The sequence below is a fragment of the Populus nigra genome, chromosome 17 (genome assembly GCF_951802175.1).
Source record: "Populus nigra chromosome 17, ddPopNigr1.1, whole genome shotgun sequence".
In the NCBI taxonomy this organism is placed as follows: domain Eukaryota; kingdom Viridiplantae; phylum Streptophyta; class Magnoliopsida; order Malpighiales; family Salicaceae; genus Populus; species Populus nigra.
Genome location: NC_084868.1, coordinates 9,043,001 through 9,114,159, shown reverse-complemented (window position 1 = coordinate 9,114,159; position 71,159 = coordinate 9,043,001). Strand labels below are relative to the sequence as shown.

Sequence of the window (71,159 nt, the reverse complement as noted above, 5' to 3'; positions counted from 1 at the left end):
ATATCCAATTATTGTTAATCCAGTTTCCCATATTAGTAACCAAACAAAATTGAGAAGAAGACAAAAAAAAATAACTCGGGGAAGGCTATTTTAAAGGAATATCTCTAATCCAATTATCCAACCAAAAAGATGTTAACCTACCATTGCCTACAAGAAATTTACCATCCTCATTTTAAAGAAATAATTTTTTAGAGTGATATTTTGTCTTCCGCTTCTGCAAAATTTGGTATTTCATCAGTTTCTGCAATTATTTTGGTATTTCATCTTCCCTTCAGCTTCTGCAATTTGGTATTTGCATTCAGTTTCTGCAAATTTGTTTTGTTTTTGGAGTAATCGTATAATTTTGATAAGATATTTGTTTAGTTCTGTAATCTCTATTTAGTTTTTGCAATTTGGTATTTTGTTTTCCGCTGCTTTTGCATTTTGGTTCTTTATGATTGTTGATTATGGCTACTGAAAGAGATGGTTCGCTTCAGTCTGTAAGTGTGAGGTTGGATGGGAAGAACTATTCGTATTGGAGCTATGTAATGAGAAACTTGGTTTTCTTAAGGGTAAAAAGATGTAGGGATATGTCAGTGGAACTTATATGGTACCTAAGAATATTGAAGAAGGAGATACTGCTTCGATAGATGCATGGGAAGCAAACAATACAAAGATCATTACTTGGATCAACAATTCTATTGAGCATTCTATAGGCACATAGTTGGCAAAGTATAAGACAGCAAAGGAGGTTTGGGATCATCTACAACGGTTATTCATGTAATCAAATTTTACAAAATAGTCTCAGTTAGAGAATGACATACGAGCTCTTCACCAGAAGAATATGAGTATTCAGGAGTTCTATTCTGCCATAGCAGATCTTTGAGATCAATTGGCTCTTACAGAATCGGCAGAATTAAAAGCATATGGTGCTTATATTGAATATAGAGAGCAGCAATGATTGGTACAGTTGTTAACAGCACTTCATAGTGATTTCGAAGGACTTAGAGGTTCAATTTTGCATCGTTCTTCATTGGCTTCTGTTGACTCTGTTGTCGGTGAGTTATTGGCTAAAGAAACACGTCTTCAATCTTATTCTGAAAAGGGAATTCTTTCTGCTTCAAATCCTTCTGTACTAGCAGTACATTCTAAGTCATTCTCTAATCATCAGAACAAGCCTTACATAAGGGTTGGCTTTGATGAGTGTAGTTTTTATAAGCAGAAAGGTCATTGAAAGGCTCAATGTCCTAAGTTGAGACAACAGAATCAAGCTTGGAAGTCTAGCAGTCAGTCACAATCTAATGCTCCTAGACCACCTCAAGGTTATAAACCACCACACCACAATACTGCAGCAGTAGCTTCCCCAGGCTCTATTGTCGATCCTAATACTTTGGCTGAGCAATTTCAGAAGTTTCTCTCATTGCAGCCACAAGCAATATCCGCTTCTTTCATAGGTCAGTTGCCTCATAGTTCCTCAAGTATGTCACACTCTGAATGGGTCTTGGATTCTGGTGTTTCCCATCATATGTCTCCAGATTCCTCATCTTTTACCTATGTGTCCCCTTTGTCCTCCATTCTTGTTATAACTGCTGATGGCACTTCTATGCCCTTAGCAGGTGTTGGTTTTGTTGTCACACCTCACTTGTCTCTCCCTAATGTTTATCTTATTCCAAAACTCAAATTGAATCTTGCATCTATTGGTCAAATATGTGATTCCGGTGATTATTTAGTCATGTTTTCTGGTTCTTTTTGTTATGTACAGGATCTGCAGTCTCAAAAGCTAATTGGGACAAGCCGTAAAGAGAATGGACTATATATTTTAGATGAGTTAAAAGTGTCAGTTGTTGTTGTTGTTGTTGCCGCTGCTACTACTGCTGTTAATTTGTCTTCCTTTTGTTTAAGTCTTTCATCTTCTAGTTTTAATTTATGGCATTCCCGTCTAAGTCATGTTTCATCTTTTCGATTGAGATTTTTGGCATCTATAGGAGCTTTAGAAAATTTAAAAACTTGTGACATTTCTGATAGTAGTGGATGTAAACTGGTAAAATTTTTTGCTTTACCTTTTAATCGAAGTTTTTCTATTTCATCTTCACCATTTGATTTGATTCATTCTGATGTATGGGGACCGTCTCATGTTACCACAAAAAGAGGGTCTCGATATTATGTCTGTTTTATTGATGATCATACTCGTTATTATTGGGTTTATTTAATGAAACATCATTATGAATTCTTTGAGATATATGCAGCTTTTCGAGCTCTTATCAAAACTCAATATTCTGCTATGATCAAATGCTTTAAGTGTGATTTGGGTGGAGAATACACCTCTAATAAATTTTGCTAATTGCTTGTCTTAGAAGGAACCATCCACCAAACTTCATGTACAGTCCTGAGCAAAATGGTGTGGCTAAAAGAAAACATAGACATATTATCAAAACTGCTCATTCTCTCTTGTTGTCTGCTTTTGTTCCTAGTGAGTTTTGGGGAGAAGCTGTTCTTACTACTATAAGTTTAATTAATACAATTCCATATTCTCATAGTTCGGGTCTATCTCCTTTTGAAAAGTTATAAGGGTATGTCCCTGATTATTCCTCATTTAGAGTCTTTGGTTGTACTTGTTTCGTTCTTCGTCATCATATAGAACGTAGTAAGCTATCCTCTTGATCCACTATTTGTGTCTTTCTGAGTTATGGTAAAGGTAAAAAGGGGTATCGTTATTTTGATCCAATAACTCTGAAACTTTATGTGTCTCGTCAGGTTGTCTTCCTTGAGCATATACCTTTCTTTTCTATTTCATCCACTACTCATAGCCTGATTAAATCTAATCTTATTCATATAGATCTTTTTTCTAAGGATTCTGGTAATGATACCTCTCCCTATGTTCGATCAATTTGTACTCATAACTCTGCAGGTACTAGTACTTTACTCTCTAGCACACTTGAAGCTCCATTCTCATGTACAGCCCCTCAAGCTTCATCTGAGATTGTGGATCCACCTCCACATCAATCCATCCGCATTCGTAAGTCCATAAAACTACTAGATTTTGCTTATTCTTGTTATTCTTCATCATTTACTTTCTTTTTAGCTTCTATTCATTGTGTCTTTGAGCCCTCTTCCTATAAAAAGGCAATTCTTGATCCGCTTTAGTAGCAAGCTATGGATGAGGAACTTTCTGCTTTACATAAGACAAATACTTGGGATCTGATTCCTCTACCTCCTAGTAAGAGTGTTGTTGGTTGTCGTTGGGTGTATAAGATCAAGACTAATTCTAATGGGTCTATTGAGCGATACAAAGCTAGGCTGGTTGCAAAAGGATACTCTCAACAGTATGGTATGGACTATGAGGAGACATTTGCCCTGGTTGCAAAAATGACTACTATTCGTACTCTTATTGTCATAGCTTCGATTCGTTAGTGGCATATTTCTCAGCTTGATGTTAAAAATGTCTTCTTGAATGGAGATCTTCAAGAAGAAGTTTATATGGCACCCCCTTCTGGTATTTCACATGACTCTGGATATGTTTGTAAGCTTAAGAAAGCATTATATGGTCTCAAACAAGCACCTCATGCTTGGTTTAAGAAATTCTCTATTGAGATCTCGTCTCTTGACTTTGTTTCTAACAGTCATGATTATGCTCTTTTTATTAAGTGCACTGATGCAAGTCATATCATTCTGTCATTATATGTTGATGACATGATTATTACTGGTGATGATATTGATGGTATTTCAGTTTTGAAGACAGAGTTGGCTAGACGGTTTGAAATGAAGGATTTGGGTTATCTTCGATATTTCCTGGGTATTGAGGTAGCATACTCACCTAGAGGTAGCATACTCACCTAGAGGTTACTTTCTTTCTCAATCAAAATATGTTGCAGACATTCTTTAGCAGGCTAGCCTTAGTAATAACAAGATTGTAGATACTTCTATTGAGGTTAACGCAAGGTACTCTTCTTCTGATGGTTTACTTTTGATAAATCCTACTTTATACCGCACTATTGTTGGGAGTTTGATATATCTCACCATTACTCGTTCAGATACTGCATATGTTGTTCATGTTGTTGGTCAGTTTGTTGTTTCTCCTACTACTATTCACTAGGCAGCTGTTCTTTGTATTTTACGATATCTTCGGGGTACAGTTTTTTTGAGTCTTTTTACTTTCATCCACCTCTTTCTTGGAGTTGCGTGCATACTCTGATGCCAATCATGGTAGCGATCCCACAGATCGCAAGTTTGTTATCGGGTTCTATATCTTTTTAGGTGATTCTCTTATTTCTTGGAAGAGCAAGAAACAATCTATTGTTTCTCAATCATCCATCAAAATAGAATATCGTGTCATGGCATCTACTACCAAAGAGATTGTTTGGTTACGTTGGTTACTTGCTGATATGGGACTTTCATTTTCTCATCCTACTCCTATGTATTGTGACAACCAAAGTTCTATTCAGATTGCTCATAACTCGGTTTTTCATGAGCGAAGTAAACACATTGAGATCGAGTGTCATCTTACTCGTCATCATCTTAAACATGGCACCATTGCTTTGCCTTTTGTTCCTTCTTCCTTGCAGATTGCAGATTGCAGATTTCTTTACCAAGACGCATTTCATCTCTCATTTTCGTTTTCTGGTTGGCAAACACTCGATGCTTCTAGTTGTCACATCGTGAGTTTGAGGGGAGATGTTAAATAATATTTATGTAGTCTTATTTATTAAGGGTAGAATAGTATTTTCAGTTTAACCTATATATACTTTGTTTGTATTTAGGTTAAGACTAAGCACTCATAATATATAGATTATTCAGAATTCTAGCTTTTTTTTTGTGTTTGATCTTAATTATTTTAACACAATAAACTGATCATGTATAGGACTAATTAAAGTCAATGGTCTAGCTTTGAAAAACTGAGGTAGTAGCAATCAATAATCTCAGCAAAAGAAAATTTTCCAAAAGAGCCCACTAGCTACTTCTTGTTCTTATAAATGTAGGATGGCCAGCGAGGGATATGCTCTCCAAAAGCTGTTCATTCTCAAGCAGTTCTATCTAAAATAATTTTAGAAGAAAAGAAAACCACTTCGAAAGGTTTTGTTTTAATCCTTGAGTTGAGCTCTCTTAGCTAGTTAATTATCACTCCTATCCTTAGTTCAGGTAAAGTCGCCACCGTCCACAATCTTTAGCCATGGAGATTGATCAGCCAACAATTCAACAGAAAGCCGGGTATTTTACACGTGCATGGAGCTGGTTCAAGGCCATGCCTGGTGAGGCCAAGGCCAAGGCTATAAAAGTTGCAAAGAGTACCAAAAAACTTGGAGAAGATGACCCAAGAAGAGTCATTCACTCCCTAAAAGTGGGATTAGCTCTCACATTCGTGTCCTTCTTCTATTATTCTAGACCTCTATATGATGGTTTTGGGGTGTCAGGGATGTGGGCTGTGTTAACTGTGGCTGTAATCTTTGAGTTTACAGTAGGTACGTGATTAGTTATACTTCAAGGAATTGGCTAGCTGTTTTCCTATTTAATTAACTGCAGTAAAATCTACATGTCAACCAGATTGAAATAGTGACGCAATATTTGATAATGCATGTATTTGTTTGTTATGCAGGTGGAACTTTGAGCAAGGGTTTGCAGAGAGGCTTGGCAACATTACTTGCCGGTGCGCTAGGGTTCGGAGCATCGAACTTGGCCAGTCTTTTTGGAAGAAAAGGACAGCCCATTGTCCTTGGAATCCTTGTCTTCGTATTAGGTATGCTTATATAGAACTTAATGTCAAAAATATTTAGGAGGTAAATAAATATGGGGTTGGTTTAGAGGTGTGAAAATATTATCTTTAAAGTATTTATTTGTTTTATATAGAGATAATATTTTCAGGATACAACTAAATATAAAAAAAGAAGATAAGACCAAGAAAATAATATTTTTTTATTGTGTTTCGTTTTTTGTGTAGTAACATGTTTTTATAAATTTAAAACATAACGATGAAATAATATAACTGTTTAATACAATCACATTGACATATTAAGTTTCAAGTTTCAAGATATTATAAATACCTATATAATAGCATTAGAAAGCCCACTAAAAAAATTCTTCCAGCATGGTTTAATTTACTACATAATAAAAACTCATATTTATAAATATTAAAAGGGAGTGTTTCTTTTCAACGTGATATATATATATATATATATATATACAAACTACACCAACAGTTAAAGCAATATATTAGTGATTTGAATTTGTACGTGAATCTAGGTCTATAGAATATATGATAGAGTTTTAAAAAATCTGATCAATTGAAAAACTAAAAAAAAGAAAGTTGAATAAATCAAACAAAAAAATTCAAGCTAACCAATTTAAAAACAAGAAAAACTATTTGATCCGGTTTCGATTTTAATTTTAAAAAACTAAAACCAAATGAATCAGCTCAATCAAAATTGAACTAACTAAAAAAATTTTCACCCGACACTAAATCACTGAGCAACCGCACAAACCACATTAACATCAAAGGCTGACCACCACATAGCCAATGACACTTCCAACCCTCATCACCAACAAAGCAGCCATCACCAACAACACTAATGCTTGAAGCTATGTCATGGTAGAGATTCCAAAGTTTTGTGTTCCAAGAAGGATGAGATGTAATATTTCTTGTCACATTCATCGGAACCTTGAATGGGACTTTTTTTTCCTTCCTGGTTATCTTATAATCCATGAAGATGATGTAATGATTGGGATAATCTAAATATTCTTTATGTTTTCGATGCAGCTTAGAACTAGATGAGGATGGCTATTTGTTTATAGTTGGGACATATCGTAGTTATGGGTATCATTGTGTTCATGACTTTAGAGGACTTTTTTTTGTTTTTCAAAGAGAATGAGATGTGGTTGGGAATAGAATCTGAACTTTGCTTTCTTGTGTTTTAGAAAAGAGGAATTGTATCCGTGTTTGCAATTAGTGGGAGAAGATTCAACCAAATTATTCAAATAATTTTTTAACCCACACATATTCTAAATTTTCAGTTTTTAAAGCAAAAAAACCGACTCAGATCAAACCAAATCGAACAGATTTGGTTTGAACTGGTTTTCAATTTGATTTGCATTAAATTTTTAAGAAATTAAGAAATCCAGTTTGGTTGGAAATTTTACACCGAACGGTTTTGAACACCGCGTATACAGGCTAACATAAGCAAACCTATGCTAAAATGTTTAATGACACCCTTTATAACATGATAACGCAAGTTTAAGTTGTGTTTATGCAGCGGCAGCGTCTACATTCACACGGTTCTTCCCACGAATCAAGGCAAGATATGACTATGGATTCGTGATATTTATACTAACATTCAGTTTAGTAACTGTTTCGGGGTATCGAGTTGAAAAACTCTTAGTCCTGGCACATCAAAGGTTGTCAACAGTACTCGTAGGTGGAGCGACCTGCATACTTTTATCGTTCATTTTTCCAGTTTGGGCCGGTGAGGATCTTCATAAGTTGGTCGCTTCCAATGTAGAAAAGCTTGCAAAATACCTAGAAGGTATTACTCAACTTATTAACTTTGTTAATTTCCATAAATAAATAAATAAATAAAAACTTTGTTAGTTAGTTTTACCTGGATATTATTTAACATGAAAGGCAACTAAACAGTAGAGTATTACAGGTTTTGAAGGTGAATTTTTCCAGCCTTCAGAGGATGGAAGAAATGTTAAGGCCTCCAACACTGATAAATCATTTCTTCAAGGATATAAAAAAGTCCTAAACTCAAAATCCACTGAAGAATCCATGGTACAGACTCTTTCCACTTACATGCATTTTTGTCTTTGCGTGAGTGCCACTATCTTCGATTCACTTTATCATCTATTGGCTATGCTAATAGATTTAGTGGATGATCTTACACTTAATGCAGGCAAATCTAGCAAGATGGGAACCTAGACATGGCCGTTTTGGTTTCCGGCATCCATGGAAACAATACCTGATCATTGGATCCCTCTCACGTCAATGTGCTTACCAGATTGAAGCTCTTGATGCCTGCATCAACTCTCATAACCAAGTAATATACCACGGCATAGTACTCCGTCTACATGCTAATGTTGCCCATGTGTAGGAAATAAAAGTACAATTCTCACCTGAAACATTCCATACTTTCTGCCAATTCTTTTTGAAGCTTTTAATTTCCTACCACATTTAGATTGAGCCATTTTTTAACTAGAAGAACAATTTTAAATTAGATATCAACATCTCATGATTCCATCACGCTAAGTCCACCAAATATACTTTCCTCTTTTCAATATTAATATTCCAATTGTATTAATAGTTGAATTTATGAGTATGCACACCATCCAAAGTGTTTTGATTAAATCACCCGACAAAGCTGCTTTTAAGACATTTTTTCTATCTGACAAATGGTTAATGTCAAAAGCTGAAACATATTATGCTACTCTTTTCAGGTACCACTGAAATTCCGACGCAAAATCCAAGGACCGTGTACAAGGATGAGTATAGAATGCAGCATGGCGCTGAAATCATTGGCCTCAGCTATCAAAACAATGACTCTTCCATCTTCAGCAAATGTCCATGTGGAGAACTCGAAAAATGCCATCAAGGATCTCAAAATTGCTATTAAAACTGTCTCATTGGACCAGGATAAAGACCTTTTAGCAATTGTACCAGCTGCAACAGTTGCTTCAATAATAATTGAGATTGTTAAATGCGTGGAAAATTTATCTGAATCAGTGCACGAGCTCTCTAATCTAGCACACTTCAAGAGTGTGGAACCGACTGTGTCCCTAGAGAAACCGCAGTTGCATCACCGGGGAAGCATAAAACCTGTTTTAGAAGGTGATGCTGATTGTGTTGTTATTGCAATAGACGGGAAGTCTGCGGATTCACCAGAAAGTGAGAATACTCAAGGTCCAATGCCTGGTCAGCGTCTGGAGGTGTAAATATTTTACACTGACAAACATGCAATCTATTGCGACGGAAGTCAATATTATTTAACAAAATTCTCCTATTATATTAACTCCTCCTTTGTAACACGTCTGAAAATGAAATTGAAATTGTGGAAATTAATAAAACAGTATACTTTTTCGCGAAATTATCCAATTCTATCCTGAGCTTTGAATAAATAGGATTGTTTTTTTTTTTATCAAAAACAAGTGTTAATAATAATTAGATTGAAAAAATGTTTAGAGACTTGTTTTAGTCTGACTCGAAGCTTAGGATAAAATTATATAATTTAACTTATTCTTTTTACTCGGCTATTCTCAGTTCTATTTAGAGTACTTTCTTCTTCTGCTTTTTTTTAACAATAAGAGTTTCTTACAGCCTAAATTTTTCGAATATTGAAACTACCCGTTGACATTGAGTAGTAAATAGACCATCTACATCCAAATCCATCGATTCATAACAAATTATCTTCTACATGCAAATGGTTAAATAAATCATGCTAATGCTGCACATAAGCACAAAGTTGGGACATGTTTTGGTTCATAAAACCCCTTTAGTTTAGTACTGAGGAAGCATATACTTTTTAAAGTATTTTTAATTTTGAAATATATTAAAAAAACTTATTTTTAAAGTTTATTTTTAACGTATCATTTAAAATCTAAAAACTTAAAAAAATAATTTTTTAAAAAAATATTTTTAAAATATAAAAACAAATGGTTTGATAGCAAGAGCTTGAGTCAAACTTAATAGATATTTCTTCCTTCGTTAATCACCCCTTGCTTTGTTGGGCTAAGAGCACTACCAGTTTTCTATAGGCTTTACTATACAAAATCTCATGAATTATCCACATTTTGATTGATAACTCTTACAATTTTTTTATTTTTATTTTTTATTAACATGAGTGTTTCGGTTAGTTTGTGCGCATTTCGATTAATCTCATTAGCCCTGAAATTAACGATCATGTAAGCCTCTAATGATCCTAAGGTTTGTGGGACTCGAACTAGTGACCTCTAAGAAGCAAATCTAGAGCCTAACTAGTTGAGCTACACCCATCAAGATTAGCGACCATGTTTTCTTAAATGTATGAGCTATGGTGTGATTGAATGATAATGTCCTTATGTTAAAATACTAAAGTGCTCAATTCAACCAATTAAACAACTTTTTAATATAAAAACTTATTTTTAAACTCAAATGAGAATTAAAATTAAAATTTTGATTTTGATTTTTAGTTTTTCGATTTAAATTTTTCAAATCTTAGAACATTCTAATCTGGTGATGATTCAGTTTCTAACTTGTCATAATGAACTTACATCAACTTTTTATTTGGTGATAGACTCGTCGCTAACTAATACCAGCCAAAACTAATTAATAGAAAAGAATTACATCAAAACATCTTATAATTTATGTATTAAAATAAAATAAAAAAAGAAAACAATACTAGAAAATTGCAAAATGTCAACTAAATATTTCATTGGTGTTTATATTTGACATTCGTCAACATCATAATTCCCAATAGACTTGTTGAAAAATTTGTTAAAATATGGTTAATGGAAATATTTGAAACCAAATTAAAAGTAGAGTCTACTCACTTTTAAGGTTAAAACTTTGTTGGTACTTAATCTCTAACATAAGTTCTTTAACATGGAATATTAACATATTTTAAATATATTATGGGTGAATAAAAAATTAATCTTAAAAAACCTTTAGTTTACATATTTTAGTGAAACTCAAAACCCTTTAAAAAAACTTTATCTTATGTACAAAAGAAAAAAAAAATTCTTGGTGTTTATAAAATTGGTAGTTGAAAACTTAAAATTATACCCAAAGTGCACCTAAGTTTTTAGATGGGAGAGGTTCTAGGCAAAGTGGGCTTTGGACTTAAACTCACATACATGCTTGAGGATGATAATTTCACCTAAATCGACCTAAATAGATAGAAATTGTTTTTGCTCGTTTAGGTTCGGGTCAGGTTCGGGTGATACCTGAAGTCAAAAGGTCAAGTTTGGGCAGGGTATGAATATTGCATTTCACGACCTGAAACTCTATCCAATCTACATAAAAAACCTTAAAATTTGAAAAACAAATACAATTTGTACCAAACTACATGTTGAAAATTTAGGTTTTGCCAACTACTCCATCTGTCACTACTCACTCTTTTGCTCTCTTCCTCACACTATCTTCCTCTCCATTTCTCCAGTCAACAATAGACATTAACAGAACACTAGCAGGAAGCTGCTCCACCTATCTTGTCTCAGCAAAAAACAACACCCATATCTAAGGTTGGTTTATCATTGTATTTTTATTTTTATTTTTATTTTTTTGTATTTTGATACATAGAATAAAACCTTTTAAAATAGGATTTTCTTTTCTATTTAAATTTTATAAGGAAAAAAGCCTTTCTATCGTTTTTAAAATGTTTTAATAAGAAAATTCTTGAAAAATTGATTCTTGTCAATCTTGTAATATGATGGGCATTTCAATGTTGAATTGAATTGTAGGTAGTTGTATGGTTGATTTTCCTTTATGCCTAGTAGTCAATTTGATATTGTGCTGGCTTTTTTATTTTAGTTTCTAATTCATGACGTTAATAGGATGTCTTATCAATCTACCTGGGTTATCAAATTGTATTTCTCGATGAGAGGTTATTATGAGAATTATGAATTGAATTGATTGGGTTGCAAGATGAAATCAAGTTAATGACTTTATATTATGTTATCAAGCATATGTTGTTAACATGTTTTCATTTTATAATTACAAATGGAAAACCTTCAAAATCAAAATGCTTCATCTACTAACACTACCCTAACAGCAATCGTTGCCCTAACTTCAAACACTACACTAGCATTAACCATTGCAGGATCTGTTACGGATAATAAAGGTAAATAGCCTGAAGTCCTTACATCAAAGAAAATAAATATTGATGATAGAAAAAAATCACAAATTTATGATCACTTTACAAAACTTGATGGTAATCCTAAAACCCTTAGAGCTGAATATAATTATGATAGAAATGATTATGCATGTCATACTATTATTAATTGCACAAGTAATATATTAAGTCATTTAAAAGTATGTAAAAATTTTCCTTTTGTGGTTGATAGGAAGCAAAAAGTTTGGGTATTAGAACCTGAGAAAGAGAAAGGTGAATCAAGAGATCAAAATGTGGGAACTCTCAAAGCAATAGGTCATAATTATGATGAATGCAAACAAACACTAGTATTGATGGTTATAATTTATGAGTGCCTTTTAATTTAATGGAGGGTCAGGGATTTCAATTATTTTCTAGGACCATACAACCTAGATTTGACATTCCTTCTTGTTTCACTGTTATGAGAGATTGTTTAAAACATTTTATTGAAGAGAATGAAATATTAAGGACAGCTCTTAGGGGTCAATGAATGTGCTTAACAACGTATACATGGACATCAATTTAAAGTATAAACTATATGTTCTTAATAGCTCATTGGATTGATAACGAGTAGAATTTGCATATAAACATATTCTTAATTTTGTTAAGTTTCTAATCATATGGGTGAGACAATTTGTTAAGGTATTGAGAATTGTTTGTTAGGGTGGGGGATTGAAAGATTGGCCAACTAATATATTGTCAAATAAGCATTTGTATGTTAGATGTTATGCACATATTGTTAACCTCATTGTGTGTGATGGCTTGAAAGAGATTAATATTGCAATTTTTAAAATTTAAAATGGAATTAGGTTTGTGAAATCTTCACCTTCTAGGCAATTTACATTTAAAAAGTGTGTGGAAAATTTGCATATAAAGTATAAGAAATCGTTATGTTTGGATGTTGTTACTCAATAGAATTCAACTTATCTTATGTTAAAAGCTGCTGAAAAATTTGAAAAAGTTTTTGTAAAGTTAGGTGAAAATGAACCTAGGTATATGACTTACTTTTTAGAGGTTGATTAAAAGGAGAATAAAAAAATATAAGGTCACCTAGTTTGGAGGATTGGAAAAATGATAGAACTTTGGTGAAGTTCTTAAAGATTTTTTACATGATTACATTAAGATTTTTTGGCTCATTACATATCACATCAAATTCTTTCTTCAATGAATTGATTTACATGCACATAAACTTGTTGCAATTGTATAAAAGTAGAAATAATCTCTTAAATGGAATGATGATGAAAATGATGTTAAAGTTTGAGAAGTATTAAGGTTGTGATGGAAATTAGAATTTTTTGTTGTATGTAACTAATGTCTTAAATCCAAATTTCAAGTTGAAATATATAAAAATTTATTTTGGTGACTTGTATGATTATGACAAAGCATAATTGCTAACAAAGAAGGTAAAAGATACTTTTTTGAGCTTATATGAGTTTTATTTGAAAGTTAATGAAGTAGTGGATGATAATAGGCATAAACAAGGTGTTAATGCTTTTGATGATGCGGAGATAGATGTTATCACTTTGGCTCGATTCAAAACGCATTACATATAAAAGATGGTGTGGAAAATAGAAATAAGGTTGAGAAGTATTTGTTTGATAATTGTAAGGATCATAATGATGATATGTTATATATTTTAGGCTAATGGAAGAGTAATGCTTTGAAATATAAAATATTTTCGAAGATTGTACAACATGTGGTAATTATTCCTATATCCACAGTGGCTTTTGGATCAGCCTTTAACACCGACAATCATATACTCGATCAATTTCAAAGTTCTCTTTCTCCAGCAACAGTTTAAGCACTTTTTTGTCAAAATTGGTTGCATTATGGACCAATTTCAACCAACATTAAAACCTTGATGAATAATTTTGAAACATACGAAAACCTTGAGCCAGGTAATTTTTCTTATAAACTTACACATTTTATTTTATGATTTATTAATTAACGTCTTTTCAATCTAACATGTCTAATTTTTTATTTTGTAGAAAGTTGCATCTAGCAATAGATATAATCAGTTTAAAAATTGAGGCATTTATTGAAAACATATGGTAAAAATACTACTTTTTATTTTTATATATTCTAATTTAATCTATTATGTTATAATTCTAGATTTTAAATTCCAGGTTTTGATGTCAATAGTATTAAGGGATCAAAGTATAGTGTTGTTCTTGATGTGCTTCTTCACTAGAATGATGTGCGCCATAAATATTTATTTTTTTAGCATGCAGTATTTCATGACAATATTATTTATTGTTTCTTTCTAAGCCCTTTAAAAGTAATATTTTGTAATTTAAATTTTAACTTGATGTGTATTATTTAAACTCTCCTACAATAAAAAACTTACTCAAATAAAACAAAAGAAAAATATTATGAAGGCTTGAAGCATATTAAATACCAGACTGACTCTAACAATTTAATATCAATGAATGTAAAAAAAAAAATATAATACACTTTGAAATTTTATAAACAAATAAGGCAATATTAACATTAATTAAAAACCTATTTAAAAGATTAAAACAACAATATAAATTATTTATTTTTTAATTTAAAATAATTAAATTAAACTCGAACCAAACTAAAAATAATCACCAACAAATAATCACCCGTAGCTTATTAACTCAAGGACAAAAATGAGAAGGATGGGTATCAAGACAAAAATTAAGGTAGAATACCCTGTACAGATTGCAGAGCATCGCATAGAATATACGCATTATGCACATTAAAATATTGTAAAATCATGCGACTTGGTAGCATATGCTTGGAAGAAAACAACAATGGTGGCTGCAATCCCACTTTTGAGCCACATTTGAAAGCTATCCTTCTGTCTCCCATTAAAAACTATCAGAATGAGCAGTGGCTGCAATCCCAAAGCCTTACCATGCTCGAAAGCTGCACTTCTTTTATAACATGACCAGCTTATAGGAAATAGATTCATGCATGACAAAATAAAATTACCACAAGGAACAGGAAGGTACATGATCATGTACATAATTATCCTGAACCCCTTGGTACGTATTCTATAATATTCAACTACAAGTTACATACACCAGACATGCATGTACAGATTTCTCTCTTTTAGCTTAAGTATATTCACAAAATGCTGACACCAAGAATCTCATCCACTATCCTCAGAATTATGCACTCATTTTTTCAGAAGTTCTAATGAGCGTAACTTGGATTCCCCAACAGGCCTTGAAAAATTCTGTACATCCATGACAGGGGTGCTTACCTTTTTCATCTTCTTTATAGGCTCCTCTACCAGATGAAGAGTCAATAACAAGAGTAAATGGGGATCACACGCTAAAATGAGAATCATCTCGGTCATTGTGAATCCAGCTACAATTTACTAGCAAGAACATTCATGAAATTTTATGAACGCGCATGAAGCACACAAACAGTAAAGTTAGGGGCCAGCAACACAGTTTGTCTTGTTGAATCAAATTCGTATTTCTCTTTTCAAGATTTATTAATCGAAACAATCTTTATGATAATGAGTGTGAGAGGGTTTAGATCAATCAACCTTGAGAGTCCATACATTCGACAAGCGAAGTCAGTTTGCATCAGCAGCAAAGATGTGCGTTTCTGTAAAGAGAAGCAGCAGCAGCAGACACTACCTTACGTAAACCTACAAAATGGCACAGGAAATGCTAGCGGTGTTTCATTCCCCTCAATATTTACATTTTGTATCAAAAAATTCAAGATAACCGATATCACGGACTGCCTTTTTATTATAATTGATTTGCATGGATGTCAAAACTATAAGCAGATGCTTCTAGCTAGCCTCACAACAGTTCAAAGACAAATTGACTTTACATCAATAAATGAAAAACATTGACGAGAGTTAACCCAAATCGCATATGCTAATCTTATCAGGTCAAATAAAGCTTATCTTATCAAAAGATTCTTCATTAAAATCACTTTGATTCATAAGATCCACTCGCTCTATGCATGAGGTTTTTCAGGGGAAAAAAAAATATTTAGCAAAATTAGCTTTAGGCAGTTGACATGGGTACGTTTGCGACTAGATTTGAGCCCACCAGTGTTGAAGATCCACTGCATTTGAAAACTAAGAATTTTGGATCTTTCTGGTTTTTTGAAACGAAAATCACCGGTTGAAAGTTTAATTCGTGACTATGAAGGTAACTTCTGTTTTCTTTTTCAGCAAAAATATTCTGAAAAGTTCAATTAATCATTAGCTCACTCTCCCTTCAGCTTAATGAATAAAGTGAATTTCATCAGCATATTTTCTCAACCATTCAACCATTTTCAGAAAACCACATCATCAATATCAGATCTCATGGAAAGTTTAAGATCGCCCTAGCTACCCATGACGCAACCTTACTTCTGAGATGAGCAGTAAACATCAACAAACCTCGCAACAGCTAAAAAGTTTCTGCCGCAACATTCAAACCAAACAAACAGTGCCTAGATAATGGTTACAAAATAGTTTTGCTTGCTAATCTTTAAAAAAATATCCAATGGGAAAAGTAGCTCATTCCTATAATAGGGACATGAATTAAAAAGAGGATTGTCAAAATAAGCAAACCAAAAGAGAACGTCAGAAATCAAACAGCAGAATAGCCCACGAATGTACTTCCAACTTGAGTGAGATTTGTCATTGATACCTTCTTACATAAAAGCGCAGTTTACTTGCACTGTGAATTACAATAGTTTTTAGCATCTGCTTGTATCTATTGACAACTAAATACAAAATTTGGAGGTGGCTGTGGAACTTATGCTTCGGATATAAATACATCAATAATGAAAGAAAAATTCCTTTCTACTAGCAAGTTTAACGGTTCCTACATACATTGTGTGATTATTATACAGGAGATTTTTGATACCAACAGTATTATCTACTTACCATCCATAGATGGGATTCTCTACTTGCGGAGGCAAGAGATGGAGGTCTTTACAATGCTGCTTGTCATAGTCCCGTGTCCCAGGTATCGCTCCAGTACACAGCCTAAGAAATTCATTCCCCGTGAGGCAGTAGTGGGCAAACGCCAACCCTCCATCAATCATCTCAGACAGATTAGGCATTGAAACTGCTTTTGTGATGCTCTTTCCATTAGTTTTGCTCAATTTTACATCTTTTTCAGAATCCAAGACTCTATCAAGCTCCGAATACTGCATAAATCTCTGGGTGGCAGCCTCCCATGAGAGGTTGTATCTTTGCTCGGGTGTAAGAGGCTGAGGTTCATTTGCTAATGCTTCCTTAACTCTTGCAACAAAGTCCTCAGATGTCTTGTAAGTCAGACAATTGGGAAATGACCTGAAGTACTCATTAGATGGATGGTCGGCACATACGACAAATTTTCCCATTGCAAGTGCCTCAGCAGTGGCTGTGCAGAGCACATCACTGATACTGGGATTTATGAAAACTTTGTACCTTCAAGCAGAGAAGGAAATGTTAAAAGACTACAGATGGTGAAAACACAGCCACAAAGATTTATGAAAACTTAGTCTCTTCAAGAAAAGAGGAATGTTCCACAAAAAACACAAATAGTTTAAGTAGGGACAAAGACATGCTTCATTCTCTGATGGAGTCATTACTGATCGCACAGCAGGAAAGTTTTCAGCAGGCTAGCTCAAAAAAGAAGCTCTACCTGATCATCACACAAGGTTTTTTTTTTTTTGGCAGTTATATTTCTTGAGTTATTCATTAAAATTGAAGAGATCATCTAGATGCTCTCCTTAGTTCCAATTCTCCTTAGTTCCAATTCACGGTTTGCATTATATGATAAAATACAGAAGACAGCTTCTATCAAATCCTTACCCATGAAGAGAATCATCAGCATGGTCTCTTCCTTTAAGAAAGTTGAGATTCAAATCCAATCTTTTCGCTGTAATCTGAACTTCATTTGCATCCTCTCCATTTCCGAATACATCTAATTTGAAGCCATCCAGCTCATTCTTGTGTTTTGCCAGCAAATCTATCAACTCCTTGTATCCCTTGGCCCATACCATCTTGCCTAAGAAATATGCTCCTTTTGAGAAGGCTTGCTGCCCAAGTTCCCTTTCAGCTGCAACTTTTTCCCCAATTTTCAAAAATTTTGGATTCACACCATGAACATTGCAAATGACAGACTTCGGTAAATCCTGGGTGGCAGCAGAGAGGCGAAGAACCTGAAAATGTGAACATGAAACAATTTAATCCAAGTAATAGGATGAACATTCCAAAAATCTGCTCATTGTATGGTTAACACTACAATAGCAACAACAAAAAATTGTGAAGCCACCTTCAATATCCAATGATCAGAAAATCCAAGAAAGTAGTCAATTTACCTTGTGGCAGTATGCTCGTGTGACCAAGTTGTTTATGTGTTTGACAAGGAAAGCTTGGAGAGCCCCATTCTTCTCCCTCTTGATGTATTCTAGATAATTTGTGTGGACAACTCCAACAACATGATTGAACTTATCAGTCCAGCGCTTTCCATGGTGATACCAATTCAGGTGTTCTGGTTCTTCCAGGATGGCAATGTCAGCATCCTTTGACGGAACAAACTTGGAAGTATCCCCGGCAGGTATTATGCTTCTCCTTTCTTTTGAGAACTACAGAACAACGAGAACAAAAATGTCACTTGTTTTCTACTTCGATACTATGAACAAGATGGTGCGTATTTTGATTATCAATCAGCTACCTTTCCTGGATAAAAGGAGATCTTAAAATCTGCTTTAAAGCCAACCCTTTCCTCAAGCCAGTTACGTATATAATTCTCCTGCTCTTCTGGTGAAGTAAAAGTGAGATTATTGGGATAAACTAGTTCTTGATCTGACTTACAAAGCCATGGAACCAGCAGAGTAACATTTTGCTTTTCAGACTTTGCTAAATATGCTGCTCGAAAAAGTGGATTAACAGCTGTTCCAGTCATCCATGGAAGGCTAGCAGTTGTGACAATGGCAACATGTCTCTTCCCGTCAGATGGGTGATGCTTTGATGAGTCAGTCCAAAAGCCTCCATCATAACAATGCCCTGTGCTTTGAAGAACACTCGCTATTCTTAAATCCAGTTCATCATTTGCATTCTCATCAAGGAGGGTCGATTTTCCTGAAGACAGTGAGGGCAACAAAAATTGGTTCTTGCGTTTTCTGCACAAGCCCTCCACTATCTTGTCACAAACATCTGAATCACAATGAGAACACTACAAAACTCAAACTGTATACAGGTCAACTAATATACAATAAGCATGTTTTCCAGAAAGATGAAAGGTATCAGTATCACATAAACAATTATTTGAAAGATATGATACTATATCAGTTTCCCAAAGGAAGAGAATATCAACAATTATAAAAGTAGTTGTTTTCAGAAGTGACCATTTACAAATGGATTTAGAAGCATTTTTTCTTCAAGAGATGCAAATGGATGATGTAATCTTCCATATCTGGTGCTCCCAGTAGTGAATACCAACATCATAGAGAAAATTATGAGAGGGCATGAGGCAGGGGTTCAATTTTCCCATAGTTGTGAAAACTCCAACATAAGTATGAAAATCACAACCTGGCCTGGTGTATTTTTAAGAAAAACCTCAGAGGGAACACAATCCACCTCATATATTCACTACCCTCCTCCCAGAAATTCTACCCTCCTACAAAAAGATAGACCCAAAACGTATTACTCCATTTTTTTCTTGCAAGACAACATTCTTAACTTTTTTAAGCATTAAGAATTATAATTTAGCATCCACAATGCAATCGAATCAGTAACATTGGTATGAAAAATCTTAATCAAATGAGGATTAATTGATCTGATGATGATTATCCAATTAACAGCATCCTTTTAATTTTCATTGCCATTAGAAAATTGGAACTACTCATAAATTTTCCACAGAAAAGAGCATGAACATAAGAGCATGAAATGAATTAAGGTCATTCCTACTACCAGAATATAAAGATCTCTTCAGGTACACAATAGAACGACATTCAAGAATAGTCCAGCTAATGAAGCAGTATTGGCAAAAATATTACATTCACAAGAGAGTAAGCATGCATGCAATAATATGCCTTTGCACCCAAAGTGGAAGTTCAGACTAAAATAAAAATTAAATAAATAAATAAACCCTCAAGTTGCTTACCTTTTCTAACACCAAGCTGATCCAAGAATGGCTCAGATTGCCTGACCAAATATGCCAAAAGCTCAGGTACATCCAGTGGTGGTACTTCCTGCATCAGGCATACACAAGCAAACATTTGGCATATTACTTATTATTCAAATAAACATCTCAAAAGATAGTAATAATAACAGATTATATTCAATTTTTCCCACGTGAACATTCAGAGGCCAAACAGCTTGTGTACACTGTAAATAATGGAGTCTGCTTTGTATGATGGTTCAAGATTGGGGTGTTTCTTGACTCGAAAACGTCTTATCAGTCCTAAGTTAAGAAGTAGCCAAGCTTAGCAAGGTTCTAGCTTTCCAAACAGGCTCAAAGTGGAGCCTGGGGAGTCTGTGGTCTACAAAACAAAATGGATAAGCCTGATCAAGAGACTTAGTATGCTCTTACAATTTCAAATCAAGAGATCACCATGAGCAGCAATCCTTTGGTGCCTTTGTATATATTTGCTTTTATTTATCAGAAAAGAGAAAAGGAAGACTAAGTGCAGTACCCTCCAGCTAATAGCCCAGAAACTTCAAAATCATTTACTAAGGCAAGAGCATATCAACCTGCAATATTTTTTATATTTACAAATATTAAATGACAGATTAAAAAAAATGAATTTCAAAAGGTGTTAGCATATTATAGATAATTTTCCACAAGAATGTCTTAGCAGCATAGATGCTAAGTTCATTCCTCCTGGTTGGAGTGACATTAGAGCTACCACTAAAACTGTCTTTTACTCTGTTTATTTTCTTAAATGGATAATTTGATTCTAAGCTGTCCAAGTCATTTTACGATGGGTTTAAGTGGTCTCAGCATCCAGTGTCATCAATTGCTTCCAAGCCCAAGGACACAAACTTCAGGTAGGAAACTGATTTTAAGATGCGATTGGACTTGCCTAATTCATCACGACTTGAGCTTTAGTCTAATGAATGCAAAACTTGAACGTCTCACTTTCTGGAAAACATGTCAGCAATTAGATTTAATGTGATAGACTATACAGGTAGGCATCTAACCTTTGACTCCTGAGGCTCCTTGCGGATTGCTTTCTGAAAAAACAGAGATGGATAGCTGGTTAAGAGAATGAAAACAGCTTATGATCATCAAATGAATATCAAAGAAAGCAAAATATGCAATGATGATTCCAAACCATGATATTATACAGTAACTGCAAGATTTTACCAAGCTTAAGTATCAAACGTCAAGCCAAGGGAGAATGTTTTGGTGTTTATTTGCACTCAAATGTCAATCTAATTGCATTCAGTGGAAGGAATGTCTCCATGAGGGATTAACACATTTCCTTGAGATTTGAAAGCAAACCCTGCATCCATGTCACCCAGACCTTGACTACCTTATTAATGTCAGACATGTTTACATGAATTCCTCCTAACTGGGAACTGCACACTCCACACTAAGAGCAAATCTCCTGAAGATGAACTCTGAACTTGACCAGGTACAACAAACTAGATAGCAGCACGCATGTTAACATAGCATTTCATAGAACTGACAGCAGCACTGAACATGAACTTAAAAGTTTACATGATGAAATTAGGATCCTATGGTTAATGGTTAACCTTCCTAATAAACAAAGATATTAAGAACGCAACATCATCAGGCCTTTTAACATTAATTAAAGATCAGTCATTCCAAGAAAGTTTCTGCTTTTACACAAGGCCTTTACAGCCCCCCTCGCCTGCTTCAAATGTTATAGCAAAAATTTCTACTTGAGCTAATGTTTCATTAAAAGACCTTTAAATTTGTTGTTTAACCATAGAGTGATCAAAATAAACATCCAATAAACTTTTGAGTGGTATCATATATAGTCGTTTAGATTTATCGATCTAACAAAAACCAATAAAGAGACCAATAAAACCCTTTATCCAAAATAAAAACTCTATCAGACACTCCAAACTAAATCCCTAATTTCCAAAGTCTCACGAAAGTTTTAAAACTCAAAATTCCTGAATTTCTCATCCAAACAGTTGAATAAACCAAACCACAATTTAAAAAAAATAGCAGTAATAACAGAAAACATACCAAGCTAGACTTCAGTTTCTCCACAAACTCACTATTCTTAAACCCGCCAAATATCTCACCAAACTCACTTTTCTTCTCCAATTCCCTAAACTTCCTTTTCAGAACACGTATTGGTTCCCATTCCCCGAATTGCCCTCCCCCTTCCTCCTTCCCCTCCCCCCAGAATTCCCTAAACCCCAATTTCCTCCTCCTATCAAATCCCACAATCCCACCCCTAAAATCATCCTCCCCCTCCGCCACAATTGCATTCTTTATCGCCGACAAATCAATCCCTAACTTCGCTGTAGGTCCCCACTTCTCTAAAACTTTCTTACTTATCTCCGGCGCGGAATAAACTCTCCGAATTTCGGAAATTTTTGGCTGCAACTTCTTCACAAAATCGATTTCTGTGGGCGAAGTAGAGGGTTTGAGCGGTGAAGGTACAGAGAAAGATGCAATTGAAGCTGAATTGAAGAAGTTTTCGATTTCGCGATCGAATGAGTTGGCTAAGTTCTTGAATGAGTTGGCTCGTGCTCTCATGAGTTGGAGATCCGCGTCAGCCGAGTCACGGACCTCTTTCCATCCTCGTGAGATTAAAGAGAAAGCCGTGTTGTTGCTATTGGTTCTTGTTGATGTTGAAGTTGCTTCCATTGTTCAGTTTGTACAATTAGGGTTTCCCAATTTCTTAAATTTTGGATTTTTTTTTTTTTTTTTTTTTTTTGCAGAGAGTTTTTCGTGGAAGGGAAACACTGAAGAGACGTCAATCTGCAGAGAAACGAGGAAGGAGAGGGTTTCTTTCTGTTTTTTAAAGGTTCTCAACGGCTAAGAGTTAGTGATGTTTTTAATTTGGTAAGAATACATTTCAGTCTCACAATTAAATATATTATTTCAATTAAACTCATAAGGCTTGTTTGTTAGGAATTAATATTAATATTACAGGTTATTTAAACCAATTTTTTACTGTAATTGAAATTTTAATTTAATTAATAAATAAGTTGAATTTATATATTTAGAAGAGATGAAATTTATTTTATTTTATTTCATATATTATTCTCCTCACCTCATTTTATTTCTTTAAAAATCTCGATAATTAACATAATATTTAATAAAAAAAACAACAATGTATTATCAAACAAACAAGCCTAATGAAAGATGATAATGATAGGAATATATATATATATATATATATATATATATATATATATATATATTTCCTAATGAAAGGGTAAAAATGGGTAAAAATTGTTCGATTTTGGAAGACGGATACTCAAACGAAAACATTATACACAGCTGGGATACTGATTTGTAATTGTCCTTTTTTATTTTCTATAAGGTTCTGGAAGTGAAACACGTGGTTGGACATGTAGGATCTTAGAGGGAGGGGAGATTTCGGCGGGTGATGACGTGGGGTCGTCACATGGGATAGTGAGGTGGCAGGAAGAGATTGGGCAGGGTAGATTCTTCCGCGAATTATCTGTCGGCTCATACGAATATTCTGGCTTAAAGGATATGCTGCCAAGGAGCGTGCATGGGTGAGGGTGCGTGGAAGGTTGATGGATTTCCACCGTTCAAATTAGCTTCATTTCCATTATATATAGTTTGCATTATATACGGTTGCTTTAATAGTTAAACCTGAGTGGGAGCTCGACTCAGTTGCGCGCTGGGATTAAATGGGTGTTTGAAATTTTTTAAAATATTTTTTATTTAATATATTTTAAAATTTATTTTTGATATTATTACATCAAAATAAATTAAAAATACTAAAAAATTATTAATTTAAAGTAAAAAAAAATTACTTTTTTCAAAAATATTTTTAAAACACAAAAATTAACAGATCCTAAGAATTAGGCAAGTACATTCAAGCTAATTCAAAAAAAATTAAAAAATCAATCGATACTTTTAGTTTTTATAAAAAAAAAACTATATCTAGACTTAGTTTAATAACTTTAGTTATTACAGGGTGACTTTATTATTTGTGTTTAATTTTAGAATTAATCACTAACATATTAAAAAAAAATAACAATGTTCCTGGATGCTTAGCTTAGAGTCTTCCAAGGCAGAAGATGTTCGATTGTCGGCCAGCCAAATGCATTTCCAAAGAGGTTTTTCTAGGGTTCCAATCACATCTTGAAAGTGTAGATAAAGACAAAATTGAAGAGTGGCAAGCCCTTAAACAAGTTATTCGAGTTGACACAGACATGAGTGGCTTGCTATATCCCATTTGTGTTTGTGGGCTAAATTAAAACTCGATCCCATCATTCTTTTGTTCCTTCTGTTCTTCGCCGTCCATGTCAAGAATCAAGATCCTGGATGCTTCAGGATTCTACTGTTAGATCAACATCACTACAGACATTTTGATCTTGTTCAAAGATAGGTCACCTCCTAGCCGAGCAGCGATCGAGCCAATGGAATTCTACCCAAAAAGTTGCTGTTTATTGGCCCTCCATCCATGTCATAAAGATAATGTTAAATTCAAACTCCATGTATTTGTTATATACATACTACATTGAGGAGTTGTGATCTTTTAGGAATAGTTAATCCCAATATCTATTTTCTTATGATGATAATTTAACATTAGTAATAAATCCTGCATTTCTAAAATGGCAGAAAAATAATCAATTTGTACTAATATGGTTAAATATTACTATATTTTTAATAATGTTTTTTCTAGTGTTTATGGCTTAAACACTGTAAAGCAAGGTTAGACTCATTTTGCACACAGGTTTGCTCCTCATACCTGAAGTGTCAGCTTCAGCCACTTAGTAAGGAACTAAGAATTGTTCTAAACATCTTCTCATTGCAAAAAATTTGGTTAATCAATTTGTTGTGGTAAAAAACCTAGTTGAAGAAGAACATCTCATTGCATATATTATTATTAGGGATTGCATTCCTCTTACAATTCTTTCATCACTACACTAAGTTTTTCTACCACAAATTAATCCATCATCTTTCAGGTATTTCAAAAGCTGATTAACTATGTTACCAAATAGAACATTAATATATGATTGTTTTTTGTATGATTTAAAAAAATCTATAAATTAAACCTTTTTAAATTCAAGTTTTTACTATTATTTAAATTCAAGTTTCTAAACATCTTCTCATTGCATCCACCTTCTCACAACAACACACTCAATCTATGACCACTAGATTTCATACCAATTCTTTTAAACCAAAAGCCTTTAATGATTACCAATTTTATTATACCAAATATTATCTCCAAACCTTTATTTCCATATAAATACCCTTTAAACCTCATATCCATAACCAAATAATTAAGAACCAGTATTAGAACAATATTGCCATATAGATGGAATGCGATGTAACCATCTTTAACCAAATGAGTCATGCACGGGTTTATAATATCAAACAACATTCAAATAGGAGCATTGATAGATTTAAATCTCACCTTATATCCTAAGGTTCTGACAAATAAGATGATGTAGACTACACCGAAACATTTAGTTTTATTATTAAACTAGTTATAATTTGTTTGATTTTTATATCAGCAACTCATTTTTATTGGTTTTCGTTAGGGGTAAGTAAAAAAACCGAAAAATCGAGAAAACCGGAAAAAAAAAACCGAACTGTGAAAAAAACTAATTATACCGATTAAAATTTTGAACAAACCGAACCCAAACCGAAAAAAACCAGAAAAAAACCGAGTAAAACCTGAAAAAACCAAGCCAAACCGAATCAAAACCAAGCCAAACCAGTTCGAACCGGTTTTGTCCTAAAAAACCAAACCGAAACCGGTCGGTTTGAACCGGTTTCGGTTCGGTTTCGGTTTTTTAAAAAAAAAAATTCAGTTTGGTTATTTTTTTTTGATAAAAAACGAATCGAACCGAAAAGAATCACCCCTAGTTTTTGTAGTACCTTGATATGTCTAATGCATTTTTTTCATGGCTATATTGAGGAAGAAGTTAAGTTTATGTGGGCAACCTAAAAGGTTTAAGTACTATAAGTACCATATGCTTCATTATAAACTATTACAAGCTCATCTAGAGCTCAACTTTAGTGGTTCAGATATTAATCACTCCTTATTTTATATGTATAAACAATCTTTTTGCATATTTATGTTTATCTATGTAGATAGTATTGCTGTTATAAGAAATAACATGAGTGTCATCATAGGATTAATCCATGAACTTGGTAAGGGTTTTGCAGTTAAATATCTAGGCAGTCTCTTCTATTTCTTGGGTATTTAGGCTTTACACAATGTTCACGACCTTTCTCTCCGTAAGAGAATATATATTAGTGACCTTCTCTCCATTGCACTTATGTGCTCATTATTTATTAAATTTATTAATATTATATACTTTAAAGAAATTGCAATATTTAATCTATCCTTATAAATTTAAGTGCTTTCAACATATAGGGTTATTGTTGAATCTTCTTTAAAGTCATATATTCTGATCCAAACTAAAGAAAATATTCTCAAACGAGATACTCAATCCTAATTTAATTTATTAAAAAATAACCACGAAGAAAAAATAATTTTTGGACAATATAACAATTCCTTCTGCTTTCAATTTATATTTTTAATAGATCGTGTCGATTGAGTGTTTCGAAGGAAAGTATTTTTGTTAATTTGTATAAAAATATATAATGTATCGTTGTCCATCGAGCAGAATACGTTTTTGAGAATGGCTTTGGTTGTCATAATGTATTCGAGAACAACAGTGAAGACTTCGCTATTTATTGCAGAACTGGGATTCTTGTTGTGGATCAAGGAACGATGGGACAGACCAGCCGTCTCCATCGAAGGGGGGGCTCTTGCAGTCAAAGCGTCTTGTGACCACCAATATTTATGGGATGGCAGCAGCAGCAGCCGTTGGGGTTTATTGTGCTAGCAGGAATGCTGCCTACAAGGTGCCAGTAGAAGATTTGACCAGGAGGCTTGCAGGTGGCAACAGCCCTGCTCCTGGTGAATGCACCCCGAATTACAGCAACATCAATCCAGGCGACTCAATTGCTTGCCTCCCAGCAAGCATTTAAATTTTATTTCTTGATCTGGTCAATAAATGGTTTCGGGCTAGGAATCCCTCTACATGATGTACCTTCTTCTAAGCTTGAAAACACTTCATCATTGTCCATTTTTTTCTATTTTATACTGATTAGGAAGCGTCTCTATAAGCATTTAAAATATGTAACAAGCTAAGCTGGTTATGAATAAAAATATTGACCCATCGATTAAAGGATGAGAAATCTTAAAATGAAGGGCAATGGATGTGATTTTCTAGTGACCACCACCCAAGGTCAAGGGGAAGGTTGCTTCCTACAGGACGGGTCCTAGATGCAGAAAACAATAGAAATTATACGCTCGCTCGAAATTCTTGGTAGGTACGAGCTCCCTCTCATACTGTCCGAGTGATGTGATAGCACCGGAAAATGTTCATTGATGAGCAACGAGGGTTTAAACAGTTTGATAGACCTGTGGCCGTGTTTTACGAGCCCCAAATGCTGCATGGAGGTGCATGATATGCTTGCTTCTCACTGCTCCCTTTCTGCAGAGATGACTAATCTGTTTCACGTTCAAAAAACAATGGCCTTGCTTACTAGCAAACCCAACAAGAAAGCAATCAAAACATAATAAACCACCAAGAAGAAGGGTAATACTCAGTAATCTGATGCAAAATTGGAATACCACGGGGGGTATGAATTCCATGTTACAAAGAACGCTTAAATCAACACGAAAGGACAAAATGGGGATCAACTACACAAAATATGAAACAATGCGTTTGGGTGTCAGGAAAACACAGCTTAGAAGTTTCCTTCAAAGACAGTTCCTTCTATTTTATTATTGATCTCCTAAACAAGTAGAACTGCATTTATACATCCGTCATTCTCTGGGTTATTTGTTACTTGAGCATATTTCCCTGCATCAACCCCATAGAAAGCCAAATTAGCAAAGCAATTGAAAGGAGCGATTATAGTTGAAACAATATCCGCATTGAAACCAAGTTTGGCCGGCCAGACTTACCCCAAACAACTTTACCAGCTGGTGTGACAAGACCTAATTCACTGACATTCACCTGAAATTTGAAATGATGAGAAATAAGTGGTCAGGCAACGCCAAACAAGAAATATAACTATATAACAGGCTCACGGAGATAAATTGGTATTTGAGAGAGGGGGGGGAAGAGGTATTTACCTCAATGATAGTTCCCTTAGTAATCACACCGAGAGATGTGTATGTAGGGCCATTAGGGTTTTTCTTTACTCCAATGATCTCAAGGTTGAAGGTGCACTTGAGCTCAGGGTGTGTCACATGAGCCTTGGTGAATCGCAACCCTGTAGGACGAATAAAACGCTCATACTTGGGAGGTTTTCTTGTAAAACCTGGTCCTACAAATGTGGCCTTAGTAACCATTCTCTTCCACTGCTTGGCTGCAAAAGATAGCCAAAAACATTACGGTCATTTCTAGGCTAACATCTCTCGGATGTTTTAACATAATACAAAACCTCAAATGTACATGAAAATATTTATCTTTGTACATGCACATAAACACTAGCCTCATGCATGGGTTAAAAAAAGGATTACAATGTGGGGTACAAAGTCAGGATTTCTATACTTATTCTTTTTAATCTGTGAACTAATAGTTTATCACCCCAGTTTCCTAACTGACCACACCCTGAATTATATGTTACCTTAATTCAGGTATCAAATTATTTTTATCAACAAGCCAATGGTGTTCAACCCACATTCCTAACTGACCATAAGCTGAATTGAATGTGATCCAAATTCAGGTGTATGTGCGATTTGTCTAATAAGAATTTAAGAGGTGCTTCATGATGAACGGAGAAAATTTGCAAAGTGCTTACTCTTCCGTTTGCCAGATCTAATAACTTTAAACATCTCATCCTCTGCAACAGGCCTCACCTAAAGAAAGAAAAGGACTTCCAAGTGAGACACTAATAATCATTCAAAGTGTTGAGCAATCAGCATATTCAAGCAATAATTCATAATGGAGAATAAGTCAGAGAGGCACATGATGGAGATGCTAAGGAAAAATTGAACTCCATCTTACCTTAGGTAGAGGGACCTCCCATTTTCCAGCCTTCTCTTTCCTCTTTTGCTTTATACTGTTGCTAAGAATCTACATATAGCACCATGTCACATATTTTATTTCCGAACATGTAAGAATAAGAGAGATGATTTATAGTCATATCAGCCAAAAAGCATTACCTTTGCTCGTGTAGTGTTTTCACGATCCAACAGATAGGCAGGAACAGCTCCATCGTGAACATCATCATCCACCTTGCGCCTAGATGTTGACTCCTCATGCATAGCCAATCTGTTGACATGATACAGAATTATCCACATGCATAACTGGCAATAACTGCTTGCTTCATGAAGAGAATATGTAAAAGTAACTAGACAATGTTGACATCCCAATGCTGCATAACCACAAGCTAATATATGCAAAACCCAATTTTACAAGAAAATATAATTGTGAGGATGCATCTCCTTTGCATGTATTCCGACCAAAACTTACACAAATGTTTTAACAGCAAGAGAAAGGCAAACGAGAGAGAAGTACTCTGAAACATAAAGCCAACAACTTTAAAACCGATTCCTAGCTTACAAATCAAATTCCCTAGCTAAAGCCAATAGATAACCACCGCACTTCTCACCTTTGGCACCACCAAGTAATCATACACAGAAATAATCTCTGTAATCCTAACCAGCTACGCAAAACTGCTAAACAGCCATACTATGAGAAATGAAACACGACTTAAGACATTAAAATTGATGTCTCCAATTCGCGGTAAAAAATGAATTTCAATACGAAAAGAAGAGCACATCATCACCAATAGAAACATACTAGTTTCGTATAATCAAAACTTAATTACCAACAACTTGATCAGTATGATTAAGAAAAGACTAACGTTTTCTTCATGAGAGCCTTCTCAGCATAATTTTTCTTGGCGATCATCTTTCCCTTAATACCCAAAGCCTGTTCCCATCCAACCACAAAAATAACAAAAACAGTCACATTAAAATCAAACATGAAACAGCAAATTCAAGAAAGAAAAAAGGTGTAAAAGACAAAGAGGACCTTCTGGGCTCTCTCAGAGTGTTTGTGGACTTCACGCGCCTCCTTCTTGCGCTTACGCTCGAAATGATCGAGGCGGTATCCATGCCTCTTCCTGTGCAGCTCTATGTAATCTCCTTGCGGCTACACAAATCAAATCAAGTCAAATCAAATCAAACTAAAGTATTCTTGATCAGTCACAGAAGAGAAGAGCTTATCAGAGGTAAACCATGGTGCCTTCACTTCGAGTTTACAAAGAGTGTTTTCCTTTTTCCCCTTTTTTTTTTTGTGCGTGTGAGTGTGAGGAAGGAGGGGAGAGAAACCCTAATTTGGGGTTTTGAAAGTGTGGATCCGTGCAAGGTTGCTAGCTGACAATGTATTGGGTCGGTGCAATATTTGGGCTAAACCGAATGGAGGCTGGTTGGGCTGACTTGGGCTTTTATATATATATATATATATATATATATATAGGTAGTTTTGGACTTAGTGGGCTACAAATTGGGTCAAAAAATATCGTTCCTACCAGGGGCCTTTTGAGGGTAGCATCCTCATATTATCAGGGGCCTCTCTTCTTTCGACCAGAGCTTTTTAGCAACCCTTGGAATTTTTAGGACATGATTGGAAATATAGTGAAATCATGTTCTCTTAAGTTTTAAATTATTTTTATTCAAAATTAAATTTTTTAGATTTGTAGATTTTTTTAATGTGTTAATATTAAAAATAATTTTTTTAAAATAAAAAATATTATTTTGATGCATTTCTAAACAAAAAAATACTATGAACCACAATTACTATCACAATCTTAAAATAATCTTTAATCTAGACTCAAAATGGGATGTGCCAAATTTAAATCAAGATATACCAAATTTAAACTCTAATATACCCTTTTAGTAATTAATTTTGGTAGAATTGTTTGTCAATTGAGGAACATAAGAGTGATTTCGATGCAAATTGATGAAAATATTTTTTAAGTCAATAAAATACAAATAAAAAGATATGAAAAAAACTATATGTTGGTGTGAGGATTCGAGCTTGGGTAAATTTAATTACATGTGAAAACTATAATGTATAGTGTGCATGAAAATTGAAAACTATATATATTGTAATGATTTAGATAGTGATCATATATAGAATTTGATTGGTCTATTGTATGAACCAATTTTTATTTGATGCCTTGTAAGCATTCTTATTTCTTTATACTTTTCTCTGTGGAAAAAAATAAAAGAAGATTTAAAACAATATAAAAGTATTTATATCGTTTTATTAAGAGTGAAGATCCTCTTAATTTTATAGTTTTTAATTCTAATAAAAATATAATTAAACATATAAGATTCCAAAATGTTATATTATCACTCATTATTATTTATTTAATTAAATTTAAGTAAAGTTATATAAAATAATTAATTAAAATTGATAGAATAATTAATAAGAAATAGTGACAAAACGATGAAATGGATTATCATGTGGCATTAATTAGTTTACAAGTTTTTTCAAATTTATTAAAAAATAATTTTTTTTATTAACATGGGTGTCCTGGTTAACTTGTGCACACCTCGATTAATCTCACGCGTCCTAAAGTTAACAACCATGTAAATCTTTAGTGATCTTGAAGTTTGTGGGACTCGAACTAATAACTTTTAGAGAATAAATCTAAAATCTAACATGTTGAATTACATCTCTCAGAATTAAAAATAATTTTATTTATGTGGTGTAACAATACTAGCTAGGATCAGTGCCCATCCAAATCCTCATAATGATTACATCATCAATAAATATGTTGATTTTAAACCTGCAATGATCGATCTGTGGGCTATTCCATGAATTTGACAAAATAAGAATTAAATTATCATCAATTAATTCTACATTTATAAGATATAGCAAATTGGAACCAAATTATAAATGAATGAAATCATAGAAAAGAGATTCAATATAAGTGAATTATATAACCAAACCAAGCTATCTGAATATATTTTTTATATGATATGTAAAACTCTTAAAACATAATAGGCATATCCTTAATTAAATATGCCAACGCTATATAAACAGCAACTTTTTATCAACTAATATTAAATCCAAAAAAAAAACACCAAATTAACATGTGCCCTAAAATTAACATGTGCAAAATTTTATTGAATTATGCAACCAAATCTATTACATGAACATAATTTTGATAATTTTTGTAATGAACTTATAATGGGCTAACATAATCATTTTAATTCAATTAATTTCATTTAGTAAAAATTTTAAAAAAAAAATCATCAAATAAACCCTAAAGAAAATACTTTTAAAAATTAAATTCAAAGTGACAAATGACTAATGTTACGAGAAAATGTGGGAATTCTAAATGAACTTAGAAATCAAATCAAATTAACTGAGTTTTTGTTGAGAGATTCCATAAAGAACTCAAAGAATAAGATGCTAAATTTTTTTGAAAACTGATTTCTTAGAATAGAGCATTTTAGTCCAATAAAATTGACTAAATAGTAATCAAATTTTCAAACAATATATATATATATATATATATATATATATATATATATATATATATATATCCTTAGTGAGTTATTAATTCAACAACAACAACTATATATTCTAAAGATAATTCAAGTTTGAAACCAAAACACTAAAAGATTAAAGTTACAAAAAGAATTGTAACATTTAAGTAAGTTATATAGCAAAACCTGACTATTTGGACATAGCTCTTGAGAGATTTCATAATAAATCATATTTTTTAGAGTGAAATGGTCAACCTAAATCATTTTACTTTAATTAATTTTACTAAAAAAATCAAATTATTGCTAATTAAGTTTAAAAAAGAAAACTAGATACATGTAAAGATTGAAATAATACTATACTTTTCAAACACGTGGGAAAAATACTATAGTGGTATTGTGTAGATAGAGTGTTTGTATTGTGAATCACACTGTAGATATTTATAGAAGCATGGGGCGTTGTCTTTACTATTTTTATTCTAAAAGTTGTTGGGGCGTGTTGGGTCAAGGCATGACTACTTGATCCAAGTTTTATAGGTCTGACATGGTTGTCAGACCCAAGGCTCTTGGGTTAGGTGTTAATACCAAACCTAAGAGCCACCAATCCCAAGGTTTTTTGGGTCTGGAACAGCCGCCAGATCCAATTCTCTTGGGTTTCTCATAGCCTCCAGACCCAAGATATTCAGTCTGGATGCCATGTCGGACCCAATACAATGGGTTTGGTCGGCATGTCACACCCAACACCTTGATTTGACACGGTTGTCATCATAATTATCAGACACAGCCTGACGAGTCAACTCAAGACCTAGGGTCTTGGCCGAGTCTATTTCATTCAAAATCTGAGCCTATAATTAGCCTGTAGTAAATCGATCGACCCGTTGGGTCAACCCAGAACATAGTAACCCAGCAAAACCCAGCATAAACCTTTTTTTTTTCAAATGTATTTTTTATCCTACTCAAAGACTCTTCTTTTTTCATATTTTTCAATTAGTTACTAACTCATTTCAAAGTTCATTATATAAATACTAGAAAAATATTTTACTTTTCAAAGTGGGATTTGAAGCCCTTTAGTATATATACTTATGTTCACAAGAAAAAAGTTATGTTTTTTTAATGTGAAATAATAAACCTTTTTAGTTTAACTTAGAAGAATAAGATAGTATATTTTCAATGTGGTATAAAAATCTTTTTGAAATAATCTTTCAAAACTTAATTACTTACAACATGTATAGTCTATATCCATGTAATTTTTTTTTATTTTTTCATAAAAAATATTAAAACCTCAAATATATTTTTTTTCATTTTTCCGGGTGACCTAAGGTCTTAACGGGGTCTGTTTCATTCAAAATTTGAGCCTATAATTGGCCTAGAGTAAACCGGTCGACCCGCCAGGTCGACCCGAAACTTGGGTGACCGAGCAAAACCCAGTAGAGACTTGTTATTTTTTTCAAATGTGTTTTTTCTCCTACCTAGAGATCCCTTTTTATAAATATATTTTTCAATTGGTTGTTAACTCGTTTGAAAATTCACTATATAAATACTAGAAGAATGTTTTATTTTTTTCAATGTGAGATTTGAAGTACTTTAGTATATATACTCTATGTTCACAAGAAACACAATTATTTTTTTCAATGTGGGATAATAAACCTCTTTGGTTTAAATACTTCTACTTAAAAGAATAAGATAATAGTTTTCTAATGTGAAATAAAAAAACCTTTTAAAATAATCTTTTAAACTTAATTATATACAATATGTATAGCTTATATTCACATGAATTGTTTCTTAATTTTTTCATATAAAATATTAAAACCTGAAATATTTTTTTTAATTTTTTCGGGTGACCTGAGACCTTGGCCGGGTCTGTTTCATTTAAAATCTGGGTCTATAGTTGGCCCGGAGTAAATCGATTGACCCGCTAGGTCAACCCGAAACTCGGGTGACTCGAAAAAACTCGATAGAGACCTTTTTTTTTCAAATGTGTTTTTTCTCATACCTAAAGACTCTTTTTTTTTCATATTTTTCAGTTAGTTGTTAATTTTTTTGAAAGTTCACTATATAAATACTAGAAAAATGTTTTATTTTTTCAATGTGGGATTCGAAGCCTTTTAGTATATATACTCTATGTTCATAAAAAAAATAATTATGCTTTTTTAATGTGGGATAAAAAAAACTTTTTTGGTTTAAATACTTCAACTTAGAAGAATAAGATAATATCTTACTAATATAGAATAAAAAAACCTTTTGAAATAATCTTTTAAACTTAATTATTTACAACATGTATAGCCTATATCCACATAGATTGTTTCTTAATTTTTTTATATAAAATATTAAAATCTCAAATTTTTTCGAGTTAACCCGAGTTAACTTGTGTAACTTATGACCAGGCAAAACCTGATAAAGACTTTTTTTTAAAATATATTTTTTATTGATTAGAGATTCCTCTTTTTTTATATTTTAATTTAATTACTAACTTCTTTTAAAATTCACTATATAAATTATCTCAAATTGCTGCTAGAAATAGTTGTCCCGCCATCTTCTCTCTTCCCGCCATCTTCTCTCTCTTCCTGTATTATTGGAGTCGTGGACTGAAATGAAGCAAAAAAGAAATATGAGGATTGAGGTATTAAAAATATTTAGAATGTTTCAAACATCGTTACAATAAGATTATCGGTTCATCAAGAAACTAACTTGTAATTTTCTTTTAACTTTATATGGCTAGGATCGAAGGAGCCTCATCGTTAGCTTCGAGAATGATAAAGTCATTGCTTTGGGGTTGGATCCGAAGGCACTCAAGGCGGCGGCGGCGGCGGCGGCATAAAATTTATGGAATAAATCAAGATTACACATAATTTATGAACTTTGTAATTCTAGTCAAATTCTTTTGGTAGTTTTTGAATGTCTTTATTTGTTTATTATTTGTAAAAAAAAGATTCGTTGCAAGCTTCTTTTTAAAATAACATATGTTTAAATTATTTAAAATTATAGAGTATGCACAAGTTTTCCAAAGGAAAATGACTTGGAACTCGGAATATATATGTTATTCGGACAAATTAACCAAAATGTGAGCCAAGCGAATTAATCATAGCAACAGCTTAATTAATGTTAATGCTGTAGGTGCAATATATTATGCTTGAATAGATTGAGTTCGATAGTTGTTAGGAATTTTGCATGTTTTCTGAAAAATAAAGAATTCAAATTATAATATATGGTATATAAGTATTATTAGAACATGGTAATATTTGTGAAAAAGGATATGATTTTGAGAAAAATATGTTTCAAAGAAAAGGGATTTGTCCAATTAAGTGGATTAGTGGCAGGATTTCCACCGTCAAATTCACCAAAATGTGAGCTTATTAAGCAAATTAATCATAGCAACAGCTTAATTAATGTTCATTAATGTTGTAACCACTTAAATCTTTTTTAAATACTTATGCTAATAGTATGTTTTTTCTTGATGAAGTAACCACTTAAACCACAAATTCCACTGAATCTTATATACTTTATGTCCACACAATGAATTTAAAAAAATATGATAATACATAATGACTATTTAAAAAAATCATCATAAAGCAAAATCACACACACACACACACACAATGAATTTATGAATGCAATTAGTATTATTTAATATTATTGAACATGGTGTTGTGTATTGTGATTATATAAATATTATTAAATTACTATGAATTCTCATTGTTCCATATATTTGTTTAATCAAAATAAATTTATGAATGTAATTAGTATTATTTAATATAAGCCATGGACCTATCTATTTTTGTAATAAACTACAATTATATTTGATGTATAATTCATGAATGTTAAGTCAAGTAAAAATATCTATAAAAAAAACATACGGTACGAGGTACCTTGAACGGTAAAACTAAATACAATGCCTTATCATCTTAAATGTATATAAAACTCAATAATGACAGATAAAATATGTAAAATATTATACGAGTATAACATAGAAAATTCAATTATATCTAAAAGAAATTGCATTGCAGTAGTGGTTAACTTATAAATAACAAGTAGTTTTGATTGTATTAATTAATATGATAAAAAAAATCTCTTCTAACTAAAATGCTTGTAGAAATGAAAAATAGAAGAAAGTCATTAATTGTATTTTGTTAGGTAAAAGGAGCTTTGATGTTACTTTGTAGCAGGAGTGTTTAAAAAATCAATTCATCTGTAATATTTGCATTATCTTACTCAACCTAACTCATCAAAATTAGATAATGTGAATATTATAGATGATAATGAGTAAAAAACCCTAATAAATGGATATCACGGGTTGAGATTTTTAAAACTCGCTCAACCCGACCTAACCCGTATAATCCAATGTAAGTAACCCGAGTTTTTGGTATGAATAATATTTTTCCTTCTCTCTCTTCATTTTACTCTCTCTCTATCGCCTTCACACTCATAACCGCCTCTCATTCTTTTGATCTTTTTTCTTTTTTTCTATTCTCCACTTTTATAGAAATTATAATTGTTCCTTTTAAAGTTTGATATGATAAAATGATAGTGTATTTTATAATTTCATTTTTTTTATGCTTGGTAACCAAGAGACTATGAGAAAACAAATGAAAATATTAAAAATCCATAGTGAACTTTTATTTTCTTAGTCAAACCACAAATTCAAAAGCACTTTATAGTCACTTCTTACTAGTCTGTCTTTGTATCATATTGCACCTTAATTGCTTGATAAAATGCTTAACTGTGATTTTTGTTTTTGTTTTTATATGGAAATAGTGATAGTTTTTATGTTGTCCCTAATATATGCATCTTAACAGTCTTATCTTGTTCCAATAGTTGCCACATAATATTTTTTCAACATCGTTAAAGAATAAAAGAATTAATATACCCAACTCATGAATGTTTGTAATATCTATAATTGTCCTCTTTTAAATTCGAGTTTAAAAAATAAAGAAAATAAAGTTCTAGATTAATATTAAAATTTTGAAAATCAAGGAGACTGAGATGAAAGAAATTGAAATGTATAAAGATCATAAATGAACTTTTCACTTTAAATTTAAAGGTGCAATAATGTTTTCCTGTATTTTACATTTTAGTCCTCTATTTTTCAATCCTGTCATTGTTCAACAAATCAGAGCAAATTAGCAATCAACTTGACCACAAAAAGGACTGAATTGAGGAGAAAAAAAGCTTTGATGACCAAAGTGAAAAGTAACTCATGGTGGAAATCCACGGTAAATTATGAAAGGATGTGGTGAATTGTGAGAGGGAGAACAATGATGTGGGGCTACAGTATTTTCCTCACACAATTTAGTGTTTTCTATAATCTTGTTGATTAATATAGATAGAAAATATGTGTTGATTAAGGATGGCTTAGAAATATCATTTACCATTGGTATGTATCCCAAATTTATAACTCCTTAACAAGCTTTCATGGTTATCAAAATAAATGTAGCCTATAATGTCATAATATCATACCTCTTCAATATGAGATTGATGCTATCGTGAACACTAAATATTTGATCATGAAGTTTTCCATTAAAAAAAAGGCAACTACTATCAAGTAAAACCAAATGACAATGAGGAGATATACCTTTATTTTTTAAAAAAGATAAAAGATTTGTATAATATCCTAACAAGGAATGAAAAAAATACATTTTATCTATGTATTATTCAAATTATCCATTTTGCCTAGGTATAAAGGCATTCGCCTTTTAGGTTTTTGAAAACCATTTTCCCCCGGTATAACAGTTATATCCTCTCGGGGAAAGGGGTGCTCAAGTATAAAGACATTCTCCTTTTATGTAGGCATTTTCTTTATGTATAAAAGTTTAATTCACCTCAATTACAGGGGGTCACCTTACTTATATATAAAGGTATTTTCCCTTCAATATCAAAACTCACCTTGTTCAGGTATAAAAGTTTAACTCCTTCCTAGATACAAAGAGTCATCTTACTTGAATATAAAGAGTTAACATTTTTAAGGTACTGGGGGCTACCTTGTCCAGGTATAAAGGCCTACACAAATTAACCTTCATGACTTGAAAGAGTTTTTAGATGATAAGGTCATACAAAAATCCCCAAGTATATCCATTGGGATTTCACTAGATACATTCACCATATCCTGTGGTGCCTTCGTTATATCTAAGAATGGGATGTTGGGGACTCCCATACTACCCAAGGTATAAGGTGTGCTAAATATACAAATTTTAAGTTTTAAGACGTTAAGTTTTTGTTTTTATAGTTACACTTGCTTTTCAAACTACTTTTTGTCTTAAAAAACATTAAGTTAATGCCTTTTAGGTGTTTTTTTATACTTTTGATGTGCTGATGTTAAAAAATAAATAAATAATATCATTTTTATACATTTCTTTTATTGAAAAGCACCTTGCATTGCATTACTTAACACACACTGAATCTAATCCTATATCTAAACCTAAAAATGTTCAACCTAAATATCCTCCACATGTTGAGATGTTGGATCCATATTTGGGTAACATAAATAAGGTGTTTGACCTTAAAAAAAAAACAAATCAAAACTAGCAACAATAACTTATAGAAGAATATAAATTCTTAAAAACTCATACTCGGGAAAATGTTCATTATATAAGGGTAAAACCACACAAAACTAGGGCTATAAAAAAAGTTAAAGAAATAAAAGCATAATAAATTAACCATTTTAAGGGATTTATCTAACTGGATTCTCTTTCACAATCTTTATCTTAGAGTCATTAGCCTTCATCGTCTCTATAACTTTAATAAGCTCATTCTCCTCTAATAATTGGTCTCCTTGCACCTCCATACCAGACTTTACCTCTGCGTTTCTTGGGCTTTTTTTTTATAATCTTTATTGGCTCTTTATCCAGGTTTTTCCATTGAGTAATAACGACATCACATCTAAGGAAAATCACCCTTAAATCAAGCATAAAAATAGGGTGGAAGGCTTTAGAAAAGTTCAACACCCCACCTTTAGATATTTTATAGAAGTGAAGATTACTCATCACTTTAATCTATTTATCTCTTATAACCTCTTTCAAAGTGCAAGTTCAACATATTGAGAAACTCTTGCGAGATATTCCTTACAACATGAAGATATAAGGATTTTGTTTGGGCCTTTTTAGTTTTACTCTAGGCCATTTTCATGGTCAACTCTAACTCCTCAATCCTTTTGTGGTGTGCCTACAGTTCCTAGTCAGCATTCTAGACTAACTTCTTCGTTATTTGAAGCTCTACAACTAACATATTTTTTTTATAAAAGGATTTGGGATTTTATCTTAATTATAAAGACTAATGAGCATGATTCTTCTTCTTTTTTTTTTAGCCAATGACAACTTAGGAGGAGGCATAAATCCCCCTGTATTATTCTCCGCTAGTAGGTGTGTTCTCATTTGATGTGCTAACACTACCCTCAAAGATGATTGTTGAGGGGATGGGGGAGTCGTCAGACTTGAACTATTAGGAGGGGTGGCAGTTGCCAAAGATACTAGTAGTGGTGTTGGATCACATCTTGCATCGGCGGAAACACCACACCCCGACTATTAAGGGGAAAGGGATAGGGATAGGGATAGGGTTTCATCACTAGATATAGACGTTCTTTTCTTTTTCTTGGACCTTATTGACATCTTAGTTATAGCTTCTCCACAATTTATTCGTCTGATCACAATATGAAGGTTTTCTCTTGGTTAAGCTTTTTATTCCCATAAATGTTGAAGAGGTTTCCATTCTATATATATAAAAGGGAGCCTTTAACAAACATTTATATACCCATTTTTAACCAAATAAATACAACATTTTGAATTAGAATTATATTTAAACAAAGAAATCTTTTAAAGTTTGGAACTAAATTGATTGCAATTTTTATTATAATATTGTTAGAAAAGTGGGAATTTAAGTTTGAGTTATTCATTTATCTAGTAGGCCTTTAGTAATTCTAATCAATGTATCACTAATGATAGTTGAACAACAAAAGATTACGGTATTCTCATATTTTTTTGAGAAATGATTAAGCCATTATCAAGCGATGAAAGTATTGTTGAGATTAGATGTTATTTACCAAATGCATAATTATTCTATTTATACATGCATTTGTAAAAAAAAAAATATAGTTTTTGAATTGAAATTATATTTTAAAAAATAGTTTTGCAAGTTTGAAACTAAATATACTGTTATTTTTATTATAGGATTGTTAAAGATGTGAAAATTCAAGTTTGAGTCGCTCGTTTATCTTTTTAATTCTTCATTAATCCTAGGGTGTATTTAGAAGTGTAATAGATGTTATTTTTTAAAGTGTTTTTGGTATGAAAATGTATAAAATTAATATATTTTTTTATTTTTTAAAATTTATTTTTAATATCAGCACATCAAAACGATTTAAAAACATTAGAAAAAAATAATTTAAAAAAATCAAATTTTAATAAAAAAACAGATTACACTGGAACCCTAAATAATCTTAACGGTAATAGTTAAACCCCAAATATTTATAGATTACCTTAATGATTAAGGCATTGTCCAGCAATAAAAGTTTTACTGAAATTTGGTGAATGCAGAACTTAGATATTGTTTTTTGTGCATCATTTCATAAAACTTTTTACTCCTACCTAATATTTTTTTGGATCATGTTAATCCTGCCTAGCTCGTACTATTGACAAAAAGATTTGTCCCTATATGATGCCATGATCATCCATTCTCCTATCATAATTATTGCTACAAGATTCCATATAATGCAGCCATTCTCTAGACCACTCAACTCAACACTAACGGAATCCGCATTATGATCACTATTAAATCACAGATTATAAAATAAAGTGTTTTTTTTGGGTAATATTTACAGTATATTATTTAAAAATATATTAAGATAATATATTTTTAATATTTATTTTTAAAACAGCACATCAAAATAACATAAAAACATAATTAAAAAAAACTATAAAAATTTTCAAAACGTTTTCTTTAACGCAAAAACAACCGCAATCTTCGTATCTCTACCATTTTAATTCAAGAAATTAATAATCTCCATCTTCATTTCACCATCCTTTTGCAAATAACTGTCCGTCCAAATACAAAATTGCCCTTTGTAGTTTTTAATTATTATGAGAAAAGAGGAGGGGCACGTTAGCAGAGAGAATTAGAGAAACATGAACTCGAACAATGATACTTTTCCTAGAATAATGCTAGGTAAATTAAATCACTTCATAGATTCTAAAACAAGGTACTCTTCTCTTTCTCGTTCTTTTTACTTGTGAAATTCAGTTTAAAATTCCCACATTTTTAATTGTGTTTTTGAATAATTCTCTTCATTCTTCATAGATCCACCTTTACTGGTCCTTTGTTGGCCTTGAAGTTTGATTTGTTTCTTTACCTTTCTTAGCATTTTTTCCCTTCAGTTCCATTGTAGACTCCATGTCATGCAGTCCACTTCCAATTCCAAATACTGAAATTCTGTTTTTTGTCACTTTTTTTTTCATGCAAGATTTGATATGGGCTATTCAAGTACCAGTCTTTGATACTGAAATGAAGCTTCTTTTGTATTTCTTGCTGGTTGCAATGGTTATTCATGAATCAAAAGATGACAACTTGACAGATCTACCATGAGAAACCACCACATAAAGCTTGTTTTATCACTCTGTTCTCTTGTTACAGTGGTTTTTAGTGTCACTGACTCCAATGACTTTGCTATTCTCAAAGCATTTAGAGAAGGGTTAGAGAACCCTGGACTTTTGGAGTGGCCTGCTGATGGTGACGACCCTTGTGGTCAATCTTGGAAACATGTTTTCTGTTCTGGTTCAAGGGTCACTCAAATTCAGGTTCAGAATATGAGCTTGAAAGGTACCTTGCCTCAAAACCTCAACAAGCTTACAAAACTCCAAAGGTTAGGCCTTCAAAGGAACCAATTCACCGGAGCTTTACCATCCCTCGGTGGGTTATCGGAGCTACAGTATGTTTATTTGGATTTCAATCAGTTCGATTCGATTCCTTCTAATTGTTTTGATGATTTGGTGAGCTTGCAATTCTTGGCATTGGATAGCAATAATTTCAATGCCAGTACAGGGTGGTCATTCCCTGAGGGTTTGCAAGATTCTGCACAATTGACCAATCTTTCTTGTATGTTTTGTAATTTGGCCGGTCCCTTACCTCTTTTTCTAGGGAGCTTGCCATCTCTACAGAGCTTGAAACTTTCAGGCAATAATTTATCTGGTGAGATTCCTGTAAGCTTCAAAGGAGGCATGTCTTTACAGAATCTATGGTTAAATGATCAGAATGGAGGTGGGTTGAGTGGCACTATTGATGTGGTTACAACAATGGATTCGGTCAAAGTTCTATGGCTTCATGGGAACCAGTTCACAGGTACAATTCCAGAGAGCATTGGTAATTTGACTGTTTTGCAGGATCTCAATCTTAATGGAAATCAACTTGTTGGATTCGTACCGGATAGCCTGGCAAAAATGCCACTGCAGCATTTAGATTTGAACAATAATCAGTTAATGGGTCCGATTCCAAAGTTTAAAGCAACTGAAGTGTCTTGTACTTCAAATGCATTTTGTCAATCCACTCCAGGTGTCCCTTGTGCACCAGAAGTTATGGCACTTCTAGAGTTTCTTGGTTCGCTGAATTACCCTTCAAGACTAGTTTCTTCATGGACCGGTAATAACCCATGTCTATGGCTGGGGTTGGCATGTGATCCCAATAGTAATGTTAATTCCATTGTTCTGCCTAATCATAATCTTAGTGGTACCTTGAGTCCTTCAGTTGCAAAGCTAGGTTCTCTTTTTCAGGTTAAACTCGCGAGTAACAATCTAGGCGGTCACATTCCAGATAACTGGACTAGCTTGACATCTTTGAAAACACTGGATCTTAGTGCCAACAACATTTCTCCTCCATTACCAAAATTCAGTGGCACAGTGAATGTTGTCATTTCAGGCAATCCTTTATTTAATGGTGGTAGTCCGGCCAATCCAGTTCCCTCTCCCGGCAACAATCCTTCATCCGGAAGTTCAGATTCTCCACCCAGCAACCCCTCATCACCAAACAAAGGCATAGGCTCTAGTCCCATGAATTCTTCAGTATCAACAAAACCCAAAATGTCGACTTTAGTTGCAATTATAGCCCCTGTTGCAAGTGTTGCATTTATTGCTATTCTGGTCATTCCTCTATCCATCTATTGTTGCAAGAAGAGGAAAGATACCTTCCAGGCTCCAAGTTCCCTCGTCATTCATCCAAGAGATCCATCAGATTCAGACAACACAGTTAAGGTTGTGGTTTCCCATGACACCAATGGAAGCGCTTCTACAATAACAGGGAATGGTTCTGCAAGCAGAACCAGTAGTGGCATTGGGGAGTCTCATGTTTTTGAAGCAGGAAATCTGGTTATATCAGTTCAAGTTCTTCGAAATGTGACTAAGAATTTTGCCTCAGAGAATGAGCTTGGTCGAGGTGGTTTTGGGGTGGTTTATAAAGGAGAACTTGATGATGGAACAAAAATAGCTGTAAAAAGAATGGAGGCTGGCGTGATTAGCAGCAAAGGCTTGGATGAATTCCAGGCTGAGATTGCTGTTCTTTCAAAGGTACGACACCGGCATTTGGTATCACTTTTGGGTTACTCGATTGAAGGCTGTGAAAGAATCCTTGTTTATGAATACGTGCCTCAAGGAGCTCTAAGCAGGCATCTTTTTCATTGGAAGAGCTTGGAGTTGGAGCCTCTTTCTTGGAAGCGGAGGCTGAATATTGCATTGGATGTTGCTAGAGGAATGGAGTATCTTCATAGCCTAGCTCACCAGAGCTTCATACACAGAGATCTTAAATCTTCAAACATCTTACTCGGAGATGATTTCAGAGCTAAAGTTTCAGATTTTGGATTGGTGAAACTTGCTCCTGATGGAGAGAAATCTGTGGTGACCAGGCTTGCTGGGACCTTTGGATACTTAGCACCTGAATATGCTGGTAAGCATTCTATTTTCTGTTATGGATTTAGTAAAAAGTATCTACTTTATGATACGTGAAGCGATGCGTTATTGATAGAGAAGATTTTATTTTCTGAAATGCTTATTGTCTCGACAACTTATAGCTAGCTCCTTATTGCATTACAGGGTTTTGTTGAATGATGTATGTGGTATTTTGCTGGTTTGTTAGATCACCTAATCTGGAAATGCCTTTTTGATTCAAAGACATAAAACTTTGGTCTTTTTTTTTTCTTTGTTTTTTTTAATAACATGTGAGACTTATGGCTGGCTGGAAATTTTTTGAAGAAAAAGAGAGGAAATTGTAGGGTTAATTTTAATTGCGGGTGAGATTTCACACCCAAGCTGGGACATGCTGTGCTGTTTTACCTTGCATTTTTAATTTCTTGAATTCTCTGTGATGTATGCAACGATACTAATGACTCTGCCTTTCACATGCTGATTGTTTTAGTGACGGGGAAAATCACAACCAAGGCTGATGTCTTTAGTTTTGGGGTTGTGTTAATGGAGCTATTGACTGGGTTGATGGCGCTCGACGATGACAGGCCTGAGGAAAGCCAGTACTTGGCTGCATGGTTCTGGCAGATCAAATCAGATAAGCAGAAACTCAGGGCTGCTATTGACCCTGCCCTTGATGTGAAGGATGAAACGTTTGAGAGTATCTCCATCGTTGCTGAACTGGCTGGACATTGCACGGCAAGGGAGCCCAACCAAAGACCAGATATGGGACATGCTGTGAATGTGCTGGCACCACTTGTTGAGAAATGGAAACCTTTGGATGACGATACTGAAGAATATTGTGGCATTGATTACAGCCTCCCTCTTAACCAGATGGTGAAGGGCTGGCAGGAAGCAGAGGGAAAGGACTTAAGTTATGTGGACTTAAAAGATAGCAAGAGTAGTATCCCAGCAAGACCGACTGGTTTTGCAGAATCTTTCACTTCTGCTGACGGGCGGTAACTGAGGTACTTCGTCTCTCTTTAACAGGAGTTCTTTTGATAGGTGTAGATAGTTCCTCGTGATGTTTATTTCTAGTATTCATTGTTGATATATTGCACTACCTCTGCTCTCATGGTGGATTAGACATGAGGTTCCAGATGCTCAAGGATCTCATGTCGACTTGGAAGTTTTAGTTGAGATGTATATATATGTGTGCTATTTGTGATGTAGATAAAGAACAATGATGCTGAGGACTTGTCTACAGACATGGAGTTGCCTGCAAATTAAGCTTTCTCATTCAAAAAACAAAAAAGCCTGCTTTGAGATTTGGACTTAGAATACGTTAATATATTTTTAAATAAAAAATATTTTTAAAAACAATCACAACTACAATTTCAAACAATGAATACATGTTTTTTATTTTCATTATATGCTAAAAATGTTGAGTTTACCAGAGTTGGACCTTGAAAACTACTCCAGTAAGCAATTTTCGTGGCCAATGGATCCTGTATTATTCTGATAGCAACCTGCGGGACCTAATCTATGCGCTTGCCAGGTCCAAAAGGGTAACATGAAATTTGCCTATTGGATCATAAGGTTGTGCCTGTCGTGGTCATCCTTGTGGATCAGTCTGCTCTAGGTCTTCAAGGAGGTTCTTTTCAGTTGAAAGAGTGTCTGTACATTGTTTGCCTTGTATCGCCATTATTGGCTGCACAAACATGTGTGGCACAAGTAAAGAGCATGTGTGCTTACAGAACTGACGTGAATTCCTCCCTTGCATGATTGTTAAGCCACGTGGGTAGCGAATATTGGCCAGCTTGGCAAGTTGGCTTTAATGTTTTATTGTGTCCAATCAAACACCAATACTTGGCTAGTGACTGGATGTTACGTGATGTGAACATTCAATTATCAGGTTAGCCTGAGGCACCATGCACATTTTTTAACATGTGCAAGTTTTCGGTGACGTTGTTTTTGTTTTTAAAAATTAATGATTATTAAGTGTTTTTTTTTTATGATTTTGATATATTATTATTAAAATTAATTATTTTAATATATTTTTAATTAAAAATATTTTAAAAAAGCACAATGTATCTCATTACTAAACGCTTACAACCATTGAGCTATGTTACTGATTTTATTAATTTTTTTAATATAAAAAACAAAAATTAAAGAATTGCTAACATGTTTTTTTTTAGAATTTATTTTTAATCTTAAGTTCAAAACCTAGTGCCTATTGGATTTTTTTTTAATATTAAAAAAATAAAATGATAACATATTTGATTGATTTGGGTTAATCTAAACTAATTAGCTAAACTCACGACTCGGTTTATAAGATTGTAATAACATCATAAAAAGTTAATCGAAATAAATTATGAAATTCAATTCTTAATCAACCAAGTGGTAAATAATAAAATTGATAAAAAAATATTTAATTAAAAAAATACTCAAATGAACATGGGTTATCATGCACCCAACTAGATGGGATATTTTTATTTATTTCTAAGATTCTTTTTTCAGTTTAATTATATGACAATTAGGCATGTGAAACTCTTTTTGTATCAAATGATAATTTTTTTTATTTTAAAAAAAAATAGGACAAGCTCACGAGATTAAAATAACAAAAGCAAGCCCATTTGTTTTTTTAAAAAAACTTTAAATAAGAAAGGCTGGAATGGTTTTTTTTAGGGACTAAAAATGCATTAAATAATAAATAAATAAAACACATGGACCAAGCTCATGGCTAATCCACTCGTCTGGCCCATAAAAGGCTTGGCCCACGCACCAAACCTTGTTTATTTCTTCCGATAACAAAGAGTAAATAACGTGCCATCCACCCTTTAATAGTTTTTACATATATAGTTGCAAACGACCGTCATCTACAACCCCATAATCCAGCAACCTGAGGGCCGCCGATAAATCAGGCCAAGGATATTTCACACTTAAAAATTCATTTTCAACCATTTTTTAAACCAAAAATACCTTAAAAAACATTGTCAAAACCCAAGTAAACTTGTTTATTCCTTTAAATAATCTAAAAACTGGTCCAAAACAAAATCAATGTCAAACCCAAAAACTTCATGAGATCAAATCTACTTTCTCAAACAATTTGAAAGTGAAAGAATACCCAAATGGACTCTCCTCATCGAATGTTACCCATTACCACCAAGAATGACCATTTGATTATTAGAATTGATATCAACCGATATTCTTTCTCCACCATCAAAATTCAATGGCTTTTTCTCCTCTCTCAAACCAATAACTAAAAAAATGAAGAAAATGAAGTTAAACTATTAGTAGTAGTAGAAACAACATCAGTTAAGATTTTCATTTTTGTATTGCAAAATATGAAAAGAAAGATAATTGCTTTGCAAGGACTTATTTTATCAAGATTTTCATACAAAACAATAACTAGTATGTATTAAAAGAATTATTTGATATCTTGAAGTTGGAATTTCCTTTTTTGTATAAATGATAAATCATGAATATTTTTATTTAATGTTTAGTATTCATGTTAAAACAATAAACCACTTTTGGTATATCTCACAATCCTCATGAATTCAGAAAACTTCATAATTGAATTGGATTTTTAACGAGCTACATCTTGGACCAGAGTGTGTAGACTTAAATGTAGGCTATGTCTGAATAACTATTCACTAGCCTCCATAACAAGTCCCCCAAATCAACACTTGAACTATTTGTTTTATCTAGAGATGACTCAACCTTTCACAAACTTATCTCTTCAATCTCAATGTTAAAGCCCTATTAAGAAAACTATTTTTTTTTATTTGAATACCTTAAACTATTGTTTTGATAAAATATAAATCTATTCATTCATTTTGATCTCAAAAGATAATTTAGAAACATGACATGTCATGAAAACACATCATTTGGAAAAATAATAATGAAGAGACAAGAAATGGATAAAAAAGCCTCTCTTTTTTCAAGAAATAGTTTATAATCTCAAATTAAAAAAAAATTAAGGTTTAGAGTTTAGATTCAATTTAACTCAAAGTACAAGATAATTTTGAAAGTTTTAATGAAATTATTGATCCTTTTTTTTTCTGTATCCATTTTTAGCTTCTTGTTTGTCATAGAATGGACATATAAGGTTAATTCTATTTGCTCTGATTAAATTGGAGATCTGCAAACTATGCATGAAAATGAAATTGTGGAAAATTACAAAGTATTATAGAATCTAAATATTTTTCACATTCCATTTCTGTAATTTTTAGAGTTGATTTCTCATATACAAGGAACAAATAAACAAATTTACATGTAATGATCTTTTTTATGAGGTAATGTTTTTTCCAAATCTAGAATATGGGTTAAAATGTCGAAAATTCTAAGCTTGGATAACTAGAATACCTATAAAAAAAGCTTATTTTGTAGGTTTAGGGGTCATTCAATACTTATGATGGCAATGATGATGAAGGAAAACCATGTTATCTAATCAAACAACTTTTTTTTTCTCATTTTACTTAACCAAAATAATTGTTTTTCAAACAACAGTTTACAAGAATCATAAATAAAATAGGATACACACACACACACACACATCTTAATATCTTTGATTTCAATGGCAAGCCCACAGGTCGAATAAAAAAAATAACAAGAAAAAAGTGCAGTCATTACCAACATATTTTGTAATATATTTTGTAATAGTAAGAAATATTGTTATTGTAAGTCAAAAATCTCATGCATCTATTTAATTAAATAGATGGATGATTAAAGGTGTAACTAAACATTAAAAAAAAGTATTAACAATAATTAAAGATATTCAAGTTGAGAGATTCCTCACCCAATCCCTTACCTAGCTGGAATTTCAAATTAAACTTGATGAGAAATATCCTGATGTGACTAGGTTAAAACTTGGTTCGATATCAGGGGAAAAAAAATTCTAGATAATATTGTTCTAACCTTTTCTTGCAAACTTGGATGATGATATTTCTTATCGTCTCGGGTTAATCTATCAAAACATGCAAGTTAGAGTGATGGGTCCAAATGGATTTAATAACTTATTTTTTTTTGAAATTTATTTTTATCCAACTATACAACAATAAAATCTGACATGAACATGAAAACAATCGAATAAAAATTAAGAAAATAAAATTGTCATGAGGGGCTTAAAATAAAATGTCTGCTAATGTTATAAAAAATAATGCTACAAGCTTCTTGAAAATAAACAAAAAGAAATTGAATGATATTATTCAAATAACACCCTAAAAAAATCAGCTATCAAAAACTTCCTGAGATCAAATCTATTTTCTCAAACAATTTGAAAGTGAAAGAATACCCAAATGGACTCCCCTCATTGAATGTTACCCATTACCACCAAGAATGACCATTTGATTATTAGAATTGATATCAACCGATATTCTTTTTCCACCATCAAAATTCAATGGCTCTTTCTCCTCTCTCAAACCAATAACTAAAAAATAAAAAAAATGAAGTTAAACTATTAGTAGTAGTAGAAACAACATCAGTTAAGATTTTCATTTTTGTATTGCAAAATATGAAAAGAAAGATAATTGCTTTGCAAGGACTTATTTTATCAAGATTTTCATACAAAACAATAACTAGTATGTATTAAAAGAATTATTCGATATCTTGAAGTTGGAATTTCCTTTTTTGTATAAATGATAAATCATGAATATTTTTATTTAATGTTTAGTACTCATGTAAAAATAATAAACCACTTTTGGTATATCTCACAATCCTCATGAATTCAGAAAACTTCATAATTGAATTGGATTTTTCACGAGCTACATCTTGGACCGGAGTATGTAAACTTAAATGTAGGCTATGTCTGAACAACTATTCACTAGCCTCCATAACAAGTCCCCCAAACAAAAAGAAATTGAATGATATTATTCAAATAACACCCTAAAAAAATCAGCTATCAAATAAAATCTAAAAAAAAATCATGAAGGATTTAACACGAAAAGCACTTGTTAATATAATACAAAAAAGTAATGATCTCATAAAAGAAAATTAAAATTCTATGATATCTAATAAAAAAAATTCAAATTATTTTTTAGACAATCTATTTAAGGCTCCGTTTGTTCGCTGGAAAGTAGTTTTTTTTTTGGAAAGTGAATTCTGGAAAAGTGAATTATTTTCTGATGTTTGGTAATGTAATGGAAAATAAGTTGGAAAATATTTTCCAGGTTTTAGTTATATCATAGAAAATAAGCTGGAAAATAACTTTTTAATGTTTTATTTTTTCAAGTTTATTAAAATAATGAAGAACAAATCTTACAAATTAAAAAGTTGAATGAGAATGAAATTGAAAAAAAATATAATTTTATAAATTATCTCAAATCTAAAAAATAAAAAAAAATTAAAAGATGAAGAAATTAAAATAATAATAATTAACATTTCATAAATTATTTCAAATAAAATAAGTAACAATCAAAAGAATGAGGAACAAATTTGATAAATAAAAAATTTCAATTAAAAAATGATAAGGGAAAAGCAAATAACAATTATAAAAATAAGGGCAAAAATTAATATAAAAATTAAATTCTAAAGGATGAAATTGAAAAACAAATATTAAAAACAATATATATATATAGCAATCAAAAGTTTGAGAACCAAATTTAATATAATCAGCAAATAATATGATATTTTTAAATTTTTCACAACTTCTGGAAAGTGTTTTCCGCCCAAAATAAAAAGAAAACACTTTTCTGGAAATCAAGCCAAATTTTTCTTTGATTGGAAAGTGTTTTCCGTTGATCGGAAATATTTTTTGTTGATTAATTTTTTTAATAACAAATAAATATAAAAAAATTTAGAAAATAATTTCTCAAAACTCAGTTTCTAAAAGATAAATACAGCCTAAATAAATTGAAGTGGAAGACATAGAAAAAAAATAAAAAATAAAAACAAAACATGTAAGAAGCGTGTACTTGCAAACCCAACCCATTTAAAAGAGGCATTGGCATGCGTCAGGCCTTCTTGTATGTATTAGAGAGCAGATGTTGTTTTATCCACCTTCTAATTTATAAAATAAGAGGATCATAGTTAACTTTTCATGTCAAATTAAAAAATATCACCTAATTATCATCTGATTTTAAATCTTGTCGACAAAGTAAAAACAATCGGATATAAATTAGAAAAAACTTCAATGATTAAAACAAAATAAAAATACTATTAAAATCCAGAATGATTTGTAATTACGTGCGCATTGTAATTTTACAATGTAAAAGCTGCGATCCCCTTTTAGTTTTGTTCTGTAATTACCTAGGAGCCTCGGACTATTTCAGGGGCGGATTTGTCGGTTCAAAAGAAAGACAAGATGGTGGTCATTTTTTATCCGATGTTATCAATGTCAGTCACTCATAATGTGCATGTCATTCCTTTGAACTTCCAGCTAAGCTGCTTAAACAACAAATAAAGTACACGTCATTCCTTTGAACTTCCAGCTAAGTTGTTGTCGCCATTGTTTCCGACAGCAGCTGACAACTGTCGTCAATCAATCACCACCGCATCCGTAATTGATAGCAGTGCAATAAAAAACGAAGAAATGTTTTCCCTTTTTAATTTGATTTTGATCCATCTTTTATTTCTATTTTCCCATCATTTTTCGTTTTTTCTAACATTTAGATTCTAAGATATGGTTTGCGATACGCAATTGTTCAGCTTCTGAATTATTTCTATATAAATTATCCCAGATTTAATTAATAAAAATGGATTCACATTAATTATTATTACTTTTAAATGATACGTTGTTAATTCAGTTTTTTGAAGGAATACTTCATATTACAAAAGCAAATGTTCAAGAAATATCTGAATAATAAGTGATGATTTTCTTGGCATACATGAACATGCCCTTGATATTTAATTTTCCAAATAAATAATACAAAATATATATAATTAAATTTTGGGTGCACAATTATAAAGTTGCCTTCTTCCCTCCTTTACACTCATTTCGGGAGCGAGACATTATAGAAAACAGAAGGGGATGAAGTTTAAAATTCCATCAGAAGATTTTTTTGCAAACAAGATATGCTAATTAATTACTTTCCATTCCCCTCCATTTATCTTTTGCCAAGCGGAATGGAGGAGGGCTATCCTTTGTTCTATAGCTCAAGAACAAATAAATCTCCAACACAGAAGGATGGAGGGCTACCCTTCATTCTGCCATGCAAAGTTAAGACTTTTTGATATAAGAATGAGTTTCATTCTTGTAAAATAATTTACTGGAAAATATTTTACTTGAACTCTATTTATTTTTTAGTTATGTTGATGAAAACACTTGAAAAAAATTATTTGGTGTTGGTACCAATAAAACATAAATGCTAAGAAAAGATTTAATTAGTAGTGGGATATATGATTTAGACCCCGTTTATTTTTAGGGTGTCACTACCAAGAGTACTATAGTTGACAATTTGTTGTGAGTTGTGCACTCTTCTCGTTCATAAAAATATTTTAAAAGCTCTAAAAATATAGTTATATCTATATTTGATTCTTCATCTAAAGAGATTTAATGTGAACCTTCACTTGAACAATCTTGATTCATTCTTATTGCATCTATTACAATACTTCTACAAGGATTTGGGTTTTCTCTCACAAACCCATGCATATTGTTAGAAGCATAAGTAGAGCCAACAATAATTTCTAACATAATTTCGTAAGAAATATAGGGTTCTTCATGAGCAAATCAATTTAGGTACTTTTCAACAAATTTTTTTACGTATATACATCATCACAACATCTTTATAGTGGAACTTTTTATTCTTGTACTTCGCATCTAATTTCATTGTCATTAAATCCAATAACTATTAATCACTTCATAAGTTGAAACATACTTAACCCTAATTATTATCAATTGCACTCAAATTCAATTTGAGTCAATTTTTCAACCAGCCCATAAAATTAAATAATAATTGATACCCCACTAACTACCCATTATTTATTTAATTCTAGAATAAATAACATCAATTAATACCCTAGTTATTAGTGATTACACATTAATTTATTTTAAAAAAACTTTCAACAAAACCCTAGATTGACTAAAATTAATTGGGGACCCTATATCATTTATTCAATTTCAAACTAAATTAATACTTTTAATTATTACCAATTCCACGCAAATTCAGTTTTTCTTAAATTTTCAACTTAATCATAAAATTGACGAAAAAATAATTGGTACCTAACAAACTACCCATTTTCTATTCAATTTAAGAATAAATAACATCAATTAATACCCTAATTGTTATCAATTACATGTTAATATTTTTTTTCTAAATTTTCAAAAAAAACCATAAATTGACTACAATTAATTAGGACCCAACTAATTACCTATCATTTCATTAATTTATTCTTATTTAACCTCAATTAATACCTTTAATTATTATCAATTATACACAAATTTAATTTTCCTTGAATTTTCAATATAACCCTAAATAGAAAATAAACAATTGTTACCCATTAAATTACCCATCATTTCTTCAATTCTAACACACCTAAGTTATAAAATTACACTCAATTTCATCAAGTGACAAATTAAATCTATTTTACCCAAATACCAAACAAACCCTAAAATATAAATCCTATAATAAAACACTAAAGTTTGAATTATACAACAAGTAAAACACTTAAATATACAAATAAATTATCAATATTATGAACAAATTTCAATAGATTGACTTAAAGCATAAATAGGTGTTTTTGGTTTGTTTACTTGGTGGAGTGAAGCTTGATAAAAAAAAATAATCAAAGGAGGAAAGCTTAGACCTCTATTGGTGGGTTGTGGTGGATAGATTTGTGAAAGTGGATATAGGTTTTACAAGAGAGTGAGGTATGGTTGATTAGAAGGGAAAGAGAGGAAAGATGGAAATATAATTTATTTATTTATATAAACTGAATATGATTTGTTTGATATTTGAGAATATAGTTTCAGTTTATCAACTAATGATTAATTTATTTTTGAATTGGTATGCTTGATTATTAACTTTTAAATTTACATGACATGAAAACAAAATTAAGTATAAGAACTAAAATATAAATTTTAGACAAACACAGACCTAATTAAATATATATAATAATTAAAACATAAATTTAATAAAGTAAATACATTGAATTGAGATAATGATATATTACCTTGAAAATAAATAAAATAATTGGTGTGCATGCACAATCAACAACTTATTGCCTTCTGTACAAACTCTAATATTGATAATAAATTGATTTTATGATTATTTGTACACAGTGATTATGCTTAATTACTTAACACCTCTAAATTACCGTCCTATTACTATATAAAGTCTTGCTCTATACCAAATATATTGATTAAATCTTAATCTATATAAGCTCTTTTAATTTATTTAATCAATATTTATCACATTTAAAAAAAAAACATGTAAAGTGTCATCACAGAAAAATATTATGTGAGTAATGCATTTCGAAATACATTAGAAGTTTAGCATCAATCAACCTCATGGACTTTTTTTTTCATATATATAAAAATAATAAAGAAAATCTTATAAAATACTGTTTTTTAATCTTTAGACAGTCTTAAGTTATTTCTATTGTTCTAAACTTAATTTTCATTTGATATTTGAACCTTAAATATTTTATATTGAACAAGTTTTCTTAAAATAGCCAAATATAAGAAGAAGAAGAAACATTTTACAGAAAAATATTATAATTATAATTGTAATTATAGAAGAAACTAAAAGATTTGAAGTTTTTACTGTTTATTTATTGTAGCAACTTTTTCACTTCACTTTTCACATAATTGTTAATAGCCATTTTTTTCTCATTCGTGGTCCCTGAAATTATAATCTTATATCGTTTTGATCATTGACCCTTATTTATTTTCAATTATATCTTTACAACTTATGTTGCTATTGGTTGTTATCCGCTTCGATTTGCATGGTCTATGGTCTCGCATCAATTTACATGGTTTATGGTCTCGCATGCTACTTAATGTGTCGTTAAATATTTCTACATTGAATTAAAAATTAATTTTACAAAAATGAATTTTAAGTTGCTCTTTAAATGGCATAGGAATGTTCAATTTGGTCCCTTTCGTTTCACCTTTTCATTTATTTGATCCCTGTTCTTTAGGATTTTTATGATTTGGTCCTTGTATTCTTTTCCTTTGCATTTTAAGTCCTTGGATATCTAGAGAAGAGAGGGGAACTCAAGGGAAATGGATTTTATCTTTAATGATGCCTCAAAAGTAGATTAGGACTTGAATTTTTTTAAAATTTGATTTGATTTTGAGTTTTTTATCCAATTAAAATGTATTTTGTGATTAGGATTTTAGGGGTCCATATGATAGTTTTTCCATGTTTTTGGGTAAAAAAAAGTGTTGAAATATAAGTTTTTTGAATCCAAGAACTTGAAACTTAATGTTTCGGTCATCAAATCCTACTCTTTGAAAAATATTGCAAGCGGATGGTGCATTGTCCATGTTATATATATATATATATATATATATATATATATATATATATATATATATAAAAGGCAAACAACATGTTGTATTCTCTTTTAAGATAAAAAAAAAAAATCGAGTACACAAACATATACTTTCATGCAAGCCAATCTTTCTACCCTGGGTGCGCCTGGCTTTTTTTAAAATGGTGTTAATTTTTTTTAACATTTTATAATAGGGTTGCCTTTAAATAAATTTATTCAAATGATGTTTAAATAATTATTTGATTATATCATGATTTTTAAATAATATTATAACTTTTATGGTAACATCAACAAGTACTTTCTTAATGTTTATATAAGAGCCTAATATGCTTAAAAGAATTTTAAAAAATAATTCCCTCATAAGTAATTAATTCAAATAATATATCTATTTTATTTATTTCTCTATTGCAAATATTTTATATAGTTTTCTTAGATTTTATATTTTTTTATATTTATGTAGAAATTTTTATTTATGACTTTTTGTTTTTTATTGAAACTTGCTTTAAAGAACATGACAAGTTTTAATTTAAAAAACAATACTTATGATATATGTTAACATATATTTTCCAATTCATATGATGCTGAGAAACATACCATCACCACCGCTGCCTTTTTATCTTGCATTGGAAATTCTATCCATAGCGCAGTGGTGGAGCGTGGCTAGTTTTAAACTATACAAACTTAGCCTAAAACGAGCAAACCTTTACAATGTCTCAAAACCCTTTTTTTTTTTTTTTCAAAATCGTTTCGTTTCCATAGTAATACAAAATGAACTAAAATGAATATGGAATTCAATCATGCCAAATAGTTTCTAGGGCGTCGTGGATTCTACATGGATTAGCCATATCCCTCTCTAGTTTTAAAATACATGTTTCATGCGTTTCCCATCAACAATCAATGTAGTAAATATTAAAACTCCTGCAAAACTATAGCACTTGAAAAAAAATAAAAAGAAGCTTGGGCACATAAACATGATACTAACATATTTCTTTTACCATTTGAGTGAAGAAAAATCTTACTTGATCATTGACAAATAAAGATCCCACACCAAGTAGAAGAACTCTTTCTACCTCCTCGAATCAGCTACAGTATCTTTTGAGTAGAAATGTCAGTGGCAGAAACTACAGCTCCTCTGTAAAGCAACCAATATGAAATGCCCCCAGATTCTCCAAACCCTGGTCCTTGGCCGAGGAATTGGTCTGAGTTGATGCAATTTGCAAGGTAGAAAAGTGTAGATAAGGACGATAAACTGGGGGTAGGAGCAACAATGATTTTCGGTCCATTGCCAGTAGCTTTCCACACTTACTGCTCCAATAACAACTTCCAAATTTATAAATTCACAATTTATTAACACAAGTCTATTCAGTTAAAAGATGAGGATTTCACCTGCAAACTTTGGTAAATAGTGTCTGGTAGCAGGATATCCAGTGCTTCAAAAAGAAAAAGGTAAATAGGAAACAAATGAGGATTGCCACGTGCTTTTACTGATTTCATGAGCAATTAAATTATACCGGGAAATCCACAAGTTAGGAACCATACCACGATAGAATATAAGGCTGTTCTAGAGCTGACCCCAAGAAAATGCTGCAAGGCCATAGCAGCATGCTCCTGCAGAAGTACCGGAAATTTTAGTTTGTAATTGAAAAGGCTCCATCTAGCAAAGATATAGAAACAAGAGCGGTTACCGAGATCTTTCTGAATACATGATGAACTGAAAAACCTCTTGCATGTATATAGCTGCCTCCCTGTTGATGAATGAAGGGGAACAAATTGTCAACAAAATGCAGCTGTGCATCTTTCAGAATATAGCAGTGGAAAGGAAAAGATACATATGAACATATAACCATAGAACCTTCAGATAAGGAAAAAAAAAACACAAAGCATAAATTATTTGAAATGATTTTGGTTTTTAATTTTCATAAAGCATTTTCCCTCTAGATATTATGAACATTTCAAATAGGAACTGACTTGCACAATGACACAAAAAATTTAACATGTTTTGGTTTCTTTCAAGTTCCCTGCGGTTAACAAGAAGATGTGCGATTTCACGATATCTAGGTCTGAACTTTTTATTTATAGAATATTAATCCAAATTCCTGATAGTTCATTCAGATTATTACTTGTCAAATATCAATATACGCAATTGCAAAACACCTAGGTTTGAGTCCAATTCAGACCTGTAAACTTGCTGGTCTTCCAAACCAAACACCCACTCCAACCTTTATCATCTCCAAGGCTAAGAATTAGAAAGAACTTTAGACCCGTATGTTCAATTAATGATGATAACCAAGACAAAGCTTGACTAATTAACTTAGGATCACACATGAGCAGAACTCAAACATTGATCACCTTCCAACAAAGTCAAGAATAGACTCTCAGTTCTGGTAATTTGGCATGGATACAGAACATAGTAGGGGACTAAAAGGAAGCAATAGAACTAACAAGTCTGTAAGAACTAGGAGTCAGAAAGCATGCATTCAATGAATTAGAATACCTCATCGGGTGAAAAGAAAGCTACTGCATCTGGGTCAATGGAACCAGCTGGATGCAATGATATTATAGCTCTGAACACAGAAGGAAAGAACAACTCGATAACAGCAATCTTATCAGTAGCTGCAGCACTCTGCGATACAGTTCTTAGTTTACTTAAACTATGAAAACCATGGTCTTTCGATGCGTCTAGAGGATTCTCACTTGCTGAAGCTGGTAAAGAGGAAGCTCTTTTAAACCAATCCAATCGTTCATAAGTGAGAACTTTCAAATTCAGCATTTCTTTTTCCAAGCATGTTAACACATCCGAAAGTGTCTTGCAATCACTAAGCTCTTCTTGATAATTCAGCAGTAGATCTTTCGGAATACAATGCTTCTTTGATGCTGGTTCCGTACTTTGAACATCTTGTCCTTCATCAAGGTGAGGAAAAAATCGCCTTTTCTGATCTGTAAATGCCTTAAGAGCTAACCTGCAGACGTTTAGAACAGAAAAATGATTGCATAATCAATATGATCATAGAAGCAACTAAATCTGCTAGCATAGAAACAGCAAAAAATACTAGAACATCGAACAGCCGGTTCCAATAATCAAGATGTTAAAATCAACCTGGTTCTATCAACTGCAGATGCACCAGCCTGTCCAGCAAGCTGTCGTTTCCAAGCATAGGCAACAACAGCACCATCCGGACACACCACCGGCAAGTGCAAACCCCACGAATTACTACGTGACCGAAGAGTTTCATTCAAAACTCCAGATTCTTCTAGTTGTCTTCCTAACAAACATTAACAACATCCCAAAATTCATTTCCACCAACCAATTTACCATAAACAAGCAAATTAAAACAAATTAAGCTTAGAAATCCATAACATTACTGTCTTAATAACTAACATTCAACAGTAAAAACCTAGAGTAAAAAAAAAAAAAGAATTGAATATGAAAGATGGGGAGTGGAGACAAGTACCAACGGAGCGGAGGTCTTGGAGGTGTTGGCGCATGGAAGCATCTTCTTTAACAAACAATTGCAAATGTTTATTGCTCTGGTGAGGAACTGCAGCAATGAATAGCGCTTCGAGGAGGCGATCAGCGCCTAATCTGACGTCAGCGATGAGTCGGGAGGCTTGACCTAGCCTTTCCATAGCCAGAGCCACCTGTTTCGGCGGTGCATCCGCAGTAGACGGTGGGTTAGGGTTTTGGCTCGCCGCAGCAGGAGGTTCTTGCAGCTGCATCGGCTGCTGCTGCTGCTGTATCAATAGAGGATGTGGTTTCATGTCCAATTTTTTTTTTTTGTGGTTAATAGTAATTAATACATGTGCAGTAATGCGATGATTCGAGCTTAAGATAGAAGGAACACAGTGATTTCTCGTTTTTGGTCGGAGGATTGAAAAGAGGGCCTAGCCTAGGTTTTAACTTATGACATTTTTTGCTATAGTGCAACCTAAAGCCGGCGCCGCGAGCCACCGCTAAATTGGGAAAGGATTTCGGGTCGGGTCGGGTTCAAGTTTTAATAAAACTCTGCCCAACTTATTATTATTATTATTATTATTATCAGCTAATTCATGTTTTCTGTTTCTTTTGACCAGAAGAAAACATGAAATGGATGTTTCATCTTTTCTTATATGGTTAAATGTTTAAGTGTACATAGCAATATTTCTTACCCAACTTTTATTCACCTCGTTTGTTTCTCTCAAATAATCGCACACTTACTATATATATATATATACTAGTTATATCACTCGCGCGATGTTGCGGTTTATTTTTTTATATAAATAAAATAAAAAAATTAAAAATTAAAAATATTAAGTCTTTCTATAAAGCTATATTCCAGAGTTTTGAATTTGACTACAACGCCTGACCCAAAAATAATATTAATAATAATATTAAACTTGCATGATCTAAGTTTAAGTAAGTTTGGCTGCAATACCAGATCTAATAGCTTTGAATGTAAGTCTGTTTGTAAGGTCATGTCATAAAAGTATGATAATTAAATATATTAATAAAAAAGAAAAAAACAAAGAAAAAAATCAACATGAAAAAAAAAACTAATGAAGAAAAAGAAAAAAAATCTGAATTAACTGAGTTAACTCTTTAACCCAAGTTATCCCGTCAAACCTAAGATTCACGTCATGAAAGTTTGATAACTAAATAGAAAAAAAAAAATTGACAGGTTAACTGGGTTAAAACGTCAAGCCCGGGATACGTGTCATGAAAGTCGGATAATTAAATAGAAAAAAATTTAACATTAACAAACTAAACTAAATGAAAAAAATTAATTAAAAAGAAAAAAAGTAAAAAACAATTCCGAGTTAACCCGTTAAACTCGGGATCCGTGTCATAAAAATCTGATAACTAAATTAAAAAATAATATTAACAAACTAAATTAAAAAAAACATTAAAAGAAAAAAACAAATAAAAAGAGCTAAAATATTAAAAAAAATTAAAAACAAAAAAAAATAGATCAGAGTATTTTAGTATATGTTATTATTATTATTATTATATTATTATTATTATTATAATTATAATTATAATATATAAGAGTACAAGCATAGGAAAGCTATGGTGCTTTCCCCACACTTTTTAGAATATGTTTGGGAACGCGGTGCAAACCACGTTCTAAAAAAATTTAAATTTTTTTTGCTAAAATTTAATATATTTTGTATGTTTTAAATTGTTTTGATGTGCTGATGTCAAAAATAATTTTTAAAAAATAAAAAAATATTATTGGTATGTATTTCAGCATAAAAAATTATTTAAAAAATAACCGAATCACATTGTAAAATACTCTCTTAGAGTATTACTTAATTAGATAAGATGTTTTTTATTTATTTACCCGGCTTGTATACTATATTTGGAAAACAAAGGAACTATATAGAGTTTTTTTATTAATTCAGATTCCGTTTAAGCTAAATGTCACTTTGACAACGACTCAAAATCTTCACTTAATAAAAAAATTTAATAATAAGTAAAATATATTTATCAATTATACTTCATGATTATGATGCAAAATTTACTGAAATTCAATTTTTGAAGGTGAGATATGTAAATTGTTCTTTTTAAGCTGAAGTTGAAAGAATGCTTGTTTTTAAATATTAACCCGAGCCTTAGTTTCGCAAACAATCCTTCTTCTTTATATGTAGACGAGATCCCATGTCTCTACATTCTACATTGCTGTGGGTTTATAAAATAAATATATATAATAGTGTTATAATTATAAATCAACACTTGATAAGTAATATAAACTAAATATATGATGGAATCAATATTTCATGATAAAAAAACAAATTATGTTGGTGATAAAAAATTTAAAAACTAAACAAAATGATTTGTAGCAATCCACAGTGTTTTGTGATGAAAAATACAATAATTTCACCACATGATTTAGCTTTTCTATTAATAAAAAGCAAAAAACATTACAAAGCTAAATTCTCTACCAACTTAATATTAAAAAAAAATTAACAAAGATAATTTTGGAAGGAAAAAAACCCATGAGGAAAAACATTGTAACAATTGACAATGTTTTATGAGTAAAACTATAGTGTTTTCTCTAAAACAATCGACAAAGATAATTTTAGAAAGAATTATAAAAAAAAACATTTAGAGAAATATTAAAACAATCTACAGTGTTTTGTAAGGAAAACAACAACGCTTTCGCCATATGATTTAGTTTTATTGTAATTTTAATTTTTAACCAACTCAATATTCAAAACAAAAATCAACAAAAATAATTTTGAAAAAAATCATAAAAAAAATATGTGGGAAAACACTGCAGCAATTCAAAAGTGTTTTAAAAAAAAAAATTACAAAGCTAAATTCTCAATCAGCTCAATATTAAAAAAATAAAATCAACAGAGATAACTTTTGAAAAAAAAAAAACAGGGACAAAAAACCATGTTGAAAACACTGTAGTAATTTACAGTGTTTTGTGATGAAAGTTACAGTGCTTCCCCGCATGATTTAGTCTTATTTGTAATGACTTATAATTATAATTCTCAACTAGCTCAATATTAAAAAAAATAAAATTGACAAAGATAATTTGATAAAATTATAAGAAAAAAAAATATGTGGAAAGACACTGTAGCAATTCACAATGTTTTATGAGGAAAGCCACAGTGCTTTCCTTACATGATTAAGCTTTATTATAAAGTTAAATTCTAATCAACTCAATATTAAAAAAATAATATTGACAAAGATAATTTTGAAAAAAAATATTACAAAAAAAACACAAAAAGAAACTGGAAAAAACCATAAGAGGAAAAACTGTATCAATCTATAGTGTTTTGCGAGGAAAGTTACAGTGTTTTCCCCACATGATTGAGCCTTACTTGTATTTGTTTGTAAGTGTAATTCTTAACCAGCTTAATATTAATAAAATAAAATTGACAAAGATAATTTTAGAAAAAATATAAAAAAACAAAAAAAAAATTATGTTGGAAAAAATACTGTAGTAATTCATAGTAATTTACAAGGAAAGCTACATTGCTTCCCTCACATATTGTAACTGTAATTCTTAACCAGCTCAATATTAAAAAATAAAATAAAAAAGATAATTTTGAAAAAAATCATAAAAAACAAAAAAAACAATGTAAAAAAACACTGTAACAATTAATAATGTTTTAAAGAAAAAAAATTACAAAACTAAATTCTCAGTCAGCTCAATATTAAAAAAATAAAATCGACAAATATAATTTTAAAAAATAAAAAAATAAATAAAAAAATTATGTAGAAAAATACCGTAGCAATCCACAGTATTTTAAAAACAAATTATAAAATAAAATTTTTAATCAATTTAATATTAAAAAATTAAAATTCACAAATATAACTTTTTTAAAAATAATAATAAAAAAGAAGAAATACACCAGTAATCCACGGGAATGTGGATAAACAGTAAATTTCCCCCCTCCCTATAGTTTATTAGTTAATTCTCTCTCTCTCTCGATCGATCGAGAAAACATGAGGTTTAAAGCGGGCGGGTACATCTTTTGAAAGTGGAAAATACGGAGGAGGGAAACTCACCACTCAAAATTGAAGAAACACTGCCTTTGCCGCCAAAATATAGCTAAATGAAACAACCAAAAGACAGAGAGAGATCTCAACTCAGAGAGACCAAAAGAGAAATAGAGAGACGAACCTATGCAATCCAAAATAAGCTCCTTCTTCAAGTCCCCTTCTTCTTCTTCTCCGCCAAAATGCCTCCAAGAAGACCCATCTTCTTTTTCGGACGATGACTTGGCTGTATGGCAGAATTCCCAGCACCAATTTGTCAATACTTACGCACGTCGAGCCGCCCCAAAATTAATTCTTAGGTATACACTCTTCTTTAAGATATTCCCTTTTCTTTTCAGCTAATGGGGTTTTTCTTTTTATTTGGTTATTGTAATTTTTTTTAATCTATAGCTTGATTTGAAACCCATTTTGTTTTATTGATTTGGAGAACTGGGTTCCTGGTTGACGAGAAAGTGAAGGAAAATAAAAGAAATTTCGGATATTTTGTTTGAAATTCTTAAGTTTAACGAAAAGAACTCAGTGTTCAATACTGCTTTTGCTAACATGGGTTATTTCTGATGGGATCTTTCTCTTGGCTGTATTACTTATTTGTTGATTTTGGGATTTTGGTCAGGGACCAGAGGAGTGAAGGAAATAAAGGGCAACAGAGTGAGGTGTTGCCAAAACCAATATCAAAAGATCTGTGTTCGAAACCAGAAACAGAGGCTTGTGGGAAAGTGCTTAACAAGAAGAGAAGCTATGCACAATTTCATCTAGACTTAGGTCAATCTGATTTCAATCTCCGTGCATGTTCAACATGTGGGGTTAAATATGCACCGGGTGATGAAGGAGATGAGAAGGAACATAAAATCTTTCACAAGAATTACACTCATGGAATTCAATTCAAGGTTGCATTTTTAGACAGTTGGAATTTCTATATTTTTATCATTTTTTTCTTTTTATGTTTGTTTCGATTGAGTTGAAAAGTTAATTTTATTTATAGGTTTTTCGGAGCGAAAGGGTTGTACATATGCCTTGTAGTGAAGCGGGGCGTATTGTTTTGGTGTTGGATTCTGATCCTCCTGCACTGAGAAATAAGGTTTGGGTTCTTTTTCTCTCTCTTTTGGTTGCTGAATTCCATTATATGTGGAGCTGTAATGTAGTCAGGGAATTTTTGTAGTTTATGATGCTTGAGTTTACAGTTAAGAAAATTGAGTTAGTATCTTAATCTGGATGATGAACTTATTTGGCAGCTACAGGAGGTTATAAAGATGATGGAGATTGAGCTTGGAGATGGATGGATTTTTCATAAGCTTTGTAAGGTAACAGACTTAAGAATTTTTGGATTATAATGAAGTTGTTTCCTCCAAATGTTCAGGCTTTTGAATTTTTAAAATACTGTACTTGAACCAATTATTTGTTTCTGGTTTCTGATAGAATTGTTTATTTGCTTACTTATCCTGATGGTGTTTCTTGTTCATTGAATTTTCTTTCCACCTTTACCTGCTTATAGTTTGATTAGTTTTGTATAAAAAATGGGATTCCTTACCCTTAATCCTGTATTTTGAAAGTAGAACACTTATTGAAGCCCAGTTTTGTCTGCAAAATTGGTTTGCTTTAGACAGCCATTTACTAAAAATATTATGCACCTTTGTATTTGCAGGTGTATCTATTTGTTTCTTCCCAGAGAGTAGCTGGTTGTCTAGTTGCTGAACCAATAAAAGAAGCATTCAAAGTTCTTACATGTTCGGTGGATGAAAGAGCTAAATGCGCTGCTAAAAAGAATTCAAGACCAAACTCCACAACTCTCCAATTCGGTGAAGTCATCTTACAAAGGGAAGCCATGAGAAAAGTTACTGCAGTTGATTCTCTTAACGTATTAAATGGGAACCACAATGGAGCTGTTGTTTGTGAAGAGGAAGCTGTACCTGCTCTCTGTGGCATCAGAGCAATCTGGGTTACTCCCTCTAACAGAAGAAAACGCATTGCAAGCCAATTACTGGATGCTGCGAGGTAAATTTTACCCTTCCAGTTCTGTTAATTTCAATTGTAAATTTGTGATTTCCTCTATATTCCTGCAGTAAACTCATGTAGTTTATGATCATTCTTCTGCATGTTATCTCGGAATATGCTTAATTCTTTGTCTAGTTCAGTTATGGTAAACCTTCAGTTCAATTGTCGTCTTTTTCATTTTCTCATGGCAAACTGGTAATGCTTTGATTCCTCCTCTTTAATTGTTTACGGAATCTTTAAATAGGAGTGCCGAGTTTCTCAACAGAGTGAATGTGTTTTGTCTTCCCATTCTCAGCATCCCTTCTGTTGGATATATAGACTTGTTTAGCTACTTCACTGTCGCAATTCAGTTTTTTACATTTCAGCAGCCAACCCATTTCTCTTCTAAACGCAGGAGAAGTTTTTGCATGGGTTTTGTTCTCGAACAATCCCAGTTGGCATTCTCTCCACCAACCTCAGCTGGGAAGGCATTGGCATCTAGTTATGCTGGCACTACATCATTCTTGGCGTACAAACCTAAAAATGTGGGCAGTTAAATGTTCCTCTTACATGGGTAGGATGAATTCTATTGATTTAACTGTTTATTGTTCGTTGTACTTAGTTTCCTGAATTTTGATGTTTTTGTTAATGATATTACAGTGACTATGGCCTTAGAGAAGTTAAAATGAACCGGAAAACTTACTTTGCATCGAGCATGTATCCAAATATAACGCCGCACTCGTGCTCTTCCTCTAGTGTGGGGGAAGTTCATCTAGAAACGCAAATGTTTGTTCTTAGATAGACTGTGAAATGATCAATAAACTCTTCTAAAATATACTGTAAATATAATCATCAAAATGTTTTAGCAAACAAAGAAAGCAGTTGGAACAGGTTCAAATCTTAACCATTGTAAAATTAAAACCAATATCCCAACCATCCATTGAAATGGATAAATGATCTATTTGACGCGGGGGGGGGGGGGGGGGGGTTATATTGAGATAAAAATTAGCAAAGTGCCATAATTTGTTATATCATGAGATTTGCTAACGAAAATTTCAGCTACTTCACGCTTTACACAGGAGCTGACTCCACGTGCACCCTGGCCTTGGTTTTGTTTTGTCCTGCACAATTACCTTCATCTGCATCTGCCTGAAGATATGAACCAAATACCTTCATAACTTGTTCATAGACTGGCTTCTTGGAACCAACAGCCTGCTCAATGAACAAAGAAGTATCAAACATCTAAACATGGATTTCCGGTTAAATGTTACAAGCAATGTGTTACTCACAAGCTCCAATACTCGTTCTGGTAACAACCATGCCCAATCCTTAAATTCTGGAGTTTCACTTCCATCACCCAAAAGGTTGATCTCTTCCTCCTTCCCAGTAAACTTAAAAAGAAACCTGTTTTCAAAATTTCTATATGAGCACTGAGCACTGAACGAATAGCATGACATGGAAAGAAAGAGCTCGCTACCAGAAAAAGACCAAAAAAAAAAAAAACTTGGTGAAACATCCGGCAGCTTGGTCTTTGAATCAAAATGGGGCAAGCCCCATACTTCTGCAATTATTTATAAGGAACTATAGATATATCTTTAAAGCAAGTACGAAGAAAACAGTTAAATTTTGATGATAAGTAAAGACAATTTGTAGAAAGAAAAAGACTCAATCCTGAGAATTATACAAAGGCAGAAACAGGGGCATGCCCCCACTTTACCATCATTCATGTTACCCAACAAAAGATGCTCAAAGAAACCATTTTTTTATAAGAAAAACAGTACATGGAATCACTTATATTTGTGAATAACGGAGCAAAAGGCAGTGGTCATAACAAAAGCAGAACTAAGAGCAACCAGAAATTGTAATCAGGAACAATATACAATACTATTGTTGACACTCAAATTAGCTTAACAAACTTCCATTGCATGTCAATAGACAAAATTCTCTTTCATTATATGGTCTTTTTCTAAGCGATTGTATCCTTACCACTTCTGTGCTTGACCTTTGTAATTGGTACCCCATCGACGATTAATTCTCTCTCTGGCTTGTGATGGAAAGTCATAAGTGAGCCAGTACGGTGCCTACACATCCAATATCAAAACCAGTTCACTCAAACAAGTAGCAAAAAGCTCATCTTTCTGATTTCTTAGATGTTCATGTCATACACAAACCTAAAGATTGTATGTTAGAGATTACATTGTTAACACTTAACAAGTGGGAATAAAAAACCCACCTCTGCAACAAATTCAGCTGAAGTAACTCCTGTTTCTTCCCTCAGTTCCCTCATTGCTGCATTCCTTAGGTCTTCACCCTCACCAGCACCACCCTGTGATACACAATCTCATCAGCCGCTATACATTTTCATATCGTTTTTTATTTCAAACAAAAATCCCTCACAAAGCCCATGCTAAGCTTAACCATACATTGCAACAAGCAAAAAAAGCAGTTAAGACCTCCTACACCCATACCTACCCACATATCTGACGCCTTAACCATGCATCTAAAGTTTTGTCTGCTCTAAATCATTTCATGAACAATTCACATGTAAAACTCAAAATCAAATGCTCTACTCCATCAATCCAACACCATTCAACAAGCAATTCCTTTAACAAGATAATTGAAATTCAACTCTTGCCATAAATTAGAATTCAAAATCCACATTGAGAAATATCTACTAAAACCAATTCTCATCAATTCCTGTCAAATCCCCCAAAATAGAATTGAATTCAAATTCCAGCATTGAAAATAACTACTACCTGAGGCATCTGCCACGTGTACGGAATGTTTATCCTGGAAGCAGTAAATATCTACAAGATTAACACCCAAAACCATAAACCCTAATCACAAATTTAATTGAAAAGCAAAAAATCAAATTCAAATGAAACATATAGCGAAATTAATTACTTTTTTTGAGGGATTAACGAGACAAATCCCCACATTCCTTCTATACCCATCCGGTGGCGTCTCCATTGACGGCGGCAACTCTCTTCTCCTGCTTCTCCTTTTACTCCTTGTTAACGATACGGCGGCGCAAGAAGATCCGGACAGTGGCACACTTGCAAATTTGTTCAAATTTACACAGCAATTTAGGCTTACAAACCGATAAATATACGAATTTCTGACAATACTATCACTCAACTCCATAATTTGTGGTTTTATAAAATAAAATATCTTGGTCTCCAAGCATCTACTACCTTTATAAGTGTGCTTTTAGCCTTCTGTAAGCATAAAAAATATATTTTCAGTTGCATTTTAAAAAATATATTTAAAAAATTATGTTTTTGATTAAAATTATTATGAAATTAATTTTTATATACAAAATAAATGAAAAGTTTTTATGAAAGAAAAATAAATTATTTTAATTTTTATAAAATCAAAATTTTAAATGTAATTATATGTGAGGTCCAATGTAAAAAGCAGAAGTTTTTTGGTTAATAAAACGATTTTTTTGTTGAGCAAAAAATAAAAATTATCACAACACCAAACAATCTCTAAGACCCTTTATCTAGGATAATTCGCACATCTCTATCATTTCTCTAGTATGTAAATATCCTTATCGTTTTAATTCATGTAAAATTTAGGCTTAAATTGATATACGAGTTGACAATAAACTCAAACTCTTCAAAACTCCCAAATCATGACTCTAGCTTTATTTGAAAAACAAACAAATTTATTTGAATTATTTCCATTCAGTTCACAAGCTTCCAAACTCATCCAAGCTTTAATCGTGCTAATCTGACTTATTAAGGTTCTCTGTAGCTGTTTCGTCCGAGCTCTTATTATTGAACCATTTGAATGCCTGTATATATTAGAATAAATCCCTTCCATGTTAGGATCATGATACATATCATCACCCTCAGGTTAAAAAGTGATTTATCTTCAAATCAGAAATCAGAATCGTTAACATCTTTCAAGTAAGTTGACAAGTCTTTACATTAAGAGTGATTGAAACATTGTAATTACCGGAAATGGAAACCCAAGGATAAATAACAATAATAAATAAATAATAAAATCATTGTAATTATAGTTTAATGGTATGAAAAAAATGATAAAAAGCATAAACTAGGAAAAGAAGTGTTAAGAAGATGGAAGAAGAAAACTTTTTTGGTTGAAAATATCAAATTTTCCAGTAGCAAAAACGGTCTCGTCATTTTGAGAAATAACTAGATCAATTTGCTTAACCGATGGGATCATTTTCCAAAACAATCAAATCATTTTGAAACGGCCTAGTTATTTTGAGAAATGGCTAGATCAATTTGCTTAACCGGTCGGACCATTTTTCAAAACAATAAGACCATTTTGATTTTTGTCTTTATAAAATTAACGAGGTGTTGTTTTGGGAGAAAAGACTATTTTTCATTTTTTTTTTATTCTTACACCTCTAAAGGCTAGAGAATGAAATTTGAAGTGAAAAGAGAGTGTTTTTAGAGATAAAAACACATTTACTTTTGGAATTAAAAAAGATCAAAGAGAGAAAAGATTGAGTTAAAGAAACAAGTGAAGAAAAAAAAAATAAAAAACGTGAAATATTTTGACTTGTTAGGGTTTGAAGACTCGATTATCATTTAGTAAGGAGTTTTAAATCTAACCTAGAAATTTCATATGAAATGGATAACTATTTAGGTTCAAATCATGAAATTAATGCTAGGGTTTAGAGTGGATTTTTGGGGAAAATGTAAATTGACTATGAATTAATCAATTAGGCTAGAATAAGCTTTGTTAGATATTAATTTAATGATGAAGAAAACCATGGGGTCCTTAAGGGCTCCATGGCCGACCAATTAGGGGTTATATTGCATGAAGTAGAATTGTATGTAGTTAAATGATATTGTAGTAGATTAATGCATATATCATAATAGCAATGATTTTAAAGGAATTTCGTTACGTTGTGTAGTTGACTTAAGCATTTATGTTGTTGAAATTTATGAAATTTCAGGAGAATTATTAAACCTAAAGATGAATATTATTGTAAATGTGTTTGACTTCTCATGAATTGGAAGGATACATCGAAAAATTGATGTAAATGTGATAATGTTTGTGTGATATAATATATGTATGACTACGATAATACAAATGCAAAACTATAGATGTTGATAATATTGTTAATGAGTTTTGTTAGAACTTTTTATGTGTTTGGAAGAACGTCTTAAGGAATAAATGAATTCTGTATGGCTAATTGAAAAAACAATTTTGTGCCTAGTAGCTTGTTTAATTGTAATTGTCTTTTATATGAGATTTAAATCATAAATGGTTATAAAAATATAGTTTGAGAAGATATGTGTGCATACGAGATATAAGAGTTTTTTTTGTTGAGATAACTAAGAAAATGAATTTAAGAAAAAATAAAAATTCAATAAAGATTGAATGAGAAATAAAGGTTAAGATGAAATAAATTGATTTGGAATATTAATATGGGGAATGCACATGGAATGAAAAATAATATGGTATATCTAGAAGCCACATAAAGATACCATTAGAGGTTCTACAATAGGTAGTTGTCGTACACCTCAACATTTTTTCTTTACTTAGTTTATTACAATAGTTTTGATGATGCAATAATATTCTGTGTTAGAATTGTAAATTAAAACGGAAGGAATTAGTTTCCGGTAATGGAACTAATGCTCGGTAATGGACAACAAGATTAGATTCCTGGCAGTGAGAATAATGCCCGGCAACTGGTGAAAGGATTAGTTTCCGGTAATGAAACTATTTTCTGCAATTTATTAGCATGTTTGACAGACTTTGTTGTTTTCTTCTCAATATGAGATCGAACCTATTTATGGAGTTTTTTTTATTATTATTTTTGCCTTTCTAACCTTATCCATAGTATTTTTATAGGGTGTTTGAGAATATGGTAACAGTTGTTTTTAAAGTGTTTTTCGCTCGGAAATGCATCAAAATAATATATTTTTTATTTTTTAAAAAATATATTTAATATCA

General features: G+C 32.1%; 7 protein-coding genes and 1 long non-coding RNA gene across 10 annotated transcripts; 4 read left to right on the top strand and 4 right to left on the bottom strand.

Annotated features, from left to right (window-relative positions):
* Positions 1-5,146: 5,146 nt before the first annotated feature.
* On the top strand, positions 5,147-8,895 carry LOC133677561 (aluminum-activated malate transporter 8-like). Its single transcript, XM_062099640.1, has 6 exons — positions 5,147-5,435; positions 5,570-5,710; positions 7,221-7,490; positions 7,614-7,738; positions 7,860-8,003; positions 8,401-8,895. The coding sequence occupies exons 1-6, from the start codon at positions 5,147-5,149 to the stop codon at positions 8,893-8,895; spliced, it is 1,464 nt and encodes a 487-aa protein (XP_061955624.1).
* Positions 8,896-16,401: 7,506 nt separating this feature from the next.
* LOC133677221 (digalactosyldiacylglycerol synthase 1, chloroplastic-like) lies at positions 16,402-22,724 on the bottom strand. The gene is made up of 7 exons (XM_062099119.1): positions 21,947-22,724; positions 20,926-20,958; positions 19,886-19,973; positions 18,455-18,936; positions 18,099-18,365; positions 17,590-17,939; positions 16,402-17,202 (listed from the first exon to the last, which is right to left on the bottom strand). The coding sequence occupies exons 1-7, from the start codon at positions 22,574-22,576 to the stop codon at positions 16,671-16,673; spliced, it is 2,382 nt and encodes a 793-aa protein (XP_061955103.1). The 5' UTR covers positions 22,577-22,724; the 3' UTR covers positions 16,402-16,670.
* LOC133677222 (uncharacterized) lies at positions 22,637-23,584 on the top strand. The gene is made up of 2 exons (XR_009835720.1): positions 22,637-22,774; positions 23,259-23,584. It is a non-coding gene; the product is annotated as an uncharacterized LOC133677222 (long non-coding RNA).
* Positions 23,585-27,528: 3,944 nt separating this feature from the next.
* Positions 27,529-30,315, bottom strand: LOC133676864 (uncharacterized). The gene is made up of 9 exons (XM_062098644.1): positions 30,191-30,315; positions 29,986-30,105; positions 29,816-29,883; positions 29,112-29,220; positions 28,954-29,022; positions 28,748-28,805; positions 28,077-28,312; positions 27,906-27,957; positions 27,529-27,801 (listed from the first exon to the last, which is right to left on the bottom strand). Exons 1-9 carry the CDS (start codon positions 30,191-30,193, stop codon positions 27,734-27,736), a joined length of 783 nt encoding a protein of 260 aa, XP_061954628.1. The 5' UTR covers positions 30,194-30,315; the 3' UTR covers positions 27,529-27,733.
* An 11,134-nt stretch (positions 30,316-41,449) lies between these two features.
* LOC133676556 (receptor protein kinase TMK1-like) lies at positions 41,450-45,646 on the top strand. Of its 2 annotated transcripts, XM_062098240.1 has the most exons (3): positions 41,450-41,637; positions 41,899-44,366; positions 44,835-45,646. In XM_062098240.1, exons 2-3 carry the CDS (start codon positions 42,017-42,019, stop codon positions 45,341-45,343), a joined length of 2,859 nt encoding a protein of 952 aa, XP_061954224.1. In that variant the 5' UTR covers positions 41,450-41,637; positions 41,899-42,016; the 3' UTR covers positions 45,344-45,646. The 2 variants fall into 2 exon arrangements, with proteins under 2 accessions (XP_061954224.1, XP_061954225.1); XM_062098241.1 differs by lacking the exon at positions 41,450-41,637 and having other exon boundaries at positions 41,644-44,366.
* Positions 45,647-56,525: 10,879 nt separating this feature from the next.
* Positions 56,526-59,790, bottom strand: LOC133676584 (mediator of RNA polymerase II transcription subunit 27). Its single transcript, XM_062098274.1, has 7 exons — positions 59,209-59,790; positions 58,854-59,019; positions 58,251-58,716; positions 57,442-57,501; positions 57,296-57,364; positions 57,143-57,186; positions 56,526-57,061 (listed from the first exon to the last, which is right to left on the bottom strand). Exons 1-7 carry the CDS (start codon positions 59,513-59,515, stop codon positions 56,878-56,880), a joined length of 1,296 nt encoding a protein of 431 aa, XP_061954258.1. The 5' UTR covers positions 59,516-59,790; the 3' UTR covers positions 56,526-56,877.
* A 3,404-nt stretch (positions 59,791-63,194) lies between these two features.
* Positions 63,195-65,928, top strand: LOC133676805 (protein CHROMOSOME TRANSMISSION FIDELITY 7). The gene is made up of 6 exons (XM_062098550.1): positions 63,195-63,547; positions 63,862-64,135; positions 64,231-64,326; positions 64,481-64,549; positions 64,891-65,240; positions 65,635-65,928. Exons 1-6 carry the CDS (start codon positions 63,375-63,377, stop codon positions 65,774-65,776), a joined length of 1,104 nt encoding a protein of 367 aa, XP_061954534.1. The 5' UTR covers positions 63,195-63,374; the 3' UTR covers positions 65,777-65,928.
* Positions 65,929-66,030: 102 nt separating this feature from the next.
* Positions 66,031-68,415, bottom strand: LOC133676806 (nudix hydrolase 27, chloroplastic-like). Of its 2 annotated transcripts, XM_062098551.1 has the most exons (6): positions 68,124-68,414; positions 67,976-68,026; positions 67,453-67,545; positions 67,206-67,300; positions 66,509-66,623; positions 66,031-66,431 (listed from the first exon to the last, which is right to left on the bottom strand). In XM_062098551.1, exons 1-6 carry the CDS (start codon positions 68,361-68,363, stop codon positions 66,291-66,293), a joined length of 735 nt encoding a protein of 244 aa, XP_061954535.1. In that variant the 5' UTR covers positions 68,364-68,414; the 3' UTR covers positions 66,031-66,290. The 2 variants fall into 2 exon arrangements, with proteins under 2 accessions (XP_061954535.1, XP_061954536.1); XM_062098552.1 differs by lacking the exon at positions 67,976-68,026 and having other exon boundaries at positions 68,124-68,415.
* Between the last annotated feature and the right edge of the window lie 2,744 nt (positions 68,416-71,159).

Bases quoted from the DNA above. Each gene is read 5' to 3' on its own strand.
- LOC133677561 (XM_062099640.1), top strand. From the start codon at position 5,147: ATGGAGATTGATCAGCCAACAATTCAACAGAAAGCCGGGTATTTTACA. The intron at 5,711-7,220 runs GTATGCTTATAT...GTGTTTATGCAG, and splicing joins AATCCTTGTCTTCGTATTAG to CGGCAGCGTCTACATTCACA. The intron at 7,739-7,859 runs GTACAGACTCTT...CACTTAATGCAG, and splicing joins AATCCACTGAAGAATCCATG to GCAAATCTAGCAAGATGGGA.
- LOC133676556 (XM_062098240.1), top strand. From the start codon at position 42,017: ATGAGAAACCACCACATAAAGCTTGTTTTATCACTCTGTTCTCTTGTT. The intron at 44,367-44,834 runs GTAAGCATTCTA...TGATTGTTTTAG, and splicing joins CTTAGCACCTGAATATGCTG to TGACGGGGAAAATCACAACC.
- LOC133676584 (XM_062098274.1), bottom strand. From the start codon at position 59,515: ATGAAACCACATCCTCTATTGATACAGCAGCAGCAGCAGCCGATGCAG. The intron at 57,502-58,250 runs GTATTCTAATTC...ATTCATCAACAG, and splicing joins CTTTCTTTTCACCCGATGAG to GGAGGCAGCTATATACATGC. The intron at 57,187-57,295 runs GTATGGTTCCTA...TTCTTTTTGAAG, and splicing joins CAGCCTTATATTCTATCGTG to CACTGGATATCCTGCTACCA.
- LOC133676806 (XM_062098551.1), bottom strand. From the start codon at position 68,363: ATGGAGTTGAGTGATAGTATTGTCAGAAATTCGTATATTTATCGGTTT. The intron at 67,301-67,452 runs GTGGGTTTTTTA...TTGGATGTGTAG, and splicing joins CAGCTGAATTTGTTGCAGAG to GCACCGTACTGGCTCACTTA. The intron at 66,432-66,508 runs GTGAGTAACACA...TTCATTGAGCAG, and splicing joins CAGAACGAGTATTGGAGCTT to GCTGTTGGTTCCAAGAAGCC.
- LOC133676864 (XM_062098644.1), bottom strand. The intron at 29,884-29,985 runs GTCCTCTTTGTC...GGATGGGAACAG, and splicing joins ACTCTGAGAGAGCCCAGAAG to GCTTTGGGTATTAAGGGAAA. The intron at 28,806-28,953 runs GTAAGATGGAGT...TTCTTTCTTTAG, and splicing joins GGGAGGTCCCTCTACCTAAG to GTGAGGCCTGTTGCAGAGGA.
- LOC133676805 (XM_062098550.1), top strand. From the start codon at position 63,375: ATGCAATCCAAAATAAGCTCCTTCTTCAAGTCCCCTTCTTCTTCTTCT. The intron at 63,548-63,861 runs GTATACACTCTT...GATTTTGGTCAG, and splicing joins GCCCCAAAATTAATTCTTAG to GGACCAGAGGAGTGAAGGAA. The intron at 64,327-64,480 runs GTTTGGGTTCTT...CTTATTTGGCAG, and splicing joins CTCCTGCACTGAGAAATAAG to CTACAGGAGGTTATAAAGAT.
- LOC133677221 (XM_062099119.1), bottom strand. From the start codon at position 22,576: ATGGAAGCAACTTCAACATCAACAAGAACCAATAGCAACAACACGGCT. The intron at 18,937-19,885 runs GTAAGCAACTTG...ATTGTGATTCAG, and splicing joins TCAGCTTGGTGTTAGAAAAG to ATGTTTGTGACAAGATAGTG. The intron at 18,366-18,454 runs GTAGCTGATTGA...GTTGTTCTGTAG, and splicing joins TCTCCTTTTATCCAGGAAAG to TTCTCAAAAGAAAGGAGAAG.